Raw genomic sequence first — 72,089 nt, forward strand, 5'->3', positions numbered from 1 at the left:
TAATAGATATTCTGAAAACGCAACACAGACTAGTAATACAAATTGGAGTAGGTTAAAATTATAAATATTTATTTTATTATTTTCAACATAACTCTACATACTCAAAAGTTAAGTGTACTTTGGATTTAATTTTGATTAATAAATATTAATTGCATCATTGTATTCAAAACTGATATTTTGTGACGTATATACAGTCAAAGAGTGGAAAGCCGCAACCAAGAATATTTAGGAGAATAATTTCCCAGGGCTGAATAGAGTTACTGGGAAGAAATTGTTAGGGTTTTTAAAAACAAAACAAAATGAAACAAAACAAAACTAAATTAAACTAAATAAAAGACTAAAAATGTTTGACGGAAAACAAGGAAATCTTTACAAAAGGCTAGGTCAAAAGTTAAGAAAATATAGTTCCATAATTAAATAAGGACACAGCATTGGATAAAACTTATTATTCATGTAGAAAGCAGGTTTTTTACACTAAAATAGGTATCTGTTAATTTATTTTAATTTTAAAGTGCCTTAATATTATGAAATATAAGAAAATTAATATATGAAGTTAAAAATAAAAAAAATCATCATAATTGTTACAGCTGTCAGTAAAGCCACAAATGTTTGAAAGACCAATAATAATAAAAGTCTCAACAACATATCAATTAAAAAAATAGCTATAAAAAAATAATTAACACCCTCTCAACTTTGAAATTATGCAGAGACAGGAAGATTCTAATACATGTTTGCAATGTGTACTTAAAGAAAAGCTGGCTGATATTCTCGTATAATGTAAGATGATGAATTAGTTTCCAGCCCATTAGTAACCACAACTTATACTAATGGCTTTTAATAATAAACATATTTAAATCAAATGCACTAGAGAAAATATCCAAGTACCTTAAAAAAAAAAAAAATAAAGAAATTGAGATGAATGACAAATGACAATTTAATAAATGTTTTCATATTAGAGAAACTGATGTCAGTGTTCATACAGAATAAGCAAAATAGCCCAAGAGAAAGTGTCCTTCAGGAATTCATGACTTAAAATCATAGGTTATGATATAGTCAGAAGTTCTAAGATTCATTTTAGTTGCAGCTAGATGAATTTTAGAGACCTGTGACATATGAATTAGAAAAATTAGTGATTCATTTTTTTAATTGAAATTTATTTGTTTGTAAGTGTTTTTCTTTGCATACTACAGAAAATATTTTATAGGATGTTATAGAGATTTTAAGGCAAAGGACAGGAGGTCTCATGAGAAAAAGGAAAGAATTAATTTGATTTCTATCCCTGAATTTTACTCTATCCTTTATTTTTCCATGGTGACACATATTCATGGTGATGCATGAGGTCTGAATTTTAGAACTGGTAGATGCTACTAATACAGAAACCATTTAGAAGAAGCGTTTTTAACATACAAATATTGCATACAACTGAGTGCTTTGAAGAAAAAAAAAAACACCAAGTCCGAATTGTCCTATTTTTTAAATAGGTTTTTTTTTGTTTGTTTCAAAGTCTCTTTAATGTCTTTTTATAAAACTTAAAAATGTTAAAATTAGACTGCTATTTAAAAAATTATCTAAAATTTATAAAAAAATGTGCAGGAAGTATATGCTAAACACTGAAAAGAAAAACTAAGTTTTATAAGCTCATAAATAAGAAACTGAGAAACTTGCCCATTCTTCCCACTGAATCAGAAGTCATCTGGGAAAAATGGTTTGTGATCAAATCATTCAGCAATGTGTCACTTTCAGTATGCACCAATAGCATGTACTGTACTTTTGCATGGAAAACACTTAATAACACTTGCAGAGCATGCAGTCTGTGACAACAGAGCTCTGGAAAGCAATAGGAGACTTGCGGAAGAAGCACAGGTGTTGAACATAAGCAGAGGAACAAGAAGGGAATATGGAGCTTACACCAAAGTCACTTCTGAGGTATCACTGCTCAGAAAGAGAGCTTAGCTCCCTAGTAGGACCCAGTGATAACAGCAGTTCATGATGTATTTGAATAGGGATTCTTCCATTATCCTTCGTCAACCTTCCAACCATCCTGAAGCCACAATATAGGTATCACAGAAGTCTTAAGGCCATAAGGACTGCTCAAATGTCAAAGAAGATTGGAATATGTAGAAAGTCCGTCAGAAGACAGCTGATTCCCCCATGTCATGAAGCTGTCAGCATCCATGACAACCTGTCAAATACATTTATTCACTCACTGTAGACCATTAATTGTGATTATTAGTCATTCAGGTTGACACAGATCCTCATATTATGCAGTGTTACTTCTATAACTTTTTCTAAGGCCAGGTTTTTCTGGATCCCTTTCTTGGGTAGAAAAAGCGTAGCTGGGACCATCATAAGTGGCAATCAATTATCTTCAACCAGAGGATAAGGAAATCATGAAAAATGAACTGTCACAGAATTCTTTGCATGGTCAGCAATCCAAGAAATGCCAAAGATTTTCTGTAACTTTGACAGAGAGTAAATTAATCTTCATGAATTCCCTGTGAATGTAGTGAGCAAATTTATGTAAAAAAACCTCCAAATAATTCCAGATGGTCTTTAGCTTTTCTAACCACACCCCTGCATGCTCAAACTGCATCTCTAAACTCTTCCTGGAGCACCTGCTCTTGCTTACACATCTTGTTTTCCTCCTTTTTTCTTCTTCGAGTCTTTTCAGGAGCTCCTTTTTTGTCTGTGCAGGCCTCCTGCCAGCTTTTCTTAACTCGTGCACATTGGGTTAGATTGGCTTCAACGAGGCAATCTATGAAAATCAACCAGGTGTCCTGGATATCTCTTATCTTGAGGATGATGTCCCATAGGATTCTTCCAAGCAGGTCCCTGAAGAGGCCGAAGACTGCTCTTTTGAATTTCAGGGTCATGATTCTGATATTTGTTTTGCTCTTTTCAGGATCCTGAACTTCACTATCTCATGGTTACTGCAGCCAAGCTTTCAAGCTTTACCCCAGCACTCACCTCCCTGACCAGCCCTTCTCTGTCTACAAGTAGGAGTTTTGCCAAAACGTCTCCCCTTTGTCAGCTCCCCAGTCACCTGTGTCAGGAAAATGTCATCAGTATACTCCAGAAAATCCTGAATCATTTGTGCCCTGCTTGGTTGCCCTTGCAGTCAACACTGAAATGGCAGAAGTTCCCTATGACACCAGGGCCTGTAACCATTTATTTCTGCATAAATTCAGAAATAGCTGGAAAGTTAAGAAAATACCAGGCTGGATATTTCAGTGCTACAGACTTCTTCCTTGCTAATCACAGTCTATTACCGATAGATTTTGAATCGGTATCTGAAGATCTGTGTGAAGGATTAAAAAATGAAAAAATTCCAGATATGTAGTCTTCAAGCTCTATCTACCAGTGGTCTAAACCAAGAAGCTGACATGTTATTCCACATTTTGCCAGCTTTGAAAATTCTCACAGGTGTTTTTTAATTGATTTATTTTTTATGTTTAGTTATGTTGTTTCATAAACTAATCTTTATTTGGCCTTGCTGAAGATCTTTTAAATGTTAATAACTTAAAGTTTTTTACTATGTTTTTTTTGTTTTGGGCTTTTTTTTTAATTTATTTATTGTCTAACAAAAGCAAAAGGCAAAGCTAGTTCAAGTCACTAACAGCACATCCTTTGAAGACTCATGTATGTGATTAACTTCTGGCAAATAGTGGCAAATGTTCCCTTGAGTTTCAGTATGACTATTTTCAGGAGGAAGTACTTGGTAAAGATTGCACATTGCATACATCTGTAATCATGTTTTCCTTCAGGAGAGCAATTTCTAGAGATGAAAAAGTACTAACAATAAACCATATCATTTTACTGCCACTTCTGAAAAAGCAACCTCTAAATGTGCAGCATCTTTGGTTTGCTCAGCTTAGAGGTGTCTTGAAGTGTGATATGCACATGTAAACAATAGGCAAAGCCCCACCTGCACAGTTGTATGCATAGCAATTGCCTTTGGCCCTCACATATACCAAGATCAGTTTGTGTTTTCTGTTTAAGTGACAAAATGTTTCAGTGAGCTTTAACATCTTCTCTTGTAGGAGAGATGAGAACAATATAACACACATATTATTGTGCAAAATACTGTTATCTCAGAACAAGATCCCTGAGAAGCAGGAATATGGTTCAGGTGGCACAATTTTGAATCTTTGACCCTGCATTTCAACACACGAACACAATTTAAAAGAAACTGTTTGTTGCTAAGGGATCTCCAGCACCCTTGCTAGCTACTGAACAGAGCATAATTAAAACAAAACAAAATACAAATATTTTTATAAGCAATCAAACGCAATGTAGTAACTACTTACAGAAAAGACATAAATGAAGAACATGACTTTTGTTTAATGCCTATGAACCTCAACATTTCTTTATTAAGAAGTTTTCCAGTTTTTATCTACATTACCCACATTCTGCTAGATAATGAGCTATTGTAAAAACTGTCACAAACTCACTTTTTTGCTAACCTCAATGGATAAAAATAAATTAACTAGAAATGCTTCCAACCTTAAATAACTTCCTATAGAAGGTCAAAAAACAACCACAAACTTATACGGCATAAAGTAATTTTATCAAGGATCACTGAAATGTGTGGATGAATATGAAAAGCTTCATAAAAAAAATCAAGCAAAAGCTACCCTAAGCAAGACTGAAGCCCATTCTACTTTGGCAATCAACAGATGTTTGGAAACATTTAACTGCATACATTTGCAATGATTTTATGAAAAAAAAAAAAAACCAAACCAAAACCAGATCACTATATTTCACTGTAAATTATTTCATTGACTTATATAGAGTAAAACTAGGTTGAAAGTATGAACTATCAGTTGCATCATTTGACTTGCAAAAAAAAATTTAAAAATTTTGGAAATGCAGGGGAAATCAGAACAGCTAAAAGTGGATTGCAATTCTTAGAATGATCTGTTCATTTGATCTCATTTTGAATACAATTATTTTAGGATCATTTTGATAAATGTGATCTGAGGTTTGAACATAAGACAGGTTGACAAAAGAAGAAAGACTTAAAAAAAAAAGAAGAGACAAAATTGAGCTTTACAAAAGCACTCTGAAGTATATTTTTCAGCCATAAGGATTCCATGTCCATTCAATACTAAAACAAACAAACAAACAAAAAAAGGGCAAATAAAACCCAACCCAGAATCCTCTTGTTTTCTTATATTTTTAAGAGAAAGGAAAAAAATTATGCAATTATTCCCTCTTTTTGAAAAAAAGAAGAAAAAAAGAAAAAAAAAAAAGGAGGGAGAAGAAGGGAAGAATAAAATAGAATAACAGAAAAAAATGAAAATAAAAAAGAAGTTCGTTTTGGGATTTTGAGTGGTTTCTTTCCAAGCAGTCATATGTGGACAACTAAAAAGGTTACATAAAAATGTATGCATGTATGTATGTATATGTATATAATATATGTACACAGATATAAAAATGTATGCATGTATATATATCTGCATCACTGAAAACTCTTTTAAGAGTATTAGCTGACATATCACCTTTACACTAATCTATTTTGCTTTAGATATAGAGATATAAATATATTGATACATAGATAACTATTCACACACAAACATAAATGTGAAAGGCTGAATATATCTATATATCTACCAAACATATACAGTGCATTTATTTTCACAATCATTTTATATTTTTAGTGGTTTGATTGCCATTTAGGAATCCAGCATAAAGTGTTCCTTCTCTGCAGAAAAGCTCTAAAAGGGGTGACATATAGAATCGTAGAATAGTTAGGTTAAGAAAGGACCTTAAGATCATCTCATTCCAACCCCCCTGACATAGGCAGAGACACCTCCCACTAAACCATGCCATCCAAGGCTCTGTCTAACCTGGCCTTGAACACTGCCAGGGATGGAGCATTCACAACCTCCCTGGGTGTCGTGGTTTAAACCCAGTCAGCCATAAATCAGTCACGCAGCCTCTTTCTCTCACTACCCCCTTTCTTTCCCTCCCCCTGCTCCTGGAGAGGTGGGGAGGAGAATCTAAAAGAATGTAACTCCCATGGGTTGAGATAAGAACAGTCCGGTAACTAAAGTATAACACAAATCACTATTGCTGCCACCAATAATAATAATTATAAAGGAAATAACAAGTGAAGAGAATACAGCACCTCACCAACTGTTGAACAATACCTAGATACGCCCCCCCCAGCAGTGAAATAGCCTTTCTGGGTAACTCACAGTTACATCCTGGGCATGACGTGCTGTGGCATGGAATACTTCTTTGGCTAGTTTGGGTCAGGTGTCCTGTCCCTGCTTCCTCCTGGCTTCTCCTCCTCCCTGGCAGAGCATGAGACTCACAAAGTCCTTGGTCAGGGTAAACATTCTGACCAGCAACTGAAAACATCGGCTTTATCAGTACTGTCCCCAGGCCTAAAGTAAAAAACACAGCGCTGCACCAGCTACTAAGAAGGAGAAAAAGTGACTGATACTGCTGAACTCAGGACACTGGGCAAACCATTCCAGTGCCTCACCACCCTCTCAGTAAAGAATTTCTTCCTTAGATCCAATCTAAACTTCCCCGGTTTAAGTTTGAACCCATTACCCCTTGTCCTGTCACTACAGTCCCTGATGAAGAGTCTCCAGCATAGCTGTAGGCCTTCTTCAGATACTGGAAGGCTGCTATGAGGTCTCCACGCAGCCTTCTCTTCTCCAGGCTGAACAGCCCCAACTTTCTCAGCCTGTCTTCATACGGGAGGTGCTCCAGTCCCCTGATCATCCTTGTGGCCCTCCTCTGAACTTGTTCCAACAGTTCCATGTCCTTTTTATGTTGAGGACACCAGAACTGCACACAATACTCCAAGTGAGGTCTCACGAAAGCAGAGTAGAGGGGCAGGATCACCTCCTTTGACCTGCTGGTCACACTCCTTTTGCTGCAGCCCAGGATACGGTTGGCTTTCTGGGCTGCGAGCGCACACTGAGGTTGGCTCATGTTCATTTTTTCATTGGCCAACACCCCCAAGTCCTTCTCTGCAGGGCTGCTCTGAATCTCTTCTCTGCCCAACCTGTAGCTGTGCCTGGGATTACTCCAACCCAGGTGTAGGACCTTGCACTTGGCATGGTTAAACTTCATAAGGTTGGCATCAGCCCACCTCACAAGCATGTCAAGGTCCCTCTGGATGGCATCCCTTCCCTCCAGCGTATCAACCGAACCACATAGCTTGGTGTCATCAGCAAACTTGCTGAGGGCGCACTCAATCCCACTGTCCATGTCACCCACAAAATTGTTGAACAGGACCAGTTCCAACACCAGTCCCTGGGGGACACCAGGTGGACATTGGGCCATTGACCACAACTCTTTGTGTGTGGCCATCCAGCCAGATGTTTGATTTTCTGATAAATGTCCACATACAGTTCTTTTCTATGTCCACATAATTAAATTATGGTATGTGTTGAATATTATATATATATCATACATATTTGCATGAATGTTTACATCACATATGCATCTATGTATGTAATGTATGCTTGAGAATTACAACTTACATAATCGTAGGTAGATATAAATATAACATGCTTCTTAATGATAATCGTATAATCCTTCTATCCATAAACATGAGTTTATTCAGTCCCTCTAGATACACAGGCCTGCCTTTTGCATTTGGTCCAAATTAAAACCAAAAATAAAAGATTGGAGGAGGGAGATTATTATTATCAAGATAGCTGCTGCCTAAGACAACAAAAATATAATTCTTCTAGATGTTCAGATCAAAGATCTTGAAAGATCCTTGGGAAAGAGTCAATGACACCAATTTGGTACTTCCATTTTCCAGGCTGCTCCAGAAGATAGACATCCAGTTTAGTCACCTCTGAAAACCTGACTGGTTTACATACACATCTACCCGCACATCTCATCTTGTTGTTTTAATAAGTCCTTCTCATTCCTTTTTCTAAAAGGTCCATTGAATGCAGCCCTAAAGTGGTCCTCACCATCCTTTCATTAGCTTAACTCTTACCAGCTTAACTTGTCCATTGATACAGTACAAAGAGACCAGGGAAGGAGCAAAGACCTCATATCCTGTACTTTGCAATGGAGAAATCAAACGTCAATAATGAGTAACAACTCTTAATGGTAAGTTGTCTTATATAGTGTATGCACATACATACATGCACAGTAAACTGCTAGGTGTTGTAATGTTTTCCAGTTTCACACAAATGAAGTTTATTTCATGATCTAGATCACATAATAACATTTAATAAAAGCTTGCTTCAGAATTATGCTCATTAATTTTAGTAGTTAAGACACAAGCAAAGCAGAGATAAAAAAAACCCACAACAAACACAAAACAAAACAAAACAAAAAAACAAAACAAAAACCAAAAAAACCCAACAAAAACCACTGAACTTGATAAGACTAATGATGTCTTGGTTTTTTCTAGTGTAGGAAATTTTCTTTCTTTTAACAAATCTATTTTTCTTTCTTTAATCAACAGAGTTGGTTTAAAATTGCCAAAGCAATCTTTTCAAATATCTTTTATTATTGGTCATTCTGCTGCTTTAATTTTAACTTCTTTCAAATGCAGTATTCTGCCCAATTAAGCTATCTTAAGGCATAGAAGCTTAGCAAATTATATTTGTCAGGTGGGTTCTCCCAAGCTTTCAGTGCTCTGCTTCCAGCAAATGAGTGCAAATAACAAACACTGACAGAAACAAAGACGTTTTGGATTCAACAGACTTGACTGGCAAGGATTAGACATAATATAAATTTCTAGCTTTGAAAATAATCATTAGTGATAAGTAACAAAATTAATGCTGCAGTTAGCTAAAGCAATTACCATCAGGAAAGAAGTATGTGAATGAAAATTTCCCTCATCCCAGGGAAAGCAGGGATCCATCAAGTGTTATAATTACATAGAAAGACAAAAGCCATAACTCTGAACATCCCCTCCTTTCTTCTTCTTTTTCCAGCTTTATATGCTGAGCATGACACCAAACACTTTGGAATATCCCTTTGGTCAGTTGAGGTCAACTGTGTCCCCTTTGAACTAATTGTGCACTCCCAGCCTACTTAATAGTGGGGTGAAGTGAGAGGCAGAAAAAGCTTTTACTGTTATTGCTGAGCAGTAAGCACTACTTTTACCTTATCCTGCAGGTTGCTGCCTATATGCCATGTCTAGGGGTCTGACCACTGCTCAGTTCTCAGCAGTAGATACCAGCATGCCCCTGATGGGTTTTTTTTCCCCCTGAAGATGGTTGTTACTTTATTTGGGTGCTGTAAATAGAATCAAGATGGGAAAAACCCACCTAGAAAGCTTTATCAGAGGCCAGTCAGAGAAGTACTTCAGCACACTGAAAGGCAGGCGCTGTCCCAGAGATCTGAAATCAGCCAGTGCTGCCAGAAATTGATATTGAGAGAAGCAGCAGTTTTCCTTCCTGAGAGGCTGAATGGCATAGCCTTCCCCCCCCCCGCCCCCCCCCCCCCCCCCCCGAACTTAATACCAACTGACAGTAACTGTCTCTTTCAATAATAAGCTGTTTCTTTGAATCCTGAACTTGGCAAGACACATTAGCCTCTGCATTGAGCTAAAGCTGGGAGCCACAACATGTCACGTATCTGTGGGGCAAGGGAACAGGGGCAGGAGTGGACAGATGTCCTGGCAGAGCCCACAGCAGCCTGAAGTTCATGCTCAGAAGCAAAAACAGCATCAGGAATTCATGGTCATAGACACCACCACAATCAGGAAGCAGGTGAAGGAAAGATTAGGTGGAAAAGAATATTTCTAAGGATTATTATGATAGAGAAGAACAACAGATTTGGAAAATATCTAGATCACACCATCTTTCAATAAAAAAAAAAAAAAAAAAAAAAAAAAAAACAACAAAAAACAAAACCAAAAACAAAAGCTTCCTAGAAAGTTTGTCAACCACATTATTCTGAAAGAACATTGCTGATTTAGATCACAGATCACTAATATTTTCTGAAACACTTCACTTGACTTTCCTTTAATGGCTTTCATAGTCCCTTACCAACATTTCCTTCTCTCTACCTGTTCGTAATCTTCATTAAAAACAACAAAGTGAAAGCAGAAAGATAGCATCTAAAAGGGATTTTCAGGTACTCTGAAAAACCATTACTTTGCTGCACGTGGTCACCATCATATTGTTTCAACTTTTTTCCCAAAAATTACATGCTGTTTTACAGTTTTAAAAAGATCAGAAGAACAAAAAGATATGATTGCAATATCGTAGAATGTCAGAATGGTATTTTCAGATCTGCATAAGAGATTTGCATGCTAAGAATGTAACCACCAGAAATCATTTTCTGTAAAAGTGGGTGTTCATATATCCTACATATGTCTCAAACCCCAGTTCAAATATCTAAAGTGCTACTTTATTCTGAATTTGAAGCACTTAGATAAAGCATATTTATAAATAAGATTTGACTCCCAAGTCATTCAACACTTTTAGCTGAGCTCCACACTTATCCAGTGTGTTCATTTGCGTTAGTTTTCCTTAAAAATAACCAGTTTATGGGCACAATAGAGAAAAATCAAGGAGTGGGGGAGAAGCCCACAAACAAAGGCAGATTAAACAAAATCATACTGATTTAGCATTTCATTATGAAACATGCTGTTGAGTAGTCCCTGAAGCATTAATAGTCTCTGAGGTTTTCTTTTCTCCCTATCTGGCTTTAAAAGTTTTAATGACTCCATAACAGCATATTTTTAAATGATTTCTTTCCCAGCTAAGCATCTTCAATAAAAGATGTTGACAAGAAGAAGTATTGTGAGCTGTTTTCACTAAAATTCAGTAGTACATGTTGAAATATGTAACACATTAATTGCTTAACACATTATAATCCCCAGTATAGTTACAAATGTGGTTAGTTGAGATTAGTGATTACCAGGCAACACTGTCTGTTTTACAATTTGCTTGTGCTCCTCATGCCCCTAATGGACCTCACTGTCCCCTTCTGGCGTTTGTCTGATGTCACATATCTAGAACAGCGCTTTCATTTTTACTTTTCTTTTTAAACAGAATTTGCCACAATAAGCTTTGATCCTTCCTAGGGATCCTAGCTTGAGAATGTAACTGCAATACAACAAAAAACTTATAAATCAAATTTTCAGATGAGGCAAAATAGAGAAGTTGTCCTTGTGTTAACAAAACACGACTCTGTGAATGCCTTAAAGCTTGTCTGTGCTAAAGACGTACTATGTATTTTAGGCAGAACCATTTCCCTCAGTGTCCCACTTCTCCATAGATAATTCTTGGCATTTGCTGATCTGTGATTTCAAATGCCTTTCATCTATAAAATGAGAACCACCTGCAATTATTGAGTTGCCAGAAAGAAATATGTCTGGACTGGTGTCGTGGGTTGGTTTTTCTGGGGGGTAGAGAGGGTTGTTGGGGGGGGGGGTTGGGTTTTTTGTTTATTTGCTTGGTTTTGTTTGGTTGGGGTTTTTTGTTGGTGGGAGGTTTTTTTTGTTTGTTTTTTGTTTTTTTTTTTAACTGGGATAGGTTCAATTTTTATTAGCAACTGGTACAGTGCTGTGTTTTGAATTTAATCTTAAATAATGTTGATAACACATGGATGTTTTAGTTGTTCCTAAATAGTGCTTTAACCTAAGTCAAGGACTTTTAGGTGTGTCATGCTCTGCCAGTGACAAGGTATACAAGCAGGGAGGGAGCAGAGACAGGACAGCTGATCTGAACTAGCCAAAGGGATATTCTATACAACAGATTGTTATGCTTCGTATATAAATGGGGGAGAACTGGTCACTTGCTGCCCTGTAGTAGCCCTGCAGCAGTCCCTGCCCTGTTCCACAACCTTCTCTGCCTTCCCTAGACCTGCATTGTGTCCTTTCACCTTAACATGAAAATTCTTAACAAGCACAAACAGCAGATGTGAAGAACTGAAGCACACTGCAAGGAACAGAAACAGCATTTGAACTATTGCTTTATTCTTCCCTCTCCTGGAGAAATGTTTCTGGCTTTGAATTGCCAGTTAGTTAGCCATAGAGTTACGGTACAAAAATCATACAATTCTTTCTCTATCAACTGAAATAGATTTGAGAAACTCTAAATTCCACATACAAGTGTTCATTATGCCTGCTCAATGAAGGCACATGCTTATTGCATATTTTAACATGAACACTCATTGCATGTTAAGGAACAGAAAATGACAAGAGAAAACTTGGTGCTATAATAAAGCTATAATGATAAAGTTTAAAGCTAAGCTGGGTCAGCAGACAGAGGAGACAGGACAACCACAGAACACATATACTTGAGAGAATTGACAGAAAGGAGCATGGTGAGGTAGGCAGTTTTGAGCTTTTCTAATCCCTGATCTCTCTGTGTGTCTGATTCCATACTCTTTCTACACAGAGTTCAACTCGTATCCATTGATTCCTCTTCTATGTATAGGATCCAATACGAAATTGAAAGATATCTAAGGAAATGCTATTTGATCCTATGGAATAAAACGTATTCTGATATGACTAGCACATGGAAATACATTTATAACAAAGCTGCTTTACCTTCGACATAGGTAGCTGACAAGGTAAATCCTGAGGATATAATAAGCCTGAACAAGGCCTCTGCAGTTTCCAATACCACTCTGGAACCCATGTATCAGTTGTGATAGAGACCTATTTCCTCCTTTTACTACTTTATGTGCTTTATGCCCCATTTTTCACTCTTCTTTTCTCCTATTTCTTCAACCTCACTCACTTCATTTATTAAAAAATTGTAAGCATTCATAAATGTGTCTATCATTTTAGTAATAAATGTGATGGCATATGTGAGTGTTTGAACAGATAATTTTTTAGTTATGCTTCTGACTTTCTGACTTTTTCAGAAAAAATAAGGCAGCTGATATTTTTAATGTTCTATTTTAATTTCATATTTGTTATGATGTTTTAGTTAATTTTAAGAGCCAATAAATTGCTCTTACAACAGAACTATATTACAAAGAGAATTGTATGACATAGAAGTGGATATATTTATGTCCAGAAAAATAAGTAATGTGTTATCATTGCTTTATGAACAGCATACAAAATGCCACGAAAATATATTTAAAGAACTGTTGTGCAACAAATTCTTTACACATAAGCTCTTTATATTTTCTTAATTACAGTTTCTTAAAACTACTTTCTTACTTCTTGGGCTGAAATGAGACAGAGAATAAGAGTAATGAAAAACTTCAGTCTTCACCAGAAAGACAAAAATGTCATCATTATGCAGGAGTCAAATGGATGTTTTTGTGTGTTAGGTTTAGTCAGACAGTATATAATGACAGGTATCTCAATGAAAAAAGTCATGGTTTATGAGATAATTGCATATATCCTTCTATAAGACATTTACATTAGTTCTGCAAAGCATTCTTACTAAAAAAACCTGCACAAGTTATGTACAAAATTAATAAAAATTATTTGAGGAATGAAAAATGATCTGCTGCGAAACACTGAAAGAGTTCTACTTCTTTTGCTCACAAACAAGTTAAAAAATGATGAGGAGGTAATTTTATCATAATAAGTAGCTGGATGGTAAGAAAAGACTAGATATCAAAAGTTATAGACATCAAATATGCATACCGTAATGGAAAAGTTCAATATTGTTAAACTCACTAAAGAACATCAGACAGCTAGATGAAATTCTGTGTATAGCGTCATACAGTAGGTAAAAGCTAAGTGATTTAGAATGCCATGAAATTATAACTATTCAAGTTTGTTTTCATTATGTGTCAAAATATGGAAATGTATCTGGTCTTCATTCAATTCTAAGGAGAAATCACACAAGGTGCCACACCAGTTTTATTTATTGTTTGCAGAAGCACTTTAGAATTAAGGGAAATAATGTTTCTTCTCTTTACTATTTTCTTATGGTATGAAACAACAGAAGAACTTGATTAAGATTATCACGACTTATTTGTGTACTTGTTTCTGACATACCTCTTTATAGAGTAGTTAACTTATCACTCAAAACCAAAATAAATGAATGAACAAATCAGGTAACAAAAGTTTTTACTGGCTAGTTAAAAATAAAAAAATCTATATGTTGATTATCAAGTAATCAGTGAGGAGGTTACATAATACCAAAAGAAAACTTTTAAAAAATAATAAAAAACCCTAATGAAATTAAGTTATATTACAAGCCATAAATACAATGGTCATGTCAGAAATAAGATTATACTACTCTCTGAAATGTGATAAAAGTCTTCATTTTGCATTGCCAGATCCAGGCATTTCTGAACTTCAGGGTTTCACAAAAAAACACAATCAAAACAGGCAGCAAGATGGGCTAAAATTTGGAACTGAGGTGTCAGAAATTCTCACTGGCTCAGCCTTCAGAAGACAGTTCTGAATACCTTAATAGGTGCCTATGTTGCAATAATTTTGATTGATAATGACATCAGTGAATGTGGCACATTGTCTATCAGGGAGAAATGCACCTATAATCCCTAGCCATGATCCTGGATAGCAATAGAAATGGAACCTCTTTGTCACTGGAGCTACAAATAACAAGGAAAAATACGCTGTATGCCACTTCAGACATAGAATCATAGAATCATAGAATAGTCAGGGTTGGAAAGGACCTTAAGATCATCTAGTTCCAACCCCCCGGCCATGGGCAGGGACACCTCACACTAACCCATGCCACCCAAGGCATCATCCAACCTGGCCTTGAACACTGCCTCCCTGGGCAACCCATTCCAGTGCCTCACCACCCTCTCAGTAAAGAGAGTAAAACCCCTGTTTAAGTTTGAACCCGTCACTCCTTGTCCTGTCACTACAGTCCCTCCTCAGCATCCTTGTAGGCCCCCTTCAGATAGTGGAAGACTGCTACGAGGTCTCCACGCAGCCTTCTCTTATCCAGGCTGAACAGTATTCTTAACCAGTAGACAATCTCTTTCTCCCAACACTTCCGAAATGTCATGGTTATTTTCTTCTAGACTTTGCTTTAATACATAGTCTGATGTCAAAAAAATCCATTTTGACAAGAAAACTAACAGCTTTTGTAAAATTTGAATCAATTGTGACCAGATATGGCACTGAGAAACACTTGCATGGATGCCATCCAGAGGGACCTTGACATGCTTGTGAGGTGGGCTGATGCCAACCTTATGAAGTTTAACCATGCCAAGTGTAAGGTCCTACACCTGGGTCAGAGCAATCCCAGGCACAGCTACAGGTTGGGCAAAGAAGAGATTCAGAGCAGCCCTGCAGAGAAGGACTTGGGGGTGTTGGTCAATGAGAAAATGAACATGAGCCAGCTTCAGTGTGCGCTCACAGCCCAGAAAGCCAACCGTATCCTGGGCTGCATCAAGAGAAGTGTGACCATCAGGTCGAAGGAGGTGATCCTGCCCCTCTACTCTGCTCTCGTGAGACCTCACTTGGAGTATTGTGTGCAGTTCTGGTGTCCTCAACATAAAAAGGACATGGAACTGTTGGAACAAGTCCAGAGGAGGGCCACGAGGATGATCAGGGGACTGGAGCACCTCCCGTATGGAGACAGGCTGAGAAAGTTGGGGCTGTTCAGCCTGGAGAAGAGAAGACTGTGTGGAGACCTCAGAGCAGCCTTCCAGTATCTGAAGGGGGCCTACAAGAATGCTGGGGAGGGACTATTCATCAGGGACTATAGTGACAGGACAAGGGGTAACGGGTTCAAACTTAAAGAGGGGAAGTTTAGATTGGATCTAAGGAAGAAATTCTTTACTGAGAGGGTGGTGAGGCACTGGAATGGGTTGCCCAGGGAGGTTGTGAGTGCTCCATCCTTGGCGGTGTTCAAGGCCAGGTTGGATGATGCCTTGGGTGGCATGGTTTACTGTGAGGTGTCCTTGCCCATGACAGGGGGGTTGGAACTAGATGATCTCAAGGTCCTTTCCAACCCTAACTATTCTATGATTCTATGATTCTAATTTCATCTCGAAATGTTCCTCTGCTCCTGTAATGGCTATTTAATCATATTTGACCACAAACATAAGGAGAGAGAATAAACTAAAAAGGGGTTATACTATTGCTCAACAGAGAAACTGAGACAAGGTACATTCCCTCATCAAATTCATAATTCCAACTGGAAGAGCAACTTAGGTGGACAGGACAATTTCCCATTCTGTCTCAAACTCTGCTTCTGAGAATGAATCCAAAAAGATCATCTGCTTCTATAGGCTAAGTTGACAAAATGGGATGTCTTTGCTACAAAAGTATTCTTTGCCCAGTTTTTCCTCAGCCTACAATAGTAACCAAGCTGCAGATCAGACAGACTGCCTTATGCTTATCACTTCTTGCACTAGAAAAAAATCACAATCTTTTACTTCCCTAAACTTTTAAAAGCCTGCATATTGGTTATAATGAGGAAGGGGAAAAAAAGAGTCCTTTATACAAGACAGAGAGACAAAAATTAATAAAACACATAAGGAAATTTTTTAATTCCTGTCACTTTTAATGCCATCTTGACATTAAAAGTAATAGCTGAAACTAGAATATAACAGGCCCTTACAAGGTTCTTTGGCAGAGACCATAAGAGCAATCCCACTCATATCTTTTTGCCCAGCTGGTTTGCCATTGCAGCATCCCCTCAGGTGGAGCAGGGCAGGCAGCAGCTGCTACTGTCTTTCCCTGCACATGCTCCACATGACTTCCCCACAGAGTAGTGCAGATTTCCTGCTGCATAATGTGGCCTTGGAGTAGACAAACATGAAAAATTCTGTATCTAGACTTCAATCCAGACTCCTGCAAGATCCAGGTCTTCTGTATCTGAGAAGAAAGTACCCTGAGAAGACAAAAACAACAAAACATTCGCAGCGTTTTTGTATTCTGAAGAGGTTTTATTCACATGCATTGGAGATGAATAGTCTAATCCCTCCATCTAACATCAGAAGAAAAAATATTTCTTCTGGAAATATGAGACCTAAGACAGCAATCATTCTGCCAGACTATTAAAGAAAAGGTAGGTATATTTCCTCAATTAGCAGATAATTGCTTTTTTTCCCACTATCCTGAAGGCAGCAGCTGATTGTCAGGAATGTTTCTTTGTCCATGCCTCATCCCTAGAAAACTCATATTCTGCCAAGGTAGCATCAGTACTGCTTGGGGAATAGGAGGAATGCTGCCCCATTTGAGAAGCAGCAGCTGGATCCCTGTCTCTTTCAGCCTCTCAGACACAGAATGAAAGCAAGCTTTGTTCTGCAGAGTCTTTCCTACCCAGGACTCAGGGACCTGACTCCCATCTTGTCACTTCAGTTCCTCAACTGTGAACAGGGTCCCCTGTGAACAGGGGAGAAGCAGGTTCTCTCCCCTCCTTCCTTATCTCTGGCTTTGGAAAACTCTGTTCTGCCTGTATGGCTGAGAAGCTTGAGCCAGTCCTAGTTTTATACCATATGCAACCCAAGGACATTTTTCTATGGAAATCATAAACTTAAATGGTGTTTTGTTCAGCCCGAATATTATAGATTATGAAAATAGTTTCTGTTGGACTGTCCATGGTACATATTTGCAGAATGTTTTTTTTCAGTTGATCTGAGCCAGTTCCATCTAATAGGAGAAGTGCTACACAATGTAGCTGCAAAACAAAGCTGCACTTTTCAGTTAATAATACACATACACACACACACACAAAAAAACTGAAACCAAAACCAAAGCCCAAAAACAACCAGAAGAGGAAAACCAGGTAAGCACTCTTTTGTATTTACACCAGCTGTAAGTGCAACTCTGGACAAGGTACTATTATTGCTAAAAATAATACCCTGCTTTGTTTTATGTTGCTTGAGTCCTGACCTTGACTTTAAGCATAGCTTGTTGGGATCCTGAGGAATTTTTTTGATTAATTCAGTCACACCAAAGTTTTCAATTTATAACTTCTACTACAAGCTTTTATTCTTTACAAAGGTTATTTTTATTTTTGGTTCTTTATAACAAGTGTTATTATTTCATATGATTGGTATTAGGATTGTAGAATGTCTTAAATTATAGTTTTCTCGAACCATAACTACCAATGGAAAATTAGTATAAAATGCCACAGTCTTTAACAATACTCTCCTTTACAGGTCTCCGTCTCTCGACACTAAAATATTTAGCAGATTCTGAATTCTTCCTGCAGCTTGGGGAAAATTCAGCTTTTTGAATGTGGAAATTAAAAATCTGGTGAGAGAGAAGAGACATAACTTAGGAAAACGCACCACAGGTCATTTTAAGTCAGAGCAATAAATGACATGCAACATCAGAAACTAGAACAATTTCATAACATCAATGGCCTTCTTATGAGTAGATTGCTCCTCTATGGATTTGTGTACTGACCAGGAAAAAGATATGACAAAAATGATCTTTTTATGTCCTTTTAAAATGATAAAAATAAGATAATCTCCAGGTGGTCTTTTTTTTCATAAATCACTTTTAAGCTTAGTGGCTACCCTGTGTTGTGTTCTGGCATCTTGACAATAAAAAAGTGCTTATAATGCTCCTGCGGGGTTTATTCTAAAGCCTTTCCCTACTGTTAAGCAGTAAATCAGTGACTGACAGGATTCCTAACCTGCCACCTCCTGCCAGGGTGACATTAAATTTACACTATATACTGTAATCTCCTTCCAGCTACCTAATAAGGACAAGAGAAAAGTCACTTCTAGATATCCCAGTTCTAAAGCCTTGGATAGTTTCTTCACAAAATTGTAGTAGTGGAGTGTTAGAACTCATCTCAAACTGCTGTGACAGTCTGTGAAAATTATTCTGCCTTAATCAAAGATGGAAAAGGGTCTATAACTATAAACACATAAATTACTGTACAATGTAATACTCACTTTTGTATACCTGTAGAGGAATACATCTGTACCTCTATACCTCTGTGCTTATCTATCTATTATGCCTCTATTCACCCAGCAACACAGAAAATTATGAGGGTTGCATTGTCTCAGGATCGATGTGGCTCACTACACCTGCCTGGTGGGAGGGTTACCCCTAGCTGTGTGAGACATTGTATTCAGAGCATGGCTGGTTTTCCCCTCTAGGCAGCTAGCCTCTGATGCTACTGAGGCGTAAATAAAAGGCTGTGATAAGACACTGACCCTCTTGGTATGCTGTTAAGCTTTTCATTAGCCTCTGGAAGTCACTGGCAAGCACTATTCACTGTAATGCCATGTCTGCAGCTGGGAGGGGATGAGAAGAGAGGGAAGAGTTCAGAGTCTTCAGTGATGGCACTGTCATACCATAGGATGGGTGCAGAGATGGCTTCCAGCAGGATTTCCTGAACAGATGATCATCATCTATTGCATAGTATGACAGGATCACAGAATGGTTGAAATACCATTTCAACCATTTCTGAAGGGATTTTTGGAGATTGCCTAGTTCAAATCCTCTTCTCAGAGCAGGTTCAGCCAGAGCAGGTTAGCCAAGACTGTGTTAATTTTCTTTACTTCTGCCAAATCAGGCATGTATACATATTGCTAAGTTCTCTCCTGAGCCTCCTTTTCAGGCCAAATTGTCCCAGATCTCTCTCCCCTCTTTGCATGTCTTCTCATATCCATCCTTGTGGTCCTTTGCTGGACTCCCTCCAATATACCCTTGTCTTTTATACTGTGGAGCTCAGAACTGGACCTATCAGTCCAGTTGTGTCCCACCAGCACCAGGTTAGGAGAGAAGATTGGCTACTTCTACTTCTCCTACATCACAGGATGTAGCCGGCCTGCTTCCCCACAGTGGTACACTGTTACAGCTCATGAGGAACTTGTTGGCCACCTAAACCGCCGGTCTTTTCCTGCAAAGTTGTTTTGCCTCCAGTCAACCCCCAGCATGTAGTGCTGAATAGTATTATTCCTCCCCAGTGGCAAGGCTTTGCACTTCCCCTTGTTAAGCTTCATGAGATTCGTGTCAGTACTTCTAACAGAATGAAGCTTATTTTATGGGTCGGTGGAAAATTATGAGTCTAGGCTAAGTACCCCTTGCAGTTTTTGTGGGGAAACTGAAAGAATATTATAAAGAGTGAAGCAGTCTCTCTTCTGTGCCTTTCTGTGTTGTGCTACAGAACCTTCTTGAACCAGACTGCAACAATTGCAGCTCCACCCATGATCAACACTTGTCAGGCCAGGACAGACAAATTTTTAACATTTTTGTAAGAACAGAGACACAAAGAACAGTATTTTTTATTACTTTTACTTAATGACACTGAATATAGATTCTTACACCTCAACAGACTCCAACTGGCTCTAACACAGCTCCACTTTGATAAATTTGCCCTCAGCCAAGTATCAGAGGTCAAAAGTCTAAATGCTCATTAATAACTCATATAAGAATTTTATGATGTTATAAAGAAAAGGGAGAAGAAGAGTGAGGTGGATATGTACTGGTTTAGCAGCTACAAAAATCCAGAAACTATGTTAAGAAAATTAATTACTTCAGTTGCACAACTAAACACTTTAAGAAAGTATTTTCTAAATGAAATCTATCCTGTTTAGAATCAGGTCTTCCAAATAAAGTGTCAGATGTTAAGACATAAAGTTTTGGCCTTAAATCCAATTATTTCGACAATGATTAATTTATTTAAACAGAATCCAGAAGCAGTCACTTTAAATTGGGAACTGGGCTTTGACTCATTTTTTCATGCCATACTGAGCAGGTTAATTTAAAAGAATAATTTTACAAGCAGGAAAAACCTTACACTTCTCAGTCGTGTCCAGGCTAGAGATTTCCTGAGACTTAGATGAACGAACCTTAGATCTGCAATGTTTCCAAGCAATGCTGTGCAAAACCTGTCTAAATCTTTTGTTTCCCACTAGAAAAAGAAAGAGGGAAAAACATGATTTCACATCCAATCCCATTTAAAAAATGATGCTGAATAGCTATACTGGTTAATACACTGGGTATGGATCCAACAGGAATTCCACACCTTTCAAGACTACTTGATTTATTTTTTTTCCTTCTGGAAATATTTCCAATTTTGATAGCTATCTTCAATAAATTATAACTTTGATTTATATTTTGCATTTGAGCATTAAAACTTTGAATGTACAATGTGTTTAAGTGTGCACACATACATGAAGTTATTGCATACAATCACACTTTGGAATTCAACCAGCTCCTAAATATGATTTTTCTTGCCTTCAGTTGGGCTTAAGAATGCACATACATTTTCTACTTATGTACATAGAAACATAAGTGCGTATCTGCACACACACACACATTTTTTTTACCTACCTATACCTGTTCATATATACATAAATATACTATAATTAGTGTATATGTATTGCTTATAATTAGACATGTGTTCTACATTTATAGATATAGAAAGAAAGGGAAAGAAGGAGAGAGGCAGACAAGTGGGAGAGTGAGAGAATGGAGAGAAGCTTTCATGGGTCGCAAGTTTCACAACCTTCTAAGCATTTACAGGGTAACTTTGGTTTAGATGAGCAATATGTTGAACTATTTATTTTCCCACCAGGACAACAGCAGGCTTTTGATGGATGTTTAAGTTCTGTTTTTCAGTAGGAGCAGCATCTGTGACACAAGATCTCTGGAGGAAGCAACTTTCAGAATTCACTCATACTTCGGTCTGTCTGTTCTTGCAATCTGATACTATATCGCATTTTATCTTCATCTGCAGTTCCCCCATGATTTTCTTCCATTTTTCCTTCATCTTCCAGCTTTCCTTCCTCCTTTGTCCTTCTGCAGTCTCCTTTCCCCCATAAACATACAAACCACTTCTTTTTTTGTCTTTTTTTCCACTAAGTTCTGTACTCAAAGCTTCAAAGGGAACTAAACACAGCTATCAATTATATTCATTTCCCCATTAGAAAACAGAGGGCATAGAAAGCATGAGTGCAGGTCTCCCTTGAGACAGAGCTATGAACCTGGATCATGAGACTAATGAGAATGTAGGAATGTGGTCAGGAATAAAAAGTCATATCCTTGAGTGAAAACCAGGGGTTTACAAGTTTAGAAAGTAGAGCAAAGCATGATTTCACTAGTATTTCAGGTGATTCCTTTTATCCTACCTAGATGATTTTTTCCATAAACATGCAATCAATCAAAACAAGATGAAATACTTCCTGATCTTTTTTCCCCATGTAATCTAATTGTTTGTCAACTGCATTTTTTTTGGAAGCTTTACCTTTTTTTTTTTTTTTTCCCTCAAAGAACTATACCCCAGGGGGTCATAACTTTGAATATCTTTTTTTTTGTTTCCCTGACTCCACAATCCTGATTGATAGTAATTTAACTTTTTTTTTTTTTTTTTTTTTTTTTTTTTTATGTAGCTCTAGTGGAACTTGCTCTCTAGAGTTGAAATTTCAAGCAAGAGCTTGCTATGGTCCTACTGAAAATCTGTATCTGTCACTCTGCAAAAAATGGTTAAAATAGTACTTCAAAAACTGGTACTTCAGCTTTCAGAAAAAAAATGCAAATAGAGATCTTATGTGCAATATGACAAAATTTTAATGAAATCAGCTGCTCAGCACTTACATTTATGGAAGTAAATACATACTAAATATGTGCACTGGCTCTCTAGGCTAGCGTGTGATGTTCTTTCTGCTACACTCAGTCACTGGAAATTTATGACTCAGTTCTATGAGGTGAATCTGAACTTAATAAAATGGCAGTTTTCTGCAACCTAGGTCATGTAAACTCAACAGAAAAGTTTCTTTGTTTATATATATGTCTGAAGATTATGCAAATAAAATGAAAAGAAAAAATATTAGAGTAGGATAAATATCCTTCTGACTATTGATGATCAAGACAGTAACATTACATGCATACCTTTTATTCAGTAGTATCTATTAGGAATGCAACTATTCATAATACTGATTAAAGAATAGAACAAAATAGATTTAAAGTATTTAATGGACTAGAAATATCAATAGCAGTGTAATATCTTTTTAGTTAATCTGATATTATACAGTATCACTCATCTGATAAAAAAATTCTAATTTAACTATACTTAATAAACTCAATGAGAACCTATGCAAATATGAAACAAATCCAAAGCAATACTGCTACCTACTTTTGTAAAAATTAAAAGCTTACATAAACAAAGCAAATATTTAATGAAGTATATGAACTGGGAACAATAGAGGGACTATTTATTTTGACTAGGGAAGAAATTTGTTTTATGGGTTTTTTGCCTCCTTCTGACCTAAAATATAACATGTAATCCAGTCCTGTCACTCATGAGTTATCTGGTAGGAATGCTTCTGAATTACTGTAAATAGCTTGCCATTCCCCATAGAGATGGGTGCAAAATTCAGTCTAAAATACAGGCTTGTCCTTCTTACCCTGCAAGAATTGAGTAACATATATGGCTATACTTACTGAACAGTAATAGTCTTTTCTCCCGTTGAAGCACCATAAAAATGACTTTTCAGCTTCTCATACCCTGACAGCAAGAAAACTGGAGGGGCACAAAAAAACTGGGAGAGGACACACAGAGGATGGCTGACCTAAACAGGTCAAAGGGATATTCCATATCAAGTGACATTTTGCTCAGTATATAAACTGGGAGAAAAGCTGGCAAGGGACTACTGCTCAGGAAGTAGCTGAGCACCAGTGAGTGATGAGCAACTGCATTGTGCATCACTTGGGTTTTATATTTCAATTCTTTTATCATTATTATTATAATTATCATTATGTTCTTCCTTTTCTGTCCAATTAAATTGTCTTTATTTCAACCCATGATTTTCTCACTTTTACCCTCCCGATTCTCTCCTTCATCCCACTGAGGTCAGGGAGTAAGCAAGCAGCTGAGTGGTGTTTAGTTGTCAGCTGGGGCTAAAACATGACAGTAGGGATAGTTTGCCTTTGGTAGGATAGAAAGGAAAGAAATTACAATGCTAAAAAGGGAAAGAAAAAAGGAGGCGACATTGACTTGTAATTTCTAAATAATTTTAGACATCTGCAGCATGAATATTTACATATGAGCTAGTCTGTCAAGAGATATAGGAACTTTGGGGGTAAAAAATTTATTAAAAAAATGTTTGATTGCATGTCTATTTTAGTAAAAATTCCACTCTATAAGTAACTATTTTTCTACACTGACTAAGAAGGAATCCAAGAAAAGAACACAGATGCACACATCTAAAGTGCATGTAGATGCTTTAAATCAGACAGACAAATAACATCCAAGAGGATTATACTATGGGGAATAGGGATGACTGGAAAAGATGTATCTTAAAGATATTGTACAAAAGGAAGACACACCATTTAAATGTAACCTATTCCTGATTACACAGAGAGGATATCTGAGTCAGGTTTGTCAAATTACAAACATAGGCACTTCCACCTGCATGGAGATTTAGGAAGGAAAAACAAAAACTCTTTCAATTTTCCTTAAAATACCTGTTTAGCTGTGTTGTGCTCTATTGGGTGACTAGATAATCATTAGGAAATATTGGAGAAACAGTTCAAAATCTTGTTTTAGACAGAAAGAGATTGCTGTACTGTGAAGTGGCAAATTAATGAAAATTGTGGTTGCATTAGCATGGATTACTCATGTTTAAAAGAGGAAGGACCATGGGCAGGCATATATGGAACATCCACAGAGAGGAGAAAGAGGGATAAAGAGGAGTTTCTACAGGACATAACAACAGAGACTCAGAAGAGGACAGAGTCACCATAGCAAAAGAGGATTTTTTCTTTATAGAAAAACCCATGGCAATGTTGAAGATGGATGACTTCTGAGAGCAGGCAGAGGAGGGAATGAGATTGGAATGTTGGTTCTGGTGTTTGCCATTGGAAATGAAAAAAGTAATAGGGCTTTTATAGACTGCAGCACACAGCAGCCATGCCTGAACAGGGTTTTGATGGAAACAAGAAAATAAATTGGCTTTTCATTAAAAAAAAAACAACAAGGGAAACGGAAAAGAAGGACAAAGCAAATGCAAGGATGTGTTCGAGCATTTTTCTGATTTGGTTTGGGTTTTTTTTCCTAACACTGGAAAAATACAGATCATGTTTGTAATGTGAGATGAAAAGCAGAGGTCAAAGAGCTCACCAGCATCCAATGTTAAGTAGGGAGATGGGATGAGACTCTCCAGACCACTTTATGGAGTTAGAAGAGAACAGAATGAAAAGCTTCCTCATCCTCAACTGAAAATCACTAAAAGGTGAGCACCACAATAGATGCCAGCAGGAAACACCAGATGATGGCCGTACAAGATGATATCAGCCACAAAAGAAATACATGTCTGAAATGAACACCAAGCTGATGTCCTTTCCTTCAGAGGAAGTGCAAAACCAAACTTGTAAAAAGAGCAGATGTCAGAGAACTGTGGAATTGCAAATATGAGTAACAAAAAATCTGAATTGTTGTTATTAATGAGAGTGAAGGGAACAGCATTAGGAACTATGTGTAAAGTAAAGTAGACCAAAAAGTGAGGAAATATCATGGGTTTCACTGTAAAAATTAGCAACAAAGGATAAAAAATAGGCAGATGTAAAAAATGAGACAGAGGGCAAAGGGGGAGGATAGAGGGGTTGAAAACATTGGTTTGAGGCCTCCCAGCCCATGAGAGATATGGAGGATGCCAAGAGGAGGCTGCCAAGCTGTTCACACACCACTCTTAAGAGTGGGCTGAGGGACCTATGCTTCATTAGTCTGGTGAAGAGACAGACTAGGAGTGATCTAACAGCAGCCTATGACAGTTTGAACGTCAGTTACAAAGATGACAGAGCCAAAGTCATTGTGGTAACAAGGCTACAGACTGTGGCTATGGACATTCAGATTAGAGACAAGCTAACTTCTCCAGAAAGAAGTGCAGCACTGGGAGATCTTACCCAGCAAGGCATACGGGTGAACTTTCTATCCTTGGATTTTTCCAAGATTTGGGAAAAAAAAAAAAAGCCACTTCAGCCAGTGGTGGTGTAGTCCCACTTCAGATGGGTAGTCTGGGCTGGACAACATTCCAGTCAAAATGTCAATGATTCAGTATTTCCACAAAAGAAAGAAATTAAGTCATGTGTACTCTAGTCTGCTGAGAAGGGAATACAAGAGACGGTTGGCAGAGGCATCATCAGAATTCTGTGAGAGCTATCTGTAGAAAATGAAGTGTGAACACAGTTGCAATCTCTCTTAGGATTGTTTCAGAAATAACAAAAGAAGATGAAAAGAGGTGTAAACCAGATCATAATGCTGTGTAAGGGGTAGAGATGGTGGAGTGTGTGGAAAGCATGGGATGCATGAAGACTTGTGGTAGATGTCACTGAGTATGGGTGGAGGAAAGGGGGGAACTGTGAGATTGCTTCCATTTCTTGGCCCTTTGATTCTTAAACTTGGCCATTATTGCTTGTTTCTTTTCAAAATGATGTTCAAAGTCTATCCTTTTCCTTCATATTTGTGCAGCTCAAACTACATGGGGAACTTGATCTTCCATTTCCTCACTGGGGCTTCTTGACGTTAACGTAATAACCATAACTGGCATTTAGAATAATGATAGCCAGTAATTTCCTTTTCTAAATAATTAAAAACACCTTGTTTCTTAGCTTTTAATATTTCAGACTAGTACAGAGAGCACATAATGTTCTCTTTTCTTCAAGGAAGAAAGTTCTTGAAATGAAAAGAGAGAGCAATGTGAGAAAATCGCTGAGGATGAAAGAATGAAAAGAAACAGTAATGGTCAGATAACTACTGCAGAGTGAGGAATAATGTGTTTATTCTTACAAAGACAGAATTTTTAGGGGACCAGTTTTTCACCATTTTCTTATATAAGGGAATACAAATAAAGGGAAGTCCATATAACTTCTACATGGGGAAAGGCCATGGAATCAGTTGATGCATGGACGAACAACCCAAAGGAGACAGATTGTTTTGTTGTTTAGGATTCTAAGTTTCTATGTTACACCTGTCCCACCATGTGCTGATTCTGCAAAACCTCACTCACAAATGTTTGTCCTGACTTTATAGGCAGCTTGTTAACATCAGTGGAACTCTTTGAGTTTCAATTATTTATTTATCTGAATAGGTGTTTACAAGATCAATTCCAAGTCACAAGGGACAGCATCCCAAAACAGCTTCTACCTGCTCTGCAAAATAGATTTAGGTCAGATTTAGATGTTAGAACCAATAGGGTTATTCCTACACCAGCAAACTAAACAGAGCCTAGGGCTTTCTTTGACACTGAAGCCAACTGGCATATCCTTACTATTAAGCTCTCTTGCCATCAAAAACAAGTTAGCAACATTCGAAGTGCCTACTGGGAATGATTCCCACTCTGTGCTAATTTCCAATGTATGCCTGAGAATGATTTCTGAATAGACTAGTTGGAACAGAGTTATATTGTGCCAGAGAGTGTACTAGCATTTTAACAATATCAATGATCATTTTTTCAGTGTCTGTGCCAGTGCTTTCACATGAACCTACTAGTATAAATAAAGGGCTCATAGGTACTAAATGATAAAATAAAATAAGGAGGATTTTAGTAACGTCAAGCTCATTTCACAAATGTTTTCTTGTTCCCCTATCCTCCTCTTCCTAAACATCCCTGTAAGTGATGGCATCTAAGTTTGTCATGTGTCCATGTTTGACACTGAAGTTGTTAAATCTCTGAAAAACCGTAAAACACTGCCCACCTCTTCTGCCTCCATTCCACTGGAATCCAGAAATTAAGTCTTTCTCTGTGAAAGTCATCTTTGGGGACATAAGCTACATAAAGGCTTCTAAAAATCCACATTTTTCTAAAAGATCACCAGAGCAGCTGGTTGTGCTACAAAAGCTTTTTTATTAAGGGCTTGGAGAGTGAACTGGATTTGGCTCTTGCTTCAACTGGAGGGAATTCAAATGTACTGCATCCACCTTCCAGAAGCTTTCCCTAGCTGCTGGGATACAATTTTCTGGAATAAATAGACACTTTCCATGTTCCCTATTGAACTTGTGCCACTTTGCAGCAAGATTTAATAGACTGGAGTCATGCCAAAAGAGGAAACCCACAGGTTAATTAGGACTGGAAGTGCTGAGATCTCTCTCTGCTTCAGGAATTGTTTAGATGGTGTATCTGATGTAAAATGCATTTCATTACAGGGCTCAAATACTCTAAATTTTGTAAGAGGGAATGATTGAAGAGCCCATTTTTAAAATGAGCATCACTGCAGTTACATTCTAAGGGGAACCAGAAGGGCTGCTTTGCTCAGCTCTGTTTTGATCATCTCTCCCTATAGAATAACAATTTTTTGAGTGTGGTTGTCATGATTTAAGCCAGTCAGCAAGTCAGCCACACAGTTTCTACTCCCCAACACATCCCCCCTGCCCCCCGAGGGATGGGGAGGAGAATCGAAAGAATGTAACTCCCACGGGTTGAGATAAAAACAGCCCAGTAACTAAGGCATAACACAAATCACTACTGCTACCAATAATAATAATAATGATAAAGGAAATAACAAGTGAAGAGCATACAATACCACCCACGGAAAATGAGCTCGACCGAGCAGAAAGCGTGCCCTTCCGAGTAACTCCCAGTTACATCCCCGGGCATGATGTACTGTGGTATGGAATACCTCTTTGGCTAGCTTGAGTCAAGTGTCCTGTCCCTGCTTCCTCCCAGCTTCCCCTCCTCTCTGGCAGAGCATGAGACTCACAAAGTCCTTGGTCAGAGTAAACATTCTGACCAGCAACTGAAAACATCGGCTTTATCAGTATTATTCCCAGGCTGAAAGTCAAAACCACAGCACTGTACCAGCTACTAAGAAGGAGAAAAAGTGACTGCTGCTGCTGAACCCAGGACAGTATCCACCCCTTATTCCATACCATTCATGTCATGCTCAGATCCCACATTTTCAATATACCCTCACTCTCATCTCAGTGCACTGTTATCTTAGTGCATGGACCAATTCCTATAAAGCTACTGAGTCCATTCGGTCCATGATGTTGGGCTTCATCTCTTGTAACAGTCTTTCAGGGCAGGAGAGGCTGTGTGCAGTGTTGGATCGTTGCCTGCTGATGCTGATCGTTCCTTTACTGTACAAATCGTCTGGTTCTATCAAAGTTCATTCTCTGTTGGGATGATGGTCAGAGGGAAGTCAGGGCCAGTCACTGGTGCCCTGCAGACTTCTAGTTGATGGGCTATAAAAGTATTACATAGCAGGCAACAGCATACAATTGAGTTTATTGTCTGTTTTCCCCTAAAATCAAATCCCCTTGAGGTATACATCGGACTTCCCCATCTTCCCGCATTACCCACCAAGTATATCCAGGTCCCTGAGCAAAAGCAATCCCACGAGTGGGTTTGCCTTTACCTGAAGCAGGAATAACCCAGACTGTCTTGCCCAGCAAATTCTTCATGTGCACCACAGGAACTTTGTCCCCCTCTACAATATGTAAAAGTTCTGACTGGGCTGGGCCAGCCCTGTTGGCAGATCCTCTGGTGTTGACCAACCAGGTGGCCTTTGGTAAGTGTGTATCCCAATGCTTGAAAGTTCCCCCACCCATTGCTCTCAGTGTAGTTTTTAACAGCCCATTGTACCGTTTGATTTTCCCAGAGGCTGGTGCATGGTAGGGGATGTGATATACCCACTCAATACCATGCTCTTTGGCCCAAGTGTCTATAAGGTTATTCCGGAAATGAGTCCCATTGTCTGACTGAATTCTCTCTGGGGTGCCGTGTCGCCACAAAATCTGGTTCTCAAGGCCCAGGACAATGTTCCGGGCAGTGGCGTGGGGCACAGCGTATGTTTCCAGCCATCCGGTGGTTGCTTCCACCATGATAAGCACATGGCGCTTGCCTTGGCGGGTTGGTGGGAGTGTGATATAATCAATCTGCCAGGCCTCCCCATATTTATACTTCAGCCATCGTCCTCCATACCAAAGAGGCTTTAACCATTTGGCTTGTTTAATTGCAGCACATGTTTCACACTCATGAATAACCTGGGCAATAGTGTCCATTGTTAAGTCCACCCCTCGATCACGGGCCCATCTGTATGTTGCATCTCTGCCCTGATGACTCGAAGTGTCATGGGCCCACTGGGCCAAAAATAATTCACCTTTATGTTGCCAATCTAAGTCCATCTGAGCTACTTCAATCTTAGCAGCTTTATCCACTTGTTGGTTGTTCTGGTGTTCCTCAGTGGCCTGACTCTTGGGTACATGAGCCTCTACATGGCGTTCCTTCACCACCAGATTCTGCACCCGGGCAGCGATATCTTGCCACAGTGCAGCAGCCCAGATGGGTTTACCTCTGCGTTGCCAGTTGCTCTGCTTCCATTGCTGCAACCACCCCCACAGGGCATTTGCCACCATCCATGAGTCAGTATAGAGATAAAGTACTGGCCACTTTTCTCGTTCAGCAATGTCCAGGGCCAGCTGGATGGCTTTCACCTCGCCAAACTGACTCGATTCACCCTCTCCTTCAGCAGTTTCTGCAACTTGTCGTCAAGGACTCCATACGGCTGCCTTCCATCTCCGATGCTTTCCCACAATGCAGCAGGACCCATCAGTAAACAAGGCATAACGCTTTTCACTTTCTGACAGTTTATTATATGGTGGGGCCTCTTCAGCACGCATCACCTCCTCCTCTGGTGACATTCCAAAATCTTTGCCCTCTGGCCAGTCCATGATGACTTCTAGAATGCCTGGACGACTGGGATTTCCTATTCAAACTCATTGTGTAACTAGTGCAGCCCATTTACTCCATGTCGCATCAGTTGCATGATGCGTAGAGGAGACCCTGCCTTTGAGCATCCAGCCCAGCATGGGCAACCGGGGTGCCAGGAGGAGCTGTGCTTCAGTGCTAATCATTGAAGAAGCAGCTTGAGCCCCTTCATAGGCTGCCAGTATCTCTTTCTCAGTTGGGGTATAGCTGGCCTCAGATCCTTTGCATCCCCGACTCCAAACGCCGAGGGGTTGACCTCGAGTCTCCCCTGGAGCATTCTCCCCAGCTGTGGTGTACAGTACAATTTTACATCTGGCCCAGTCCGGACTGGTCCAAGGGCTACTGTATGCACTATCTCACATTTAATTTGCTCAAAGGCTTGTTGTTGCTCAGGGCCCCATTTAAAATCGTTCTTCTTCCGGGTCACATGATAGAGAGGGCTTACAATCGAACTGTAATTTGGGATGTGCATTCTCCAGAACCCCACAGCACCCAAGAAAGCTTGTGTTTCTTTCTTATTAGTTGGTGGAGACATTGCTGTTATTTTGTTAATCACATCTGTAGGGATCTGGCGACGTCCATCTTGCCATTTTATTCCCAAAAATTGAATCTCCTGTGCAGGTCCCTTGACCTTACTCCGTTTTATGGCAAAACCAGCTTTCAGCAGGATTTGGATTATTTTCCTCCCTTTCTCAAAGACTTCTTCCGCTGTATCACCCCACACAATAATGTCATCAATGTATTGCAGGTGTTCTGGAGCTTGCCCCTGTTCCAGTGCATTCTGGATCAGTCCATGTCAGATGGTAGGACTGTGTTTCCACCCCTGGGGCAGTCAGTTCCGAGTGAACTGGACGCCCCTCCAAGTAAAAGCAAACTGTGGCCTGCATTCTGCTGCCAAAGGAATTGAGAAGAATGCATTGGCAATATCAATCGTGGCATATCACTTGGCTGCCTTTGACTCCAGTTCATACTGAAGTTCTAGCATGTCCGGTACGGCAGCACTCAATGGTGGCGTGACTTCATTCAGGCCACGATAGTCTACTGTTAGTCTCCACTCTCCGTTAGACTTTCGCACTGGCCATATGGGGCTATTAAAGGGTGAGCGGGTCCTGCTGATCACTCCCTGACTCTCCAGACTACGGATCAGCTTATGGGTGGGAATCGGGGAGTCTCGGTTGGTACGATACTGCCGCCGGTGCACTGTTGTGGTCGCGATTGGCACTTGTTGTTCTTCGACCTTCAGCAACCCCACAACAGAAGGATCCTCTGAGAGACCAGGCAAGGTGGACAGCTGCTCAATTTCCTCAGTCTCCAAAGCAGCAATACCAAAAGCCCATCGGTACCCTTTTGGATCTTTGAAGTACCCTCTCCTGAGGTAGTCTATGCCGAGGATGCATGGAGCCTCTGGACCAGTCACAATGGGGTGCTTTTGCCATTTCCTCCCAGTCAGGAAGATCTCAGCATCCAGTACAGTCAACTCTTGGGATCCTCCTGTCACTCCAGAGATATAGATGGGTTCCACCCCTTGACAGCTTGACAGCATCAGGGTACACTGTGCACCAGTATCTACGAGAGCTTTATACTTCTGTGGGACTGATGTGCCAGGCCATCTGACCCACACAGTCCAGTAAATCCGATTGTCCCCTACCTCCACCTGGCTGGAGGCAGGGCCGCTATAACAATCATCACAACGTTGGACACCTAAGTCGAATTGAAAGGGATTATTCTTCGTTATCACGGGAGCTGGAGTAAAATCAGCTCTTCCGCTCCATCTGGGAACCTGCTCACCAGAGACTGAAGCCGCAGCTCTCATAGGATGATCAGCCTTGACCCTTGTTCCTATTTTCAATTCATGCACCCGTTCCTCCAAAGCTGAAGTAGGTTTTCCATCCCACTTCATCATGTCTTCTCCATGATCCCGCAGGTAAGACCATAGGGTGGCCCGTGGTGTATGCCTTCTATATCTTCTCTCTCGAACAATAGGACGTCTTTTGTTAATAGCTGAGACGTGTGTTGGTACGTGTGAGGAGCTGGATAAATCAGATAGATCGTCCCTCAATTGTTTGAGATCCTGGGACAATTTTTCCACAGCTGAGATGATGGAAGGGGTGAGATTGTCTTTGAACTCTCGGAGTTTATGAATCATTTCATCCACTGTTAGTAGTACTACGTCATTCCAGGTTACTGTTGACAATGAATGGGCATATGATGAGGGTGCATTCCGTGTAAGTTTTTGCCACATGGGTCGTGTACATTCGACTTCATCTGGGTCTATGGGTATATCTCCGTTATTCGGTTTGATGTGATAGATCATCTCTACGATGGCTGATTCCCTCAGAGACTGGATGCCTTTGTCTAAAGTAGTCCACTTGGCTGAACGACTCATAACATCGTCCGTGTATGGAAACCTTTCTTTCACAGCTGCCAAGAGCCGCCTCCAAAGACTGAGGGACTTTTTCTCTCTTGCAATTGCTTTGTCAATTCCCCCTTCTCTAGCAAGTGATCCCAGCTGCTTGGCTTCCGTACCTCCTAGTTCGTGAGCATCAGCCCCATTGTCCCAGCATCGGAGCAACCAGGTGATGATGTGCTCTCCTTGCTGACGAGTAAAATCATTTTGCCTATTCCGTAGCTTGGTTGAGGTCTGAGGTCGAGAAGTCACCTCTTCTTCTTCTTCGTCATGTGATGATGACTCCTGATCAGATGGTGGCCCAGGTGGTGAATACATTGTTTCTTCATCTTGCCTCACCCTTCTTGCCTCTTTTTTGCTTTTTCTCTTGCGTACAGGGGCAATCAATATTGGTACAAATTGGTCCTCTGGTTTAGGTGCAGTCATTATCACTGTGGTTTGAGTAGCAACTGTACTTGTCGCTGGGGGTGGTGTAACTGCTGTGCTTGGAGCTGGGGTAGCTTCGCTGTCTGTTGCAGTCGAAGTTTGAGTAGCGGCTGTACTTGTCGCTGAGGCTGGTGTAGCTGCTGTACTAGTCGCTGGGGTACCTGCACTGTCCGTTGCAGCCGAAGTTTGAGTATTGACTGTACTTGGAGCTGGAGTAGCTGCGCTGTCTGCTGCTTTGCCCTCAGATCCAGGGACATTTTTTTCCTTTTGAAGGTGCTGGATAGTGTTGAACAAGGCCCAGTAAGCATAGGCCAAGCCCCAGCACATTGACATGATTTGTCCCTCTCTGGTATGACCAGGATGACAGCACACCTCATATAAGTGTTTTACTAATTCTTCTGGATTTTGCACTTGTTCGGTGGTGAAATTCCAAAACACTGGAGGGGCCCACTGACCTAGATACTTGCCCATACTATCCCACACACCCTGCTACTCATGGCTGTCCAGCCTCGGGGAAAATCTCTTGGTCCCCCTATATCGTCGTCTAACCCCAGACAAGACCCAAACCCGACTCTGCTTAACTCTTGAGATCAGACGTAATGGTTGTGGACAAAACACACTCTGTATGCGTGCCAACATGGTGATCCCCATTACAATCAGTAAACAGGCCTCAATAGTATTAAAAGGCCATTCGAAAACTTCAAAACTCTCAAACAATGCTGTAAACGGTCTGGGGAGGGGGGTGCTGGGAGGTTAAGAGAATGTCTCCTTCACAGGTTGACCACCCGAGAAGGAGAAAAAAGATGTGTAATTGCTAAGCACTTGTATTATATACTTCCCAAAGTATAAAGGTGGTGACGACACTGGGAACATAAGCCGGACCAGTTTCATGATCAATGATTCTGTTGTATTACAAGTCATTACCATAAAGTACAATGAGACAATAACCTTAGCCCAAGTCCCACACTTGAAAAACACTAACACAGCAAATACTGGCTCTAAGTAAGCTTCGGCATATTGAGACTGTGAGATCAAAAGCAACAACTTTGAGAGCCAATAAAACAGCATTGTGACGAGTGACTATTAATCCAAAACACTGAATGCTTATCACAAATATGATTAGACACACTTCGGTCAGATCTGTCATTATCTCAACCCTTCGTGCCCTGTCATAGTTTAAGCCAGTTGGCAAGTCAGTCAGCCACGCAGTTTCTACTCCTCCTCAACCCCCACCCCCCCACCTCACCCCCCCGGAGGAATGGGGAGAAGAATCAAAAGAATGCAACTCCCACGGGTTGAGATAAAAACAGTCACAGTATCACAGTATCACAGTATGTTAGAGATTGGAAGGGACCTCAAAAGATCATCTAGTCCAATCCCCCTGCCGGAGCAGGAACACCTAGGTAAGGTTACACAGGAATGTGTCCAGGCGGGTATCACAGTATCACAGTATCACAGTATGTTAGAGATTGGAAGGGACCTCAAAAGATCATCTAGTCCAATCCCCCTGCCAGAGCAGGAACACCTAGATAAGGTTACATAGGAATGTGTCCAGGCGGGTTTTGAATGTCTCCAGAGAAGGAGACTCCACAACCCCCCTGGGCAGCCTGTTCCAGTGTTCTGTCACCCTCACTGAGAAGAAGTTTCTTCTCAAGTTTAAGTGGAACTTCTTGTGTTCCAGTTTGTACCCATTACCCCTTGTCCTATCATTGTTTGCCATTGAGAAGAGCCTGGCTCCATCTTCATGACACTCCCCCTTTATATATTTATATACACTAATAAGGTCCCCCCGCAGTCTCCTCTTCTCCAAACTATAGAGACCCAGCTCCCTCAGCCTTTCCTTATAAGGGAGATGCTCCACTCCCTTAATCATCTTAGTTGCCCTGTGCTGGACTCTCTCCAGCAGGTCCCTGTCCTTCTTGAACTGAGGGGCCCAGAACTGGACACAATACTCCAGATGCGGTCTCACCAGGGCAGAGTAGAGGGGGAGGAGGACCTCTCTCGACCTACTGACCACCCCCCTTCTAATACACCCCAGGATGCCATTGGCCTTCTTGGCCACAAGGGCACAGTGTTGGCTCATGGTCATCCTGCCATCCACTAGGACCCCCAGGTCCCTCTCCCCTACACTGCTCTCTAACAGGTCATTCCCCAACCTATATTGGAACCTGGGGTTGTTCCTGCCCAGATGCAGGACTCTACACTTACCCTTGTTATATTTCATCAAGTTTCTCCCTGCCCAACTCTCCAGCCTGTCCAGGTCCCGCACAGCCTTCTGGCATGTCAGCCACTCCTCCCAGCTTAGTGTCATCAGCAAACTTGCTGATAGTACACTCAATTCTCTCATCTAAATCACTGATGAATATATTAAATAATACTGGTCCCAGTACTGACCCTTGAGGCACTCCACTAGATACAGGCCTCCAACTGGACTCTGCCCCATAGACTACAACTCTCTGGCTTCTGTCCTTCAGCCAGTTTGCAGTCCACCTCACTACCTGATCATCCAGACCACACTTCCTCAATTTAGCTATGAGGATGCTGTGGGAGACTGTGTCAAATGCTTTGCTGAAGTCAAGGTAGACCACATCCACCGCTCTGCCATCATCCATCCACAATGTTATTTCCTCATAAAAGGCTAGGAGGTTGGTCAAGCATGACTTCCCCTTGGTAAAGCCATGTTGACTGCCCCTCATAACCCTCTAATCCTTGACATGCCTTAAGATGGCATCAAGGATAAGGTGTTCCATCACTTTCCCAGGGATGGAGGTGAGGCTGACCGGTCTATAGTTACCCGGGTCCTCCTTCTTGCTCTTTTTGAAGACTGGAGTGACATTTGCTTTCCTCCAGTCCTCAGGCACCTCTCCCGTTTCCCAAGACTTGGTAAAGATGATGGAGAGTGGTCTAGCAATGACTTCCGCCAGTTCCCTCAGCACCCGCGGGTGCATCCCATCTGGACCCATGGATTTATGGATGTCCAGATTGATCAACTGGTCCCTAACCCATTCCTCGTCGACTAAGGCAAACTGCTCCAGTGACCTGACTTCATCTGAGGTCTCAGGAGTACAGGGCTCTTCAGGACTGCCTCCGGGAGAGTAGACTGAGACAAAGAAGGCATTCAATAACTCTGCCATCTCTGTATCTTCTGTCACCAGGGCACCCATCCCGTTCACCAGTGGGCCAACCTTGCCTCTGGTGTTAGTTTTATCAGCTATGTATTTGAAAAAGCTCTTTCTGCTGTCCTTGACCCCTCTCGCCAGATTTAATTCTAAGGAGGCCTTAACCATCCTAGCTGCCTTCCTACATCCTCTAGCAGCAGCCTTATATTCCTCCCGAGTGGCCAGCCCCTCCTTCCATGACCTATAAACTCTCCTCTTCCACTTGAGAATACCCAGCAGTTCTTATTTAGCCACGCAGGTCTCCTGGCCCTCTTCCTTGACTTCCTACGTGTCGGGATGCTCTGCTCTTGAGCTCGAAATAAGCAATTCTTGACTGTCAACCAACTATCTTGGGCCCCTTTACCTTCAAGCAGCCTTGCCCATGGGATTTCCCCTAGCAAGTGCTTGAAAAGGCCAAAGTTTGCCCTGCTAAAGTCCAGGGTTGCAATTCTACTTGTTATTGTACTGGTCCTACTACACAAGATCCTGAATTCCACCATCTCGTGGTCGCTGCAACCAAGGCAGCCCTCAACCTTTACTGCTTCGACCAGACCCTCCTTGTTACTGAGAATGAGATCCAGCAGCGCTCCTCTCCTGGTTGGCTCATCCACCATTTGCATGAGGAAGTTATCATCCATACACTGGAGGAACCTCCTGGACTGTGACTGTAACTAAGTCCAGTAACTAAGGTATAACACAAATCACTACTGCTACCACCAATAATAATAATGATAAGAGAAATAACAAGGGAAGAGAATACAATACCACCCGCGGAAAATGAGCTCGACAAAGCAGAGAGCGTGCCCTTCCGGGTAACTCCCAGTTACATCCCCGGCATGACGTGCTGTGGTATGGAATACCTCTTTGGCTAGTTTGGGTCAGATGTCCTGTCCCTGCTTCCTCTCGGCTTCTCCTCCTCCCTGACAGAGCATGAGACTCACAAAGTCCTTGGTCAGGGTAAACATTCTGACCAGCAACTGAAAACATTGGTTTTATCAGTATTATTCCCAGGCCGAAAGTTAAATCCACAGCGCTGCACCAGCTACTAAGAAGGAGAAAAAATGACTGCTGCTGCTGAACCCAGGACAAAGCCCTGTCTTATTTTCTTTGCCTCTTGGGAAAGCTGTGAAAATACAGCTGAAGCAAAAGTCACTAGAGGATGCTAATTTGAAAAGTCCCACAACAGGCAATCAGGTTTTGTTTTATTGGTTGGTGGTGCTTTTTCAGTGAAGGGTATTGTTAAATAAAAAATGGAAATAGAAGAAAAAGGAAAAGAAAAAGAAAAAGGAAAAGAAAAAGAAAAAGAAAAAGAAAAAGAAAAAGAAAAAGAAAAAGAAAAAGAAAGAAAAAGAAAAAGAAAGAAAAAGGAAAAGGAAGAGGAAAAGGAAAAAGAAAAAGAAAAGAAAAAGAAAAAAAAAAGAAAAAAAAAGAAAAAGAAAAAGGAAAAGGAAAAAGAAAAAGAAAAAGAAAAAGAAAAAGAAAAGGAAAAGGAAAAGGAAAAGGAAAAGGAAAAGGAAAGAAAAGGAAAAGGAAAAAGAAAAAGAAAAGGAAAAGGAAAAGGAAAGGGAAAAAGAAAAAAAGAAAAAGAAAAAGTAAAAGAAAAAAAAATATAAAGAAAAAAGAAAAAGAAAAAGAAAGAAAAAAGAAAAATAAAACTAGAAACAAAATATAAAGAAAAAAGAAAAGAAAAAAGAAAAATAAGAAGAAAAAAGAAAAAGAGAAAGAAAAAAGAGAAAGAAAAAGAAAAAAAAAAGAAAAAGAAAATGAAAAGGAAGAGAAAAATTAAAAACAAGTTAATTATGAGGGAGTATGTAATAAGGTAAAACGTTAGACATGCCCAGGAACATTCTTTAGCACTGATGTTAGCCAACATGAAATGCCCTGCGTCCATACTGTTAAATTCTTCTGCACTCCACTGAAGCTGCTTCCAGTCTCCCTACTGGGAGTAGTTAGTGGGTTGTCTTAATTCCCATACCATGTCCAAGCATCTCCTGGAAGAGTGATACCTGTCATGGGCCGAAGGGCTGCAGTTCTGGGTAATCCAGCTCTGTAAGTGATCAAGGTTAAGTGGCAGAGATGATTTCTTGGTACTAAGTAGTAAACAGCTGTTCCATTAGCAAGTATGTAGAAGCAGCCATTGATTCAAGTGGTCTTTTCTTCCCATCTTTTCCTAGGGAGACCTGGGCCATCACTGTTTAGAATTGATCCTGACCCTGGAATGCATTTTGAATGAGTGGAAATTCTCTCCTACAGGCAACTGAATTTAACTCACTTAATAGAGACCTCTACAAAGTTGCAAAGGTCTCCCCATGAGATCTTCCTCATTCAGGAATGAAGGACATCATTTCCAGTTATTCAAAGGGTACTTTGGTATTTCTTAATGCCTGAGGAAAATGTGGTTGTTCCAACTTGTCAACAAATTTATGAAGTCCTGACTGACAAAGCCGTGAATATTGGAACATAAAATTTGTTATGTAAAACACCAGTACACTGAGTCTTTTATAAAGGATTCAGAGATCCAGAGGAAAGCACTCCCAGAAAACCACCAGTAAGCATTCTGTGCAATAAAAAGGCAGTTTTTCTAAAGTTTCCATATACTGAATATGGAATGATATGGAGTGAGACACAGATATTTCAGTATCTGTGTCTCACTCCATATCTTACCACACCATCTCCCTCAAGTACCATCAAGTGCCATCAAAATCTTTTTTCGTCTATTTCTGCCAATCCTATCTCTCTGCCTTTTTTTTTTTTTTTTTTCAATTGAGAACTACTGGTAAGATACACCTTTCCATGTACAGCCAGGACAAAATCTGTAATCCATCAAGACTGTATGCATGACTCCTCCTTTACTGTGTCTCAGGTGATCCTGTATTTCCCTTGGTCTGTACAAGTTCTCCTGTTCTCTACAATACTCATTCTGTGAACAGCTTGTCTCTGAACCTTATGTAGAAATGGAGCTGAGATCTTACCATCCAAGACACCACTGCCTAGCATAGTATATTCTTCTTTCCCCAGACCTCCAAACATGCTAAACAAACCTTTTCTAGAACTGAATCTTTATGAGTACTCCATCTGAGTAGCCAAGGGCATACAACAGCCAAGATTTTTCATACACACATGTAACAGAAGAGTCCAAACCAATGCATTTTTAGTAAAACAAAAAAATAGTGCACAGGTAAAACAGTAATTTCCACATAAATATCCTTGATTCTTTCCTCGACTCTTTCCTCAAAGTTCTGGGCTGCTACTTATCCATATGTTGAGTCTGCTTCACCGCATTATGTGTCACTAAAGCTTTTATGTAGCCTTGCAGGACAGATGTGCTTTATCTTGGCTTATCTTGCAGTCTGACTGTCCTTGTGATAACATAGTATAGCCCTATCATCTTCACTTCTGACAAAAACTTTCCATAATTTCACTTAGCTACACTCTCCTATGCTCATTTTTTGCCAATAAAATTTCTTTTTTGCAAATAAATGTGTTCAAAATGGTCATCTTTCCTAGTGCAAATATTGGTCATGCTGTTGGATGATGGCTATGATTAACTGTTCCTTATCATCCTTGTTCTGTGATACAGATGCCACAATACTGACAGTTACAGCAGTTTCTACATGCACTGATGATTTTGTGATATGAATACTTCCCCAAGGACTTAAAAACTTTATGTAGATTCCCCAAACTGGCAAATACAGATGTCTCTCATTTTGATTCTTTTCTCATACTAGAACATATTTCTTCATTTAGACAAATACCTTCTGTGAGGATCATAAAATATGAATGAGAACACTTAAATAAAAAGAGTCATGGGAGTTTCCTTTGTGGGTAACTACTGCTCTGTTTCTGTTCTAAAGTTTGGCTTTTTATTGTTACAAATTAAAATACATTGTGGATAACAAAATAGAAAATCAAGTGGAAAACAAATGAGGTCTGACTAGTCTCAAGTTTTTAAAGACAAAATTAAACCATGACCCAGCTAAGTTTTGTGTAACAATTTCAATATGAGCAATTTGCTCTGTAGTTCCATGAGTCTAGTGGCACACTAACAGCAAGCCATGAAAGTGACCCAGTGTCTCCATGCTGCCTTCCAGAAATTCTTTAAGGGAAATATTATGGGAATTGGTGAGCTGCATACAACTGACTGTATGCTCTGCTATCAATATATTCAGGAACACAGAAAGCAAGCAAGCTTGGGGATATTCAGCCCTGATCCTCGTGCTACAGGTGTTTTCACATGGTATTATGAAGCCTGGAACATCACTGGCTGATGACTATCTCAACTTTTCTTTACATTCCTTGTCAACTTTTCACACTGAACTACCCAGAAAGGATAGGACTTCCTGACTTCCAGAGTAATTAGCTACCAAATGAATAACCTGAATTGTTGCTAATAACTGCAAGGATGGGTTTTGGTCCTCTAACAGTTTATAATAGTGGAAAAATATACCTAAAACTTAGCATAAGTCTTCAGCAGTTCCTCAGTCAGACAGAATATTTAAGACTGTATATCAATTCCTTATTCCATTATTCATTAATGTCTATTTAAAGCACAGCACTTCTACCTAAGTATTTTCCTTTACCCTCACTGCTGATCAAATGTGGAAGGTTTCAGAAGGGAAAAAAAAAAAAAAAAATCTTAGAAAATCTTGGCAAGCCTTCCAAAAAGCAAGTTACCTTTCCTGTGTGTGTGACTGTGTTTATGTGTTTGTGAGAAAGAGAAGTCTAAAAGAGATTAGTAATGGTCAATCAATCAGAGGCACTTACAGTTGATAGATAGCAAGGCAAGAAGATGTGTACTCACCGTTGTCCAACAACCTTCAGCTGCAATGTGGGGGTATTTTTACACCATATAAAAAAAGTTTTCTCAAAACAAAGATAAAAAATGTTCAGCTCCAGAAATATTAAAGTATATACCGTCTGTACTGAAATTGTCTAAATTACTGAAAGTGAAATCATTCTCCAAAAGACTTTTAACTGTTTAGGCAAACATGAAAAAAATTAGAATTAGGGATGGTGAAGTAAGTCCAACCAATTTTCAGGGCTATTTTCCAGATGGTCCAGATGGATAATATAGGTTCAACTCACTGTTGACCTGCACTAAATCAATTATTTGCAACAGTGCAGAGAAAATGTAAAGTGGCTGTAAAAGGTTGACATTTTCATGTGATAGGCTTTATGGCCACTTTCCACTGTCTTCACATATGTCTAAGACCCTCAGTGTTCCACCTCTGTTCAGTTTTCTGCTGTTATTTATTGCCCAGTTTTGTGCTTCTTAACATAAACTGTCCTTCCAGAAAACATAATTTCCATTTCAAAGACTTTATGAGCACTTTTCAGCAGAGATATTTTTTTTTCAATGTAAGGCAATTGATGCAAGGTTTTGAGATACAGGGTATGGTGGAAGGGAAAATTCTGTCATATTTTGAATTTTTCTGTTGCTTTTGTTTCAACATGTTTTCTGTAAAACAAGTTGTACAGCAAGCTTTGAATGAAGATTTCCTAGATTATCTTGATTAGACTTAATACAAAGGACTACATATGAAATACTGGGAGCTGTTCGTTAGCAATTTGAGTTGCTGTGCACACATTAAGCAAAAATTTTGAAGCTTTTTATAGACTCCTTGTCTAAGCATTCATGATACATGACTACTACTATAGGTCAGCACTGCGAAAGACCTGGAAATATACCTGAATCTGAGGAACTCTGAAATTGTGACACACACCTAAACCATGCTTCTTAGGTTGATCATTGGATCACTCATTCAACTCCAGCTCCTCTTATCTTTTTTGCACGTAGAGTAAGAGGAGCAGAAGGTAGGCAGGATATAACAGTGCCTGTATTGCACTAAGAGAAAAAACTAGCAGGGGAAGTCACAGCTTCTGCATTCTCTGATGTCTTTGAATGGGTACCTTTCCGAAAGCCAGATATAAGCTACTGCTTTCACTTGGAGCAAATAAATAATATTAATGGCTTTTTAATATGCAGGTGAATATAAAATGTGCAAACTGTGAACCCTAAGGGGCAATTAATATATCTAAGCAATCCACAAAAAAAAACAACTAAATGTATTGCCCAGAGACTTAAATTTATTATGCAAAAAGTATCAAGAATCTGGAAACTAAAGCAGAAAGCTAAGAATACATTTTGTATCATAACAGCAAATAAAATGCAGGTGAAATTATACATTAGAAGGGGAAGGACAACTCTGTTCTAAAGTCCATTCATAGAAACATAGAATGGTTTGGGTTGGAAGGCACCCTAAAGATCATTCAGTTCCAACCCCTCTGCCATGGGCAGGGACACCTCCCACTAGACCAAGTTGCTCAAAGCCCCATCCCATCTGGCTTTGAACACTTTCAGGGATGGGGCAGACACAACTTCTCTGGGCAGCCTGTGCCAGTGTCTCACCACCCTCATAGTGAAGAATTTTTTCCTAATGTTGAATATATATCTCTCCTGTCAGCTGAAAGCCCTTTCCCCTTGTCCTATCATTATATAACCTCATAAAAAGTCCCTCTTCAGCTTTCTTGGAGTCCCCTTTTTGATACTGGAAGGCTGCTGTAATGTCTCCCCAGAGCCTTCTCTTCTCCAGGCTGAACAAGCTCCAGCCTCTCTTCTTAGGAGAGGTGCTCCACCCCTCTGAACATCTTCGTGGCACTTCTTTGGACTTGCTCCAACAGTTCCATGTCCTCTTTTTGTTGGGGTTCCCAGAGCTGAACGCAGTACTCTAGGTGAGGTCGTCTGAGAGCAGAGTAGAGGGGGAGTTATCACCTTCCTCAGCCTGCTGGTCACACTCCTGATGCAGCCCACCTTACAGTTGCATTCAAACCAACAGAAAGAATAATGCCTACTTTAATGAGCTTTACATTAGACAAATATTAAGTAGATACAACAAGGATAGAAAGACATCTAAAAACAAAAAATTTTATGCTTTCCTTTGACTAGAATCATCTTTTCCAGAGGAAGTGACTGTGCCCTATGTAGTTTAGAAAAGACTTTTCCAGTCACTTAAGCCGTGATTTCTTTTTTTTAATTCTACTTTACTTAGTTATAAATTTTCTAAATTTTTATAATATATCCAAAACTGATCTGATGTGATTTGAAGTAATACCTTGGAAAATGCTACTCTGACTTGTTGCCAATTTTCAATACCTATAAAAATGGATGTCATGGTTTAAGCCCCGCCAGTAACTTTTGCTTGAAAAGAGTTGTAAATTCAATGATTGCATATAACATAAATTGTATGAGTGCTCAAGTTCGTAAGTGAATACTTTCTGGGCATTATAGTCCATCAAAATTTTAAAAGACTGAAATCCCTGAACCCAGACACAATGTGTCTGATATTATGATCTTCTTCTAAATATACTGTGTAAACAATTTTTTATCTTTTTGCCTCTGTTTAGCAATGGAAAAAAAGGAGCTGGAAGCCTTGCTGCTCAACCCTTGAAAATGCTCAACTGTATTTGAGAACTGAAATACTAGCTATTAAATTGTAATCAACTGGTGGCCGGGAAAGATAAAATTTGGGATAAATCAATGTCTGGACTTTTTGTCTTCTAAATGTCTTTAGGATATAGTTTTCAAAATGCTTTTGACTTAGGTAGCAAATATTTAAACGATTCCAGCATCCAAACTGAGAGGGACATATTGAGAACATGCTGTATTGCTGTCATTGCTTGAGAGTGAGATAGTTCTGCAGTTATCGATTGCCAGCTTTTCAAGCTCTCCAAGGAAGTTAGAGGATTTGTGCAAAACATCTAAAGCAGAGCCCTGTATACTTCCATTGTCTTATTACTCTGAAAACTATAGGACAATCTCTACCCTAAGGTGGAGATGTAGGAACTCAAAATGTTTTGGTCTTGACGCATGTGATTCACCATTCTTTTTCTTGCCTCCTGTATTCTTAATCAGCACTCTGCCCCCAAAAACCTATTGCTGGATTTTGCCAAGGGTTTAATTATAAGTTTATGATCTTTGCCACCTTCTGTCTTCAAGGTCTTTTCTGTTTTCTTTCAGATTTAACACACTTGTGCACATAAAAACACATGAATATGCCTGCAGGTTAGTTTGTTCCTAACAGCTGTGTGTTTATGCTGGCCTCACAACAAACTCAAATTTACAAAACGCCCTAGCAGCTACCTAAGCTTGTAGTCCCTATTCATTATTTAAGCTGTCAATAAACAAAGAAATGTATTTTTTCTTTACCTAGCCTGAATGGAAAGTAGACTTCTTTATTCTCAGAAATTCACGTTGAAAGCTATTAGAACAATGCAGGATGTTATAGTTTTAGACCTAAGTTACTTAAACATGTGCCTAAGTTTAAATACATTTGTTTTCAAGAAGATTTAAGATTATATTTACTTGTATTTTTTTAATTTAAAATAATTACTATTGTTAGTGATACTGCTTGGTGACAGGAAAGAGTTAGAACGTTACTTATTTTCTGATCAGATAAAATTCTGCCTCCACTTTGACCTAAAGTATCAAATCTATTTGTAAGAGAGAAACTATCTAAATATTTCATTGTAAATTGACTTAATTGTAATTGTGCCTGCTGAGGCTCCCCCTTCTGGAGTCAAGTGTCCATGCGGGAATTTAAGTTTCAGCCAAAAACCACGCAGAGAGCAGCCTGAGAACACAACCCAGGTGACCCCACAGGCGATAAGAGCAGCAAGTAAGGAGAATGGCCATTTGATTTTTAACATCTTAGCTTTAAAATTTGTTTCACTTGTTTCGTTACCTAACTGGCTAACAAGTTTCAACATGCTTATTGGCTTTGGCAACATCAAAATATGATTACCTGTAGCAGGAGGTATAAATTCAGGACTGCATATAGTCTGCAGAACAGGGACCACAACACCCACCAATGTCAGTAGAAAGCTGGTATAGAAATCCCAGACAGGTTTTTATTTAATTGTCCAAATGCTTTCTTGTCACATTTGTTACTCTCTGTCCACTGCTGGTTTTATTCTTTGCTTCTTTGTTCTTTACTCTCTTATAATTTCCTCTGCACTTTTTCACATTTTGAATCCTTAGTTTCAAAGACAAAGTGGTTTAAATCTCATTTTTTGCCCTCATTCCATGGACAGTGACTAAATAGTAAATGTCAACAGCAATATGCCACCACTGGGCTTCAAGGTTGATGTTCCAATGAGCTAAACAGAAACAAGGGAGTTCACATCTCTGATAAATTGTTTTGGGATGCGTGCACACTCAATACTACTGCATCCACCACCATTTTAAAATGCTTTGTAAATGGATTCTCATCTTCTTGAGAATATGTTTGTGCTATTCAGGCCACATGAATGTATTATCTAGTCCATGCAACACACAATTTTAGCGTCTCTCAGTTTTTCCTAAAATTAAGAAGGAAGAATTAAGCATTTTCAGCCTTGCCACATGCTATTCACTGTTGTCACGTGACTTTGGGTGACTTGTGCCCCCAGCGGTGCTCCCGTCTCTCCCCATCCTGGCAGTGGTTGAGACATGACTCTTAGTAGGCTGAAGTGCTTAATGAGAAAAGTTCAATAATGACCTGGCAGCTCAGAGAGTTAATTTAAGTAGCTGTGAAATAGATACAGAATTTCCTAAGATACAGGAAGAGGAGGTTGGAGACTTCAGAGACAGGTGAGACATCTGCAAGTGTGTGAGTCCATTGGTACAGGTCACTGGAAGAAATTGAAGAGCTGACAAGACTTCCTCCATAGCAAGAGAGAACCACTGGCCATTTTGATTTTATGCTTTCCATGTTCTAGACGCCTGAGTAAACTAGTGGCCCATGCACTATATGGAACTAAATTAAAATTTTATACCAAAATTTCTGGGTTACCCTGCTCAAAGAGCAGCTATCAATTCACTTGGAAACAGAAGAATCTATTGAGTGCAGTTGTGCAGGTTTTGTCTTCAGCCTAATGCTGATTGATGGTTTCCTTATTATTTGAATGTATTTTCAGGCGACACAAACATAAGAGTGCTTTGGAGGACAACACTAGAATTCAGAATGTTCTGATGAAGAGGAAAAAATAAGGAGCAATTAGTGAGGAACTGTATGGAGAAATGCAATAAACAGCAAATAAAGCAGTGGTAATCAGCTGCACAAATGCAGAATAAAACAAACTTGAGATAACATTAGATAAAAGTTAATCACAAAAAAAAAAAAAAAACAAAACTATAGTGGATCTTAACCTGAACATGGGCCAAGAGTATCAGTCTGTTGCAAAAAAATGCAGATGTCACATATGAATATGACAAGCAAGTAAAAGTACAAAACAGTCCTGTTCAGAGCTGACAAGACGCCAGCTGGAATACTGGGCAGAGTACTGGGCGTTCATTCCAAGCAAAATGTTGGCCAGAGGAGACAAACAAAAGCAATCATAAATCTAAAAATCATTACTAATTTGAAAGGAAGTATTGAATGACCTGGCTTACCTTAAGCCAAGAGTACGGCTTAGGAAGTAAAGGAAGAAGGGAGGAGGCAATATATGTGGTTTATATATATATATTTAATATACAGCTATAGATATTTATGTATGAACATATTTGTGCATGTTTGTGGAGGCTACTTCAAAGAGAAAGGAAAAATCAGTTTTCTGCCTCCACAGACAAAAGAACCAAAAATCATGCAGCAGGAAAAAAGAATCAAGTGACACATTAGTGATCATGTAATTAATAACAAACTAGACTACCTGATGGCATTATTAAGTCCTCACTACTGGCCATCTTTAAAAAAAAAATGCTTGGCAAATGTATGCAAGAATTGACATAGACTTAATCATTTAAGTCTTGGGGAGGAAATAGAATAGAGTTTCTTGAGGCCCCCCCTCTGCTGAGCACAGAGATCCTCTTATAACTGGAATTAGATGTGCATACTTGCATTTTTCTATTGCTACCAGATGCATGGTTGTTCCTAGGGAACTTTTGTCTGTAAAAATATTAATCAGTTATTAGGATTAAACATTTTCAGGTATAAAAAATGAATTGTTTGCTGTTTTCTGAGAATTAACAAAACAAAACCAGCAAAATGCATATTGTTAGAGTGTCCTGAATGCCTTTCCATTAAAAACATTAATAAAATTACTTGGTATAGAAAATTAATAAACTTCAGAAATAAAATATTTTTGTAAAAAAATAGAAGTAGATTTATAGAATCTAAAGATAACGTCTGACCCTTAAAACGTACCTCAATATAAATTATAAAGCAGGTTAAAAATTTATTAATAGCCCATGTGCACTATAGAAGGGGAAGTGAAAACAAGGTACAAGGATATTACATTTCTGTAAGTATGATTATGTAGACTTAAAACTCAGATATCAAAAGTTAGAAAGGTGTGTAATTATGATTGTGATTTGTTACTCCAGCAAGGACAAAAAAATTAGGCAACTTTTTTTCCCTTAAAAACTGGATTTTTCCCCTTTTGCTCCATGCCAAACATATTTTTTTCTCATTCCTGCTTCTTACTTTTGGCTCTAAACTTTATGTTTCTGAGATCTCTAATCCTCTGTCAAATTCATTTGACATTGCAATTGGGATTACAATAGCCAACTGACAGCTAGACTTTTCAGTAAAAGCTTACTGGAAAAAGACACAAATGTATGCACAACATGGAATGTTCCTCAAATGTCCTTCCATTGGAAAAGCCAGTTAAAAATGTAACTGGGCTCCTAAGTTTTAGTTTAAGAAATTTTTCCATCCCACCTTCATTATTCTTGTGACATAAATAGCTAATAGCATGAAATTCAGACAGTCAGAAAATTAGATTGCAGTTACTTACGTTTACTTAAAGGATGAGCTTAGAATATATTGGCTTTTCTGTATATCAAGTTTAACGAACCTTTTCAGCAAAGGATATTTGTACATACCTCATTGTTTCTCATGCAATTCTTTGCACTGATTAGGAAGATATTATTCTTCCCTCTGTAGTTTGGTGTATCAGTCATCCAATGAGGCTTAACATTGGTTTGCATTTTCTCCATGGACAGATTCACATGAGTTAGTAGAGATTAGCCATTTTCTTTTATATGCCTTCTCCAGAAGACAGCAAAGGGAAAACTGTTGGGTGTGTGCATGTACCTTTTCTTTCTCTAATTAGAGAACTTCTACATCACCTAAATGCTGCATCTCTGACTCCTCTGAATTCCCAGTGGCTGTAGCCCTGTGGAGAAGGACTTGGAGATGTTGGTCGATGAGAAAATGAACATGAGCCAGCTCCAATGTGCGCTCGCAGCCCAGAAAGCCAACCACATCCTGGGCTGCATCAAAACGAGCGTGAAAAGAAGGTGATCCTGCCCCTCTACTCTGCTTTCATGAGACCTCACTTGGAGTATTGTGTGCAGTTCTGGTGTCCTCAACATAAAAAAGGACATGGAACTGTTGGAACAAGTCCAGAGGAAGGCACGAGGATGCTCAGGGGACTGGAGCACCTCCCATATGAAGATAGGCTGAGAAAGTTGGGGCTGTTCAGCCTGGAGAAGAGAAGGCTGCGTGGAGACCTCATAGCAGCCTTCCAGTATCTGAAGGGGGCCTACAAGAATGCTGGGGATGGACTCTTCATCAGGGACTGTAGTGACAGGACAAGGGGTAACGGGTTCAAACTTAAACCGGGGAAGTTTAGATTGGATCTAAGGAAGAAATTCTTTACTGAGAGGGTGGTGAGGCACTGGAATGGGTTGCCCAGGGAGGTTGTGAATGCTCCATCCTTGACGGTGTCCAAGGCCAAGATGGATGATGCCTTGGATGGCATGGTTTAGTGTGAGGTGTCCCTGCCCATGGCAGGGGGGTTGGAACTGGATAATCTTAAGGTCCTTTCCAACCCTAACTATTCTATGATTCTATCTTAAGGAAACGATCTCACTCCAGAAGCAAAGCATTTTGCCATTTCTTTGGGAGAAAGGTTCTCCTGAAAAATGCCACCAGCAAATGAAGCTGTAAAACTTTTAGTATCTAAATAACAGTGGAAGCTCTTTCAAAAATATTTTACAACTATGAAATGCTTTTCTTTAGTCATGGTAATATTGACAACAAAAAACATCAAAAATACAAAAATGGATAATGGAAACCAGAAGCTGATCTCCTAGCTTCACTGATATTTATCAAATACTCCTCTTCCCCATCTCAAAGCAAAACCCACAGCTGTCATCTCTCACCTATTAAAATAAACAAAATAGTCTTTAGGGAGCATACAATTTAGAATATAATTTTGAAATACAATTTTCAGGTGAAAGTAAGTAGAGAAGACAAATTTTGTTTTGGTGCCATGAAACAAAAAAGTCTTGTAAGTTAAGAGTGAAAATGAATCCACCCTTTATTTATTTTCCCTGTGATTAAAATCAAGAAATCGCAATGTGCCAGTATTACTCACAAGTCTTGAGGAACTAAAAAGAGGGTTAAATAAGTGAACTGTTCTGTGCAAAGTCACCTAAGAGGCCAAACTAGGGTATCAAAGTCAAAAATTTAGCTGCAACTATATTAATTAACAAAACGCCCAGCTCCATTACCTGTCACTGAGTGTGAGTGGCATGGAACAGAATATATCTTCACAGCTATGCTGTTTTACATCCAGTCTGTATGACCTCTTGGGAAAGATCCATGGACTATGCTATTTCTTGGACAGTGCTCAAGCATTCATAGAATCGTAGAATAGTTAGGGTTGGAAAGGACCTTAAGATCATCTAGTTCCAACCCCCCGGCCATGGGCAGGGACACCTCACACTAAACCATGCCACCCAAGGCCTCATCCAACCTGGCCTTGAACACCGCCAAGGATGGAGCACTCACAACCTCCCTGGGCAACCCATTCCAGTGCCTCACCACCCTCTCAGTAAAGAATTTCTTCCTTAGATCCAATCTAAACTTCCCCGGTTTAAGTTTGAACCCGTTACCCCTTGTCCTGTCACTACAGTCCCTGATGAAGAGTCCATCTCCAGCATCTTTGGAGGCCCTCTTCAGATAGTGGAAGACCGCTCTGAGGTCTCCACGCAGCCTTCTCTTCTTCAGGCTGAACAGCTCCAACTTTCTCAGCCTGTCTTCATACGGGAGGTGCTCCAGTCCCCTGAGCATCCTCGTGGCCTACTCTGGACTTGTTCCAACAGTTCCATGTCCTTTTATGTTGAGGACACCAGAACTGCACACAATACTTCAAGTGAGATCTCTCGAGAGCAGAGTAGCGGGGCAGGATCACCTCCTTCGACCTGCTGGTCACGCTCGTTTTGATGCAGCCCAGGATACAGTTGGCTTTCTGGGTTGTGAGCGCACACTGCCAGCTCATGTTCATTTTCTCATCGACCAACACCCCCAAGTCCTTCTCTGCAGGGCTGCTCTGAATCTCTTCTTTGCCCAACCTGTAGCTGTGCCTGGGATTGCTCTGACCCAGGTGGAGGACCTTGCACTTGGCATGGTTAAACTTCATAAGGTTGGCATCAGCCTACCTCACAAGCGTGTCAAAGTCCCTCTGGATGGCATTCCTTCCCTTCAGCATATCAACCGAACCACACAGCTTGGTGTCATCGGCAAACTTGCTGAGGGTGCACTCAATCCCACTGTCCATGTCACCGACAAAGATGTTGAACAAAACCGGTCCCAACACCGATCCCTGAGGGACACCACTCGTTACTGGTCTCCAGCCGAACATCGAGCCATTGACCACAACTCTTTGCGTGCGGCCATCCAGCCAGTTCTTTATCCACCAAGTGGTCCACCCATCAAATTGATGTCTCTCCAATTTAGAGACAAGGATGTCTTGCAGGACAGTGTTGAATGCTGTCCTGGTTTAGCAGTAGCAGTCATTTTTTCTACTGGTGCAGTGCTGTGTTTTGACTTTCGACCTGGGAATAATACTGATAAAGCTGATGTTTTCAGTTGGGGGTCAGAACGTTTACCCTGACCAAGGACTTTGTGAGTCTCATGCTCTGCCAGGGAGGAGGAGAAGCCGGGAGGAGGCAGGGACAGGACACCTGACCCAAACTAGCCAAAGAGGTATTCCATACCATAGCACATCATGCCCAGGATGTAGAACGGAGAGTGCCCGGAAGGGCTGGATCATGGCAGGGTGGGGGTGAGGTACCGGTTGATGAGCGGTTGTATTCTCTTGCTTGTTATTTCCTTTATCATTATTACTATTAGTGGTAGCAGTAGTGATTTGTGTTATACCTTAGTTATTAAACTGTTCTTATCTCAACCCGTGGGAGTTGCATTCTTTTGATTCTCCTCCCCGTCCCTCCAGAAGCGGAGGGAAGAAAGGTGTGGGAGGGGAAGTAGACTGCGTGGTTCTAATTTACAGCCGGGGCTTAAACCACGACAAATGCTTAGCACAAGTCCAGGTAGATGACATCAACTGCTCTGCCCCTGTCCATCAGTTTCATAGTCCCATCACAGAAGGCCACCAAATTGGTCAGGCAGGATTTCCCTTAGTGAAGCCATGCTGGCTGTCACCAACCACCTTGTTGATTTTTGTGTTCCTTAGCATGCCTTCCAGGAGAATCTGCTCCAAGAGTTTGCCAGGCCCAGAGGTGAGACTAACTGGTCTGTAATTCCCCGGGTCATCCATTTTCCACTTCTTGAAAATGGGGGTTATATTTCCCTTTTTCCAGTCGTTGGGAACTTCACCTGATTGCCATGATTTTTCAAATATGATGGCCAGTGGCTTAGCAACTTCATTCGCCAGCTTCTTCAGGACCCGCAGATGGATTTCGTCAGGCCCCATGGACTTGTGTATGTTTAGGTTTTTAAGATGGTCTTGAACCAGATCCTCTCCTACAGTGGGCCTAGGGTCTTCATTCTCACAGTCCCTGCGTCCGCCTTCCAAGACTTGGGTGGTGCAGTCAGAGCCTTTGCCAGTGAAGACCGAGGCAAAGAAGTCATTAAGAACCTCATCCTTTGCCAAATCCAGGATAGATTATCAGTGTTTTGTAGCAGAAACTGAGCCGAGAAGCATGGCTTGGTTTTAAGGAGAACTGATTGTCACAGAATAGTGCAGGCGTGTCTGGGTCTGTAAATTTATCCGTATAGTTGTACACCTTCCTTCCCAGTGCAAAATACTAGTTATCAGGTTGCCCTACCTCAAAGGTAATCCTGTAAAGTAATCCTAGTCCGCAGATCAGAGTTCTGGTCTGTAAATAGAATTTTCACGTACAGAAGTGTTACCTGAATTTAGATGTTTCCTCAGCTTGAAAAAGTTTCTCTGAACCTGGCTTTTATGTTGGACATCGTGTAATAGCTAAAAATTGTATTTTCACTGGAAGCCTTTTATTGGGAGTTTCTTATGTGACATATGCATTCTTTTATCACAAATCAAAAGAAGTAACAAGGGTTTGGTTTTGGTTTCTTTGTTTGGTTTAGTGTTTTGGTTGTTTATTTTTTACGTAGTGGAGAGAATGGGTTTTGTTACTCCTGATATAAGAAACCAACTAACAAATAAGAACACAACACAGTGCAGCTTTATGACAACTTTTGTTTTGAACATGTAGTAAACCTGGTGCACAACAGCTACTACCAAGCTTGATTTGTATTTAAGTTTACTATTAGTTGAATTGTACAGTTTAGTGTGTTGTGCAAATTTTTCAACATTTTTTAATTCAGATAGTTCAGCTTGAGAAACTTGGAAAAACTTGTGAGCTCGAATCATGGTTTAGAGAGAGACAGGAGACCAAAGAGTCTTCTATTGTAGACACCAGCTGCATACTGATGTCAATAAGTACAGGAAACTTCTACAGCAGAAGAATACAGACGCAGAAATTAAATCCATACTATTAAATCCATGCAGTCTTGACCAATGGATAAGACACAAGAAAGCTGAAATATGAACTGGAGATCTTTGGGATGAAAATTTGAGGTCTTTTCTTAACATTATCATTACCTGATACCACCCTGCCTGCAGCCCAAAAGTACATAAGGAAACAAGCTGGCAACATTTGGGATGTTTGGAGAATGTAATGCATGATGAAGAAAGTAGTCCACAGAAACAAATAATAAAGAAATGCTTAGAAACAATCAGCCAAAAGACAAATGAGTTAGAAATATCAAAAGGACATCCAGTTTAAGGAAAGATCGAGAAAGAATTTGGAAAACCAGCAGGGAGGACAAAAAGAAAGGCATATGGTTTGAAAGATGCTGTTAGAGGCATTTCAGATAGCAGCTTCAACGCATACAAATGACAGGAACTGGTTTGGAAGCAGTTCAGATCAACTTGGCAAAAAGAATTTTGAGACAACAGCTACAGTCAGCATGTTAAGTGATCTTAGAACTAAAAGGCAGGGCATTCCTAAGGTGCAGGGATAAACCTAAAAGGGGAAAGCTCTGCGGCAAACAGTTTGAATGCTAAAGGCCAAGAAACAGCAAGAAGGTCCAAATGAGCAAGTAGTGCTGTAAGACTGAACGCTGCAAGAGCAGAACTGAAGAGATCTCAGGAAAAATTAAATATACCTTTCTGAATTAGTGTAAGCACAGAAGACTATGAACTGACTTACATGAATTATTGCTCTGTAATGTGAATAATTCATTAAGTAAAAATGTCCTTTTTTAATATAAAGGGAGAAAAGAAGAGCTGGCATAATGAAGCAACATTAGGGATACTAAGGTGTTTTCAGGACAAAGCAGACACTAACGTATCTGTCATGACTGTAAGATGAACTTTGAGACTGGACTAACAGCAAATTTTAAGCACCTGACATGGCTGCTTAAGATGAAATTTACATTCTTTTCTGCACATCTACGTAAACCTATTCTTTTTTCTAATTGAATGTCATATTCTTTTTTTTCAAGAAGAGATATGGTAAGTCTACTAATAAAAAGAGCATACTTTCTGTGAGGGAAGAGACTTACTTTTACTGTGATTTGCCTACATTTATTTGCATTTCTGTATGTTATTTCAATAGCTTTAGTGGAATTAGTCAAAAGCTCTTTTTGCTGCATCGCTTGGAGGGAAGTGTAGGAACACAGAGGGAAGCACTGAGGCCCTCAGAACAGCAGGAATAGGAACAGAGCTTACATAGCAGGTTACAAGGCCCCAGGAGTGCCTTCTTATGAATGCAGCATGGCTGGTATTAAGCAGGTTGAGAGGCTGTCAGCTTGAAGAAAGAGCGAGCCTAGGGACAGTCACTTAAGTTAAATGCCGGAGAAGCCATTAGCAGCAAAGCTCTTGAGTTTCTGCTGCCAGGAGTAAAGGAAGGATGGGAACTAATCCTTGCACAGATACCCTACAATCAGAACTTGATTTCCCATAGATCTTTTATGCTTAGCAGGCACTACTCCCTTGGCTTATCCATAAATATCCTTTCCCTCTTTATTTTCCTCTGCGCACTTGCATTCTTCTCTTGACCTTCGCTCCATCGCAAGATGTCTCTTTCAGAGCCATGTAAGATAACACTGCCTGAGGAGTATTTAGAAGAGAAAAAAATGCATTTGTTGCAATAGACTGTTTCCACCCAGAAATATACTTGTGAATGGCATCAAGAGAGTATCTAAAGGAAAAAGGGGTTAACAGATATCTGTCTGAGATCATTATTCTGAAATGCATTTTCAAATCAGTTAACCAATGCCAAAAGATGAAACTGTTTGTATGCATCATTACAGAAAAAAGATAGAACCCTTTTACTGTACTACACAGTGTTATGGGTCAGCTTCCAACTTCAAACACACACCTCCACATTTCTTGAAAATTTCCAACACAACCACAAAGCCATATGTTTAGAGTTTCACATAAATACTCAGCTGGAATTAGAATGTGATCCTTAATACCTCAAGTATGTAAAAAACCCTTATGTTCATTGTGGCTAAATGCCACGCTGTATGAGTATTTCCATATATTGGCATATGACAAATCTCGCACTGAGAGTATGTTTATAGCATAAGTTTACTCTGTGTCCCTGTCTTCTATTACAAAATAATGAGTTTTCACAAGGAATTCTCTGATGCAGTGAAAGTGAAAATTTAGTGATTGTTCATGTGAGTAATGGTTCACTTGCATGAGGGTGAGGTTTGCAAACCAGACTCTCTTCTCCTTTAATTTCTGATCTGTTAGCAAGAGCTAGATGTGCAAAGTATCACCAGCTTAAAATACTTTTATCATCAGCTTCAATACATTTGCAGTAAGTATAATTTCCTTCAAGAAATAGTCTAAAGGCTGCATTGCATTCTAGGTATGTGCAAAAATGTCATATTCTTAGAAGAAAATAAATAGGAGCAATTGTTAAGCTGGTCAGATGAAAAGGGTATGTAACTCAAAAGCTGTCTCAAGTAATGTCCACTAATCTCTGTTCTGGGAAAGGGCATGAGAATTAGCCATCCTGAGAGTGGCCATTTCCTGGTATAGCCATTTAGCTTCCATCTAGGCACAATTATAGTCTCTTTTGTTTGTTCAGTTACAAAACTAGAGGTCTTAATTAAAAGCAATAAGAAGAAACATTTTCCCTTCTTTTGTTTTGGTTTTGGTTTATTTTTTTTTTAATTGAATGTTTTTTTAGAACATAGAATTAACTAATTAGGGAAGTTTTACATTTAGTCTCCCCCAATAAAGGTAGAAATTTTCATGGTTTGCAACTGTTTCTTTTTCACGTCATTCTGACACAAATTAACATATTGACAATGAAATGGAAGAGTGTTATTCACTGTGTACCACTTCCTGTCATTCAACTGGGAAAATGTATGCAGCCCAGCTAGGATCTTGTAGAATATCTCAAACTGAGATAGAGAGGGGAAATAGGGAGAAATATTTCTAATGTAAATATGAAGTGTTACCAAGCAGATGAAAACATAAGAAGATTGCCAATAATTTTTATTTTGTTTGTACTAATATTTTAAATACTGTAAATTTGGCAGTGGTAAAACAAAAAAAAAAAAAAAAAAAAAAAAAAAGAGCATGTATCTGAACTGTTCAGACTCATTTTCCAGCATATTATTCAAAAGATGCCAATCACTTCCATAAGAAAAAACTATTGTTCCAGGGGGCCTGGTCTTGTCTAGTATGTTCTGATAGGACATCTTCACCATTCTTTTTAGTCTCTGGTCCCAGTAAAGCAGAGGCAATGATAAGTACACATCTACAGGAATGAAGCATCCAGTCTGTTTAAAAAGAACCCAGATGTCACAGAAATTTCAGATCAAATGGGCAGTTGCCATGAGTTTAGGCAGCTAATTGAATGGGTTAGAAAAGTATTCCTTGGCCCAGGAAATGAGATGACCCTCGGGAACCTCTAGATGCCTCTTCCGACCTCAACTATTCTGTGATTCTGAGGACTGCGGGTAACAGTTATGGACTTTAAGGTTTTTAGATGTTTAAGTTGTTCTCAGTGTGTCAAATAACTTCTAGAGCCAAATTCTGTTTCAGACACTGTATTTCAGATATATATTTGAGATATACTATTTCTATTCTGTTTCAGACATTTAACTACATATCCTTTGCTGTCCTAGTTTGGAGATCTTATCCATCTTATGCCATATATTCTTGAATATGCTGTGATGTTACAAAAAGAGAAATAGACCTAACAACTAATACATAAATTCTAAAGATTAATGGGAAAGCACCAAAGATAATGGTGCAATATAAGTATAATATCTTTAGAAAATGACAGTACTCTAAGTGAAGTCCAGCACTCAAGTGTCAAATCAGAGGCTAAGAAAAGGCACACTGGATCAGAAAAAAAAAAGGTCATGCAGTTCAGTAACGGAAAAAGCCCATGCTTAATTACCCTTCTGCTGGATTTAACCTGCCTCATGTCTTGCAAGATATACTGATTCTCACTAGTAAAAAGCAGACTCTGTTGGGTGAGGGTTACTTGAAAGACCACCACAATGCTCAGAAACTGTTCTTAAATGTGGAAGAGCTCTTAGCAGTCCTACATAGGTTTCATATCTTTCAGATAGCAGTGAAAGAATTGTCAAGTTTAAATGTAAAGCTATATCAGTATTTTCAGCATCTACTAACTGATTTTTATTCAATTATAGTTCGTATTTTAGTGAATGCACTACATTTCTACTTTATCATTTCAGGTTCTGGCAGACTTACAAGCAAAGGATACCTGTTGCAAGAAAACTGAACCAGTTCTTTTAGCAGTCAATATTTTTAGAGGGTTCAGGTTTCACATGATTTTTCAGTCAACTTAGTCAACTGTTAATTATCAAAATACAGTAAAAGACAACAAGTATTAATTAAATTAAACCATTTTTCATTTTAGAGAGGTCATCTAAACAAAACATAATCCTGATTTCATATAATGTAGACTTCATCTTTGTATCCCATTATGTTTGAAATTGGAGAATGAAGGAACAGAAAATAGGTATTTTGAATATAGGGCTAATTTGCTAAAAAGAAAAAGACAATATTCACACTGTCATAAATGCAGAAATAACTTTCACAACTAATCTTGATAACATATTTTATGTAAGAAACAGTTAAATACTAACTACAAAGAATTACCTTTTATGTAACTTCAGACTGACCTTTTAGAAGTGGCTAGAAAATTACTAATTAAATAACAGGATATATTTGGAAAGTGAGAGATATAATTTGCAAAGTAAAGGCATAAGTATATAAATAAGATAGTAGGGAGAAATCCCAACTAATTTAAAGAAACAGTTCCAGCTACATAATAAAGACTACTGAGTTGAGATAAATCTACTTTAAACAGAGAAACTTTACTTCATTTCCAGTCGAAGGGAATTTAATCCCGAGGCAAGGTAATCTCTTCCCAGAATAGTCCTTCATTTGCAGAGTCTTGCCCTGAGTCATCTACATCCAGTCTTTCGTCTTGAAATTCCCTATTTGGGGTTATTTCACTGGTGTATTCCTACTTTCAGTCTCAATTTACAGAAATAACAATATAAGAAATGCTACTTCAAGTAAGAGAGTCAACAGCGGCTTATAGAGTGTAAGATTGGATGCCAATAAACTGTAAAGTGTAATCTCAATTTTTCCACAGATTTGACATTACATAAATCTTAGGAGAAGACCAGTACTTCAAATTTCCCTTTTTATATGGAGCTAATGTTGCAGATAACTCCATCATGAATAACTACAGTGTTTGGCAGTGACTGACAGACATCTGATTTCCTTACTTTATTACCCTGAATTTTAGTTAAACGTTACAGTTCCAATTATTCCAAAAGTTTCAAGGAAAAAACAGAAAACTCACCAAGCTCCTAATGACTTCTCCTTTTGAAGCACCTAATTTTTGCAGTGTACCAAATACCTAGAACACTGACTGAACCCCAGGCTTATGCTGCTGTACACACAGCTAAAAGCCATTTTTGAATTGTGAGACAGAGTGACGGACCATTAGATAATTATGATTTTATGATACCATGTTGATCATCTCACGACATGACAGTTGGCTGTAGAAATGGGTATTGTGTGCTCTGTCATGACAAAAAGCATATTGATTTCAGTGCGCTAGCATCTATGAGAATGACTATTTTTCAGTGACAGTGAATGATGGGAAAATGTCTAAAATTATAAAGCAATTTTTACATTTTCAGTTACATAGGGCATTTGACAATTAACATTTTGTTAATCATCAAGTTCTCTTATTTTTTTTTTTTTTTTTTTAACTTCTAAAGCAAATAGGTCACTCACTACCTAAGTAAAATGATATATCAGCTGAATCCCTAGTCATTCTTTAATTTTTATATGTGACTTACTCATGTGGACTCCTGACAATTAATTCACTCAGCCAAATTAAGGAACTTTTTCCCACATTGCTTGGCTTATTTGCAGACAAGGTCCCCAAGTGGTTCTGATTTCAAAAATACTTCAAATATATTTCTTTTTTGCCTTGGTTGGTTTTTGTTTTTTCTTTCCCATCTCAGAACTTATCTAATTTGGGCAGTTGTATTGACTCAGTCCTCTTTCAATCACTTTTTTCCACAGTTACCTGTCCATGTCCATTAGAAATCATTGTACCCTAGTATATCAAAGCACTGAAAATCATAAGTCAGCTCTCACAATAGTGGACATCAGGAGAAGAATTTTACAAACTCACATATCTTGTTTGACGTTCACAGATGTTGGCAGGATGTTTATGCACTTTGATCCAGATGTAGGCATAAATTTTCCCAGAAATGTGGTCCACTTTGATAGGAAGTCTACAGTCTCTGTTCACTACACAACATCTTTTGCACCTGGAAAAACCTAGAAATTAAACTAACAGTAGCACAATCAAAAGCTGTCAATGTTGATAATATAAAAAAAAAAAAAAGCACCTTCTGGACCGTGTCCATCTTCCAGCACACCAAAATTTCTTGCTCTGCTGTTCTTTAGACTTATCAGAATTATCCACCCACCTTCCCAGCAGCTACCTACTCTAGCTACAGCTAATTGGCTGACTTGTACTTAGCTCCAGTCTAGAACAGGATGAATGTATGTGTAGGTGAGGAAACTGGTGACTTTTACCTGTGAGAGATGATTCATCAAGGAGCTAGTTTTGTAGCCCAGACCTCATGGTTTTGTACTACTACCAGAAGACTAATCTGTCAGTTTTCACCTTCACAAGAAAATGTTTATGCATTTCATAGCTGTCTATGTGACAGATGCTGTGATTTCCCTGACTCCATCTGTTTCAGCTGCTGAGTTAGACACCCACTAGTGATAAGAGGTGTCAGATTTCTCATCAGAGAAGTTGTCCCTACTGGATTAGTATAGAGAAGTCAAATGGGATGAAATCATCTGAAAACTTTTTTACTCTGATGCACAGAGCAATTGTTCCAGACACGTAACCACCTTTCCTTAAGACAAACTTCAAAATTCATTCCTTTCCTGCAGATCTGGCAGATAGGTAGTTATTTGCCAATGACACCAAGCTGTGTGGTTCGGTTGATCCCTTCGGAGGGAAGGGATGCCATCCAGAGGGACCTCGACACGCTTCTGAGGTGGGCTGATGCTAACCTTATGAAGTTTAACCATGCCAAGTGCAAGGTCCTACACCTGGGTCGGAGCAATCCCAGGCACAGCTACAGGTTGGGCAGAGAAGAGATTCAGAGCAGCCCTGCGGAGAAGGACTTGGGGGTGTTGGTCGATGAGAAAATGAACATGAGCCGGCTTCAGTGTGCGCTCGCAGCCCAGAAAGCCAACCGTATCTTGGGCTGCATCAAGAGAAGTGTGACCAGCAGGTTGAAGGAGGTGATCCTGCCCCTCTACTCTGCTCTCGTGAGACTTCACTTGGAGTATTGTGTGCAGTTCTGGTGTCCTCAACATAAAAGGACATGGAAGTGTTGGAACAAGTCCAGAGTAGGCCACGAGGATGCTCAGGGGACTGGAGCACCTCCCGTATGGAGACAGGCTGAGAAAGTTGGAGCTGTTCAGCTTGGAGAAGAGAAGGCTGCATGGAGACCTCATAGCAGCCTTCCAGTATCTGAAGGGGGCCTACAAGGATGCTGGGGAGGGACTCTTCATCAGGGACTATAATGACAGGACAAGGAGTAATGGGTTCAAACTTAAACCGGGGAAGTTTAGATTGGATCTAAGGAAGAAATTCTTTACTGAGAGGGTGGTGAGGCACTGGAATGGGTTGCCCAGGGAGGTTGTGAATGCTCCATCCTTGGCGGTGTTCAAGGCCAGGTTGGATGAGGCCTTGGGTGGCATGGGTTAGTGTGGGCTGTCCCTGCCCATGGCAGGGGGGTTGGAACTAGATGATCTTCAGGTCCTTTCCAACCCTAACTATTCTATGATTCTATGATTCTATGTATGTTTTTTTCTCTGTAGCCTTACTATAGCAACCATAGGAACCACATGTAATACTATGTCACATCAAGGTAATTAAGTTATTCATTGCAGATCAGATAATCTGATGAATTTCACTATTTTTTGCAAAATAAATTATTCAAGGATGCATTAGAGGAACAGATCTAATTTCAGGTACAAGTGTTATTTAAATTTTGTTCTTTTTCTCCTTTTGAGAAGTTTATAGTCTAATAACTCCATACTTCAAAGATAAGAGTGAATCTATGACTCACTCCTCAAACATCATAATTTAAAGTACATGGGTATACACCCAAGTGAGGCAAAGTACTATAAAAAAATATCTGCATAACCTAGTTTCATAAAGTCTTTGATAGCTGTCATAGTTCAAAATTGTTTAAGGACCTAACTAAAAATTAACTATCCCAGCCAAAACCAGGACAGCAGCAAACAACTACATTCCATTTTGGTGCTCTCTTCATCCACTTTGCAATAGATTCATCTATACCGTATTTATCCTACTTTGATTATAATGTCAACTAAAAAAAAAAAACTAAGAAAAGCAACATATTTCACTTTTCTCTCTCCAAAAGAAAAAAATGGAAGTTGTATTGATTTAATATGATTGTTCTTAACAAATCTATGTTGTCTGTTTCTTACTGCCTTATTATTTCCTAAATGCTTACAAATAGATTGTTGTTATTCCAGAGCCTGAAATTCAGTATACACATTCAATCTTACCACATGAGGTTAGGCACCACATATTTTTCCAGTTCTCTTATGTTTCAGTTGTCCTTCTGAATTTCCCAAAGATGACTAGTCTGAAATTTCAGCCAATTCCCTAAAGGCAAAGTTGTTTTAAATTCTTGCTTAACTGGGCCCCCTCCAAAAGGAAATGGGAGATATGGTCACGTGGCACATGCAGAAGGCCAAGATACTCAACGACTTTGCCTTGGTCTTCATCGCCAAGAGCTCCATCCGTACTGCCAAAGTCACAGAAGGCAAAAGCAGGCAGGGACTGAAATAATGAAGAACCTCCTGCTATAGGAAAAGATCAGGTTCAAGCTCATCTAAAGAACCTGAAGGTGGATGTAGTTGCCAAACCAATACCTATCATATTTGAAAAGTTGTGGTAGTCTGGTGAAGATCCTGCTGACTTGAAAAGGGAAAATATAACCTCATTTTTAAAAAGGGAAAACCAGGAATACCTGGAGGACTACAGTCCAGTCAGTCTCACCTCAGTGCCTGTCAAGATCATGGAGCAGATCATCCTGGAAACTATGTTAAGGCACATGAACAATAATGGGGTAGTTGGTAGCAGACAACATGGCTTCACTAAGAGAAAATCATGCCTGACAGATTTGGTGGCTTTCTATGATAGGGCTACAGTGTTGGTCAATAGGGTTAGAGTGACTGGTGTCATCTCCCTGGACTTGTGCAAGACATCTGACACTGTCCTACGCAACATCCTTGTATCTAAACTTGTCTCTAAAGGCATGGAATTGGCAGATGGACCACTTGGTGGGTAAGGAACCAATTGGATGGTCACACTCATAGGGTTGTGGTCAACAGCTCAATGTCCATGTGGAGACCAGTGATGAGTCCCATCAGGGAGAGACCCCCTTCAGGGGTCGGTACTGGGGCCAGTGCTGTTCAGCATCTTCGCTGACGACATGGGCAGTGGGAATGAGTGAGCCCTCAGCAAGTTTTCCAACAACACCAAGCTGTGTGATGTGGTTGACATGCTGGAGGGAAGTGATGCCATCCAGAGGGATCTTGACAGGCTTGAGAGGTGGGCCTCATGCAATTCAACAAGCCCAAGTGCAAGCTCGCGCAACTGGGTTGGGGCAATCCCAAAGTTGGGCATACAATAGATTGAGAGCAGCCCTGGGGAGAAGGATTTGGGAGTGTTGATGCATGAGAAGCTCAACATGAGCTGACAGTGCGTGCTTGCAGCCCAGAAAGCCAGCTGTGCCCTGGGCTGCATCAAGAGGCCAGCTGGTTGAGTGAGGTGATCCTGCCCCTCTACTCTGTCTTGTGGGACACCAGCTAGAGTACTGCAACCAGCTCTGGATGCCCCAACACAAGACAGATGAGAACCTGCTTGAGCAAGTCCAGAGGAGGGCCACAAAGATAATGAGAGGCTGGAGCACCTCTCCTATGAAGACAGACTGAGAGACCTGGGCTTGTTCAGCCTGAAGAGAAGGCTCCAGGGGATACACTGCAGCAGCCTTCCAGTATTTAAACGAGGCCTACAAGAAATCTTCAGAGGGACTTTTTACAAGAGAATGTAGTGATAGGACAAGGAGTAATGGCTTTAAAGTAGAAGAGAGTAGATTTAGGCTAGCTATATGGAAGGAATTTTTCACTATGAGGGTGGTGAGGCACAAGAACAAGTTGCCCTGAGAAATTATGGATGCCCCATCCCTGAGTGTTCAAGTCCAGACTGGATGGGGCTTTGAAACCTGGCCTAGTGGAAGATATCCCTGCCATGGCAGGAGTTTTCAAAATAGATGATCTTTAAGGTCTCTTCCAACCCAAACCATTCTGTGATTCTATGATTCTAAGACTTTAACATAAAAATTATAACTTGAATTTTCACCCTTATATCATTGGGGTCAATTGTTAGTCTTATGCCCACAGGTAAACTTTATAAGAGAGGAAAAAGTACAAAAGACAATAGAGCTTCTGGTGTTCTCAGTGTTCTTTCTTATTAGCTTTCCAATGTGCTGACAAATTGACCAATTCTTTTCTCTGCTAATATACTGACTCAAAGACATTTTGTCTTCCTTTAAAATTCTCATAAGCTGTAACCTGCAGTTTCCAAGTGCATTTCCATTTTTTATTTAATTTTTTTCTCCCTGATAAAATCTTTGGATTCCACAGTTATGTGTTGCTCCATTAAAGTAAGTGAAAAGATGCATATTTAATCAATAATGTATTCATGTCACCTAACATTAGCTATTGAGAAAGGCTACTCTAGGATAGTCACATATGTTCTTCCTACAGTAAATGATGAGAAGTAGATTGAGATGAGGAGATAATCTTATGACACATCCTGTCCTAAATTTGGTCTCTGAGATAGGGAGGATAAATTTTCATTTGGAAATGCTCATCGCTCTTGCTAGTCACAAACTGTGCTCATCACACCCACGACATAGTTTTGAACTTCAGCAAATGTGAGTCCAATGTTTTATTTCTGTGCTAGCTGTGTAACTCTTATGAAATTATATTAAACTGCGTCACAAATATTAGTTAACTTAGATCACAATATCCACGTGAAAGAAGGAAATAAAGACTGAAGAACCCATCTGTTCTCTCTCATAAAACAATGCTACTTAGCACTTAGAACAAGAAATATTTTGCATCTAACTCAATATGTAAACAGGATACAGAATTAAGAGAGATGGTCAGAAAATGACCTAAAATAAAATGAAAAAGGCAAAAAATAAAATATAATTATGATTTAAACCTTAACTAATTTATTCCAAAGAATGTGACTTCTAATGCAAAAACTACATCTGGGACCTTTTTTTTTTCTTTTGCTGCTTCTTCAGACAGGCAGTTCTAGCACTGTACAAGCACTTCTGCTTTAATGATTGTATTTCATAGTTACTCCGCATTACTAATAAAAGGAGTAAACCCACCTTCATGCAGATATGGGAAGAATGCATGCTGTACCACCAATATAAATTTTTGTCATGCCTGCATGATCTTTACAGAACTTTCATGCTTCAGACATTACCTTTTGCTTTTCATAAAAAAAAAGAAACAGAATACCAAAAGATTACATGTTTGTTTCCACCATTTCCGAATGCTCACTAATAAAGAAACATGACACAATATTCCCTAAACAGGTAAATTACGAAGTGTGTCAGAGTACTAAATCAATGGTTCCCAAGTTTAGGACGATGTATTTGCTGCTGAGTATTATGATGAAACTTCTGATATGAGAACCCAGTTATTGTAGACATAGCTGTCCTATCTAAACAAAGGTTTTATTAAGATATGCTACTTTTCTCTGTTCTGCTGTTTAATAACTCTTTTGAAGGGTTCAGGCTTGGGAACTTAGCTATTTACAACAGAAAGACATTGTCCTGGGTTCAGGACATGACCAACATGTATATATATATTCTATAACTTATGCAAAATTATACAACCTAATTAAAATATTTCACAGAAGAGGCCTCTGGCTATGTACTCGACACATGTTCAAATCCCTTCTCCTCCAGTTACCTGAGCCCAAGGAAAACTGATGGCAAGGTAGGGTAAGTATCTGATATTGTTGAGAGTACAACCCTGACTGTGGGATATCTTGAAAAAATAGAAGCTTGAGGTACTGTGAATAACAGCTCATTGTGAATAACTCAGCTCAGTCCAAATCCACTGAAATTTTTATTGTCTTCAAGAAGATGGTGAGATTAAGGAAGAGGAAAATGGTCTTCTTGGACTTCATCCTCAGGAGAAAGGGATAGAATTCTCCATATTGTTAGCCTGGGGCACAATCTAGTGGATGACTGTCTTCCATGATGTACACATCAGTCATAGTCTTTCAATTATCCATTCAAGGGGACCTATCGGAACTTACTCTAATTTCTCCCACACCTTGTCCATGTACTATGGTTTCTCTTGCTGCCGTTTCACCCAGGCACCAGGCAGCAGCAAGACACATACAGTGGCTACTGCCATGCACTGTGTGTATTCACTTGTGTATCGGCACAAATCACTGGTGAATATCCTGAACTGGTTCAGCTAAAAACACTAGAATTCATGAGTAAAAACTTTCCATTTCCACCTCTGTAAAATGAAATTATAAAACTTTGACATTTCTGATATGTTCTACAAGGCTCAATTGGTGTTTTCAAAGTGCTTTAAATATAATAAATGATAAATAAATCAAAATTATTTAAATAAAAATTCATATGCATTCCACTACATGTTATTATCGGTGAATTTTCTTGAATTTTATGTATGAAATATTTTCTTACAGTCCTGGCACAAAATATATAGAAAAAAACAGATCAAATATAATAAACATTTTAAAATATAATCTATAGTGGATGTTCAGAACATCGAAGGATGGCAGAAATTAGAGTCTTCAGCTTGAAGCTGACAAACATATGTAGAGATTTTTAGAAAGAGGCTTCATATTTCAGAAATAAATGCTTAGTTATCAAACCCAAACAAACAAAAAACAGTTAACTGATCCACATGGTGCAATGGTGGGTCTGAAGTGGTACATGTCTGTCCACCCACTATTGTAAAGGCGCTGAAGATACTAGTCATGAACCTATTTTTACCATCATGAGCTTGGTCTTTTAACCGCCCACATTTGTCTTTTAGGTTCTCACCTGTCAACGATGTAATTCACACCTTCACTTATAGCCCTGATCTAAAGTCAAGAATAATATGAAAACAACAACAGTTTTATATTTCATTATTTCTCCTTAGGATTTATTTGCCTCTGTATTTTTCTGAGAATGTTTATGTGATATTATTCCTACAACAGTATTCTTAAGAAAACTAAGATTTCTGAGAAAAGGAAAAAGTAGTTATATTTAAAATATTCTTTAAACTGAGTAAAGTTCCTTTTGAGTTGCAGACTGAAAGAAAGCAAATAATTTTTATTCCTGTTTATAATGTGGTTCCTACTTTGTACTGACTCTGCATAGGCACTCTTCAAGAATAAAAGTAGCTGCCTCAGACTAAAAAGTGTCCATCTACTTTTCAGTACATGGTAACTACCATGTTCTCCTGTCCAAATAAATTTGCTTTCCAATGGGTCCATTTTCCAAGTCTTTAGAGAAATTTTCATATTCTATATGTTTGTACATCCTTTTCATAGCTGTTCATCTATCTTTCAAGTGAATTGAATCCATTAGCTCAGGGGTAGGAAATTTTGTTAACACTTACACAAAGAGATCATTAATTGGGGCAGAGTTTTCTTGGAAAGAAGGCTACTTGACATCTGCCCCCTAATTAAGCTATTTAAGTTTATCCTAGCCTTTCTGTCCTCAATACTGATATTCACAGATTAAGACATCATAAAAAAAACATTGAGATTACCCATGGCATTAAGGTAGGAGTCTTCCACAAATTAGTTAACTGTATTAATTATATATTAATTATATATTAAGTATATAACTCCCACAAATTAAGCAACTGTAGTCTGAAAAGTGTTAACAGTCAAGAAGGCTAAATCAGGCCATTTAAAGATGATTCTCAGACCATGTGTAGCATTTGCAGAAAAATGAATTTATATATAGTAACATACTGAAATAAACAAGAAACCTGTTACTTGGTTATAAAAGCTCATTAACTTCTGAACCACAGTTTAAAAAAAAAGGCTTGCTTTGAAAATTCAGCCATAAGGCATCTACCATAAAACTGAGAAAGTTAGTGCATTAGCCAGTTACTCCATTGATTATTCTGCCACCATCATTGTTGAAAAACTCTGTCTTTTTTTCTAGTGTAAATGCGTGTAGTTTAGATTTCCAACCATAGGCAAAAAGCAGTGGTGATTTTTAATTATGCTAAATGTAGCAATCAGCTATGAGCAAGTTCTTATATCTCAAGGGAGTTAATTCTGGTGTTCTGAGTATGTGTCATCTCCATTTTTGCTGAGTACATGGGTATTTTGTGTAGAACTCTTACATTTATCTCATTAATTTTTCTCACTATAAAACATTTTTAAGAGACTCCAGATTCTTTCCAGCTACCATGAAGATACAGAATTATGACCGTTACAAACTGCTTCAGAAAAGCATATTACAGAAGAAGCTGCCATCTGGATTAATAGTGTGCACTGTAAGCTCACAGCCTTCACAGTAGGTTGGAGGCTCCATTGCTCAGTTAAATACATGCATAGCAAGCATTGCAAATCTTTGCCCTCTTATCCAATGTGTGCTAGTGTTAAGGTTCACTCAAGCCATTATGATTGTACAATTCTCCACATTGTACAAGACGTCCTGTTACCACCGCTAGCCTGATGTTGAGTGACACCTATGAGAAACAATTCTTAGGCATATTATTTAGGGAAGTAACAACTCAGTTGCTATCCTGCAACTGCCAGGCACATCATAGCTTTAGGAGTGGACACCAGTATGTCATAGTGTTAATGTATTTCTGATCATACCTGTGGAGCCATTGGGGAGCTACATTTACTAATAGCAGCGCAACCACTTTGTCAATCACTGCACACAGAGTTATCCACAAATCTTGACAGTTCCATGTCAACAACGCTCATTCAGAAAGGACACATAAAGATTTGCTGTCACCACAAAAACACTTTTGCATGAATTACAAGCTATATGCCTACTTACCAGTCATTTACTGTTGTCAGGTGATGTGAGAAGTCTGTCCTCTAAGTCTGACATGTGAAATATGAATACAGAACAGAATAGCCCTAAAGAAAGTGTACAACCAACATGAATGGCACATGCTGTGATTTCTGTGCACAAGGAGATGGTGTGGATCCATTCACGCTTATGTTAGAGATAATGTAGCATAGGTGAAATGTGATGTATTGGATTCAATGCCTCAGTAGTCTGATATTTTTGGCTTTTAAAAGTAAGAAGCAAGTTCAATATTCCCTTGGGAAAATGGACATTTCCACCTTTCATAATGGCACAACAATCCACTTCTGACACCACAAAATGACATAGACTGAAATGACAATTTATATTTCACTTTTTCAAAAGCCATACCTCACTTAGCAAAAAAACTTTTTTATGTCTAAGGACAGTGGAAGTGAGTTGCAGTTAAAGCCTCATGAAAATATGTCCAAATAGTATTTTAAATATGCCCACTTACTCTATAAATGGGAACCCTAATAATATACAATTATCTAGACATATATAGTTCCTTATTTTGATTTCCTCTAAGCCTATAAATTACCTCTCAGATTTCAAATGCCTCACAGCTTCCCACAAAACCTTGCAGCCTCTCTATAACACGTTGCAGCATGAATGCCTCCTTTGGCACTTTCTTCATCTTTATTCTGCAGCTCCTAGCCTGCTGCTACTGGGATTTCAGCTAGAAAATGTTCTTCCTTCACGGTCTGCCTCCACCAGGGACTCAGCCTAAGCTTTAGTTCACTGAACTTTGACTAAAGTAACATCTACTCTAACTTAATCAATAACGATCCTTCTAAAGTCAATGGGTTATGTAATCTATCTAATTAAGACAGTGATATGAAGTCAGCTTGAACCACCTACAGGCAATGCCTGTCTCTCTACTGAGATGGAGATAGATCGCATGAGGAGGCTAAGACTTACACATATATCATTAAAAAAAAAAGGACATGGACCGATTTTTGGGCTGAGCCAAACCAGTATGGCACAGTTTTGAGCCCTCCATTCAATTACACAAAACCTTTTGCCTGCCAAAACGGGGGGGCTGCACCCAAACTGCTACTGGGATGGTACTTGGCCTAGGCTGTCCCCCAATGCAGCACCTGGATGATGTCTGGGAAAGAGACTATTGGCATGAAAAAAACTGTAAGAGGATCTGTACTTACAGCTGAACACTACGGATGATTGCATGCCACTGGTAAGGCCCACATCCTGAACTTCTGTGGTTTAACAATACGGGTGTAACATAAGCACATGTAAGTATCTAACTTCAACACAGCTAAACATGAATCAAATTAATATACATTTGGTGTTTGAAAATATTCTCTATTAAAAGGCTAAATTATGGTAAAGAAGAATAATTATTGAAACATCGCTAACCACTGTGCAAAGACATCGCTTACTGAGCATTTAGCCAAAAGCTACGCGTCTGAGTACTGTCTACATCAGAAGAGCCTCTGCCATTTTAATCATGACAGTTACCATGGCTGCTGCTGTAATTACCACTGCTGCCAGATACCCAGACTGGCACTGGTGCTACACTAACTCTTTAATGTAGACCTGGTTTACTGACAGGCAAACACTAAAAATAAATTTCTAAATCCCAGGCAAAATTAAGGAAGTTCCTTTTATAGATGATTAAACAGAAGTATCTGCTTAGGGATTCTTACTTGAAAAATAAAAAGTTGTAAGGTAGATTTACATGGGATGAGCAATTGAGATGCACCAAAGATTATTTATATATTTTAATAAATGAAATGCTTTTATCACATGATTGTATTTTTTCACATATATACCTGCTGTTTGAATCTTTTTTTTCCTCTTGACACAGCTATAGATCCCTTTTCTGAATAACTATTACAAAAATTATATTGTCTGATTAACAACTGTGTAGATTCTTAGTAACCAAAGAGCTCATTCTGTCGTCACAGAAATAATCCTTTTCGAGTGCAATGGGGCTATTTGCATGAATAAAGACTTGCAGCCTCTGTCCCTAAATTTGTATTTATGATATTTTTAAGTATAAAAAAAATAAATTACAAATGAGTCACTGATTAAGTGTCCTTTCAAGTGCAATAAAATCTTGAATGAAGCTAGAGCTCCCTGCTGTTCCTGAGATAAATAAGTGTTCAGAAAGGTAACACTGGATGTTTCAATAGGCATGCAGATCATGGGATCTGCTTTATCTCAGTTTATAATAGAAAATGGTTTTTCAGGTTTACATGTCATCTAAAAAGATATCCAGAGGCATAGGTTCCCCTTCAGACACTGCAACTACAACTTTGGAAATGAGGTCTGCAAGGATTTGAAGAGATCAGTTCTCTGTTGGCATGAAATAGGGGACAGTTGGCCAAGCCACAAGGCCCACAGAAACAACAGGCTTTTGTCAGGACACCTTAGTTACAATTAGTTACAGAGAAATCTAGTCAGAAAACAAAACTCCAAGGAGATTTGGATGCTGTTGTGAAAACATCCAACATAAAAATTAGTTTGGCAGTACAAAAACCCCTGTGGCCCCTCCACTAGCAAAACCTTGCCACACAAACCTAATACATTAATACCGATGGACAAATGTGCATATGTATAAAAATACTTAATATAATTATTTCTATTATAAATTTTATGGTTTATGTATATAAATGTATATATAAATTCTAATCGATCAACATCTAATCTAATTCTAATAGAAATAATTGTGCAAATGAATATTCATCACTTCCTATAAAAGTCCTGCTGCCTCAAAAAATTACTTCTGTGATAGCGGAGCCCTAACATTTGACGGGGCTACTCCCAAGGCATAGCAAGATTTGCGGACTTTGAACTAGAAAATATGAGCTAGGAAGATTCAAAAAATTATTTTTCTGTGATTGATAAGTGCTTTGCACTCCCAAAATTCAAGAAAGTTGAAAGCTAGTCTGAAGGCTGCTCAGCATCTTACCTTAAATTTTACCTTGAATCTCACCTCACTCCATCTTGGGGTTGACATATGAGCACAAGTAGATTAAATTTGTTGGGCTGATGCTATTTCCTGCCTCTTGCAGAGGTGGCCACTCACAGCTGGGAAGGCTGGTCCAGCTCTAATGCTATTTCTTGAACAGCTTACTACTGGCATAGTAAGGCAAAAGGCCATCTGTAAAACAATGCCATTCAGGAGCAGCCTCACATGGAGCCAGCTGTGGGGACAGCAGCCACAGGGAAAAGGCAGAGTGCTCCTATACACTTCAGCTACCTGACTTAAATTGTCCTGTGAGTCAACACTCTTGATCCCCCTGAATATCCTTTGGATTTGTTGTTCTTACTTCATTTACACACTAAGCCATTTTCCATGTCCTGCTCTGAAACCCCTTGCACATGCAATTTCTCTGGTGTTTCCACTTTCAAGCTTAGCAGGGACTACAAAATTTAGTATTATTTAGCACCTCAAGCTAGACAGCAACTTGGCCGTAGAAAGAAACAATCAGTCTTTAATTCACCATTAAACACAGACACCCCTTAAATTGTTCACAGTGCATTTTTATTGAACAAAAGGCATATTACTGGCTTTGAGCCATTTCACATAAATATTTCTTG

This window comes from Psittacula echo (assembly GCF_963264785.1).
Source record: "Psittacula echo genome assembly, chromosome: 4".
NCBI lineage: Eukaryota > Metazoa > Chordata > Aves > Psittaciformes > Psittacidae > Psittacula > Psittacula echo.